General features: G+C 30.5%; 5 protein-coding genes across 12 annotated transcripts; 2 read left to right on the plus strand and 3 right to left on the minus strand.

The window, feature by feature from the left end:
• Nucleotides 1-1,639: 1,639 nt before the first annotated feature.
• On the plus strand, nt 1,640-4,458 carry LOC114195644 (uncharacterized). 4 transcript variants are annotated; one of them, XM_028086181.2, is made up of 3 exons: nt 1,640-1,792; nt 2,603-3,147; nt 3,957-4,458. In XM_028086181.2, exons 2-3 carry the CDS (start codon nt 2,688-2,690, stop codon nt 4,004-4,006), a joined length of 510 nt encoding a protein of 169 aa, XP_027941982.1. In that variant the 5' UTR covers nt 1,640-1,792; nt 2,603-2,687; the 3' UTR covers nt 4,007-4,458. The 4 variants fall into 4 exon arrangements, with proteins under 4 accessions (XP_027941982.1, XP_027941984.1, XP_027941983.1 ...); XM_028086183.2 differs by having other exon boundaries at nt 1,648-1,792; nt 2,617-3,147; XM_028086182.2 differs by lacking the exon at nt 1,640-1,792 and adding an exon at nt 1,960-2,463.
• An 18,332-nt stretch (nt 4,459-22,790) lies between these two features.
• On the plus strand, nt 22,791-29,514 carry LOC114194550 (protein NETWORKED 2A-like). Its single transcript, XM_028084864.2, has 3 exons — nt 22,791-23,021; nt 26,267-28,041; nt 28,119-29,514. The coding sequence occupies exons 1-3, from the start codon at nt 22,928-22,930 to the stop codon at nt 29,172-29,174; spliced, it is 2,925 nt and encodes a 974-aa protein (XP_027940665.1). The 5' UTR covers nt 22,791-22,927; the 3' UTR covers nt 29,175-29,514.
• A 251-nt stretch (nt 29,515-29,765) lies between these two features.
• LOC114194552 (uncharacterized) lies at nt 29,766-33,939 on the minus strand. 2 transcript variants are annotated; one of them, XM_085665528.1, is made up of 5 exons: nt 33,794-33,939; nt 33,508-33,667; nt 31,738-31,824; nt 30,083-30,442; nt 29,766-29,910 (listed from the first exon to the last, which is right to left on the minus strand). In XM_085665528.1, the coding sequence occupies exons 1-5, from the start codon at nt 33,868-33,870 to the stop codon at nt 29,869-29,871; spliced, it is 726 nt and encodes a 241-aa protein (XP_085521654.1). In that variant the 5' UTR covers nt 33,871-33,939; the 3' UTR covers nt 29,766-29,868. The 2 variants fall into 2 exon arrangements, with proteins under 2 accessions (XP_085521654.1, XP_027940669.1); XM_028084868.2 differs by having other exon boundaries at nt 33,512-33,701.
• A 3,025-nt stretch (nt 33,940-36,964) lies between these two features.
• LOC114194551 (NADPH--cytochrome P450 reductase-like) lies at nt 36,965-46,851 on the minus strand. Of its 4 annotated transcripts, none has more exons than XM_028084866.2 (18): nt 46,305-46,851; nt 43,635-43,694; nt 43,356-43,432; nt 43,201-43,258; nt 43,011-43,097; nt 42,899-42,935; nt 42,310-42,379; nt 41,184-41,378; nt 41,001-41,093; nt 39,633-39,858; nt 39,426-39,509; nt 39,176-39,327; nt 39,000-39,096; nt 38,692-38,841; nt 38,078-38,155; nt 37,883-38,005; nt 37,737-37,800; nt 36,965-37,465 (listed from the first exon to the last, which is right to left on the minus strand). In XM_028084866.2, the coding sequence occupies exons 1-18, from the start codon at nt 46,578-46,580 to the stop codon at nt 37,398-37,400; spliced, it is 1,995 nt and encodes a 664-aa protein (XP_027940667.1). In that variant the 5' UTR covers nt 46,581-46,851; the 3' UTR covers nt 36,965-37,397. The 4 variants fall into 4 exon arrangements, with proteins under 4 accessions (XP_027940667.1, XP_027940666.1, XP_085521838.1 ...); XM_028084865.2 differs by having other exon boundaries at nt 37,687-37,800; nt 46,305-46,845; XM_085665712.1 differs by lacking the exon at nt 43,635-43,694 and having other exon boundaries at nt 37,687-37,800; nt 46,305-46,846.
• Nucleotides 46,852-54,290: 7,439 nt separating this feature from the next.
• Nucleotides 54,291-57,979, minus strand: CER2 (HXXXD-type acyl-transferase family protein). Its single transcript, XM_028083467.2, has 2 exons — nt 57,419-57,979; nt 54,291-55,356 (listed from the first exon to the last, which is right to left on the minus strand). The coding sequence occupies exons 1-2, from the start codon at nt 57,836-57,838 to the stop codon at nt 54,472-54,474; spliced, it is 1,305 nt and encodes a 434-aa protein (XP_027939268.1). The 5' UTR covers nt 57,839-57,979; the 3' UTR covers nt 54,291-54,471.
• Nucleotides 57,980-72,089: the final 14,110 nt, after the last annotated feature.

Here is a 72,089-nt window from a genome sequence, read left to right on the forward strand (position 1 = left end):
AAAATAATTTTTTAATGTTACCTAATTAACTCAAATAGATTAAGTATGAGAATAATAACATATATGAAAATAAATTAAAAAGATAAATGTTTTAAATTATGTTATTGGAAACAAGAAGGATATATACTAATAGGAACGATTTTAAATAATTCAATAAGAAAAATTCAAATAAAACTTATAGCGTATTTGTCATCCTAACCTTATTACACAACACTAAATTAATATTAATTTTCAAATTTTAAAATAATCTTTAATCATAATTGTATCACTTTATTTTATACCATATTTTAAGTTAAAAGTGTTGATTCATCGTAATAAAATTGTTAACTAATTTAGTTCACAATAATAAAAATAAATAATTTCTATTCATTACATTTTTTGGTATTTATTATGTTTATAAATATTTAATTTTTTTAATTTCATTATTAAACACACAAAATGGAAATAAAAATGTCAAAATTCTACTTTATAATTTTACTCATTTTATATTTCCCATTGCATTTTTAAAACAAAATTTATACTGAATTTTTTATATAATGTATTTAGATTATTTTTTTTTAATTATTTATCTTAATTTCAATTATTTTTTCTCCTATCTTCCCTCTTTTTCCATATTTCAAAAATAAATTGAAAAACTGTGAATGGAATTTGACTACCTAAAACCAAAATGTGACCCAAATTTTGAATGTGGAAATTCTTTATTCAGTTTTGAAATTCGGTTTTGTGGAGAATGAATTCTCAATTCAAACTGAATCTAGTTTCATAAATAGTGAATATCTATTTTTAGAAAAAAAGGTGTATTGCGAAAAAAATAAAATAAACATCTTCTAATATTATGTAGTACAATTGTTCAACTGCTAATTGTATTATCTTAAACTTACTTTTATTTTAATTTATTAAAAAGTAAATATATATTGTAAAGATTATAAATATGTAAGCAGAGTTGAACATAAAATATGAATATTGACCGACGCAATTATTACAACTTAATTACAAATTATGAATTCAAATTCTAAATGTACAAATATCTTAACAAGAGAAAACGTTATCATAGAAATAGAATCAAAAATCGCGAGTGGAAATTAAAAACGATTAAAATAAGAATAAAAAAATGTTTAATGAACCAGTTTAACCATTTTTTTCTTTTCATTACAACAATAATAAAATAACAGAGATAGAATACCATAAGATTTAAACTCTAATGATGGAGCATAAACAAAAGTGTAAATGGGTAAATATTTTATTTTATTTTATTTTATTAATTTCTTCTAAGTAATGTTCCTTGAACCACACATCCACGCAAATTCAAAACCAAATCTTGTTGGCTACACCAATTTTACTTTCTCATCTCAGCGCCAACCACAACCACATCTTTGACCGCCACCTTTTCCTCCACGCCACGCACCTACCCGCACTAGCCACGTGTACTCAACATCTACTTTATCATGGAACTGGCTACAGCGGATAATACTTTCTTTGTCGTGTTCTTCTCTTCATCGCCCACGTGGCGCTCTTTTACTTGATAGTAATGTGTATTGTGCCAAGTGAATTATTACTGGAACAGGTTGGACAGATCCAACGGTTTTCAATGCGCCACGTATGATTTGGAATCATCCAACGGTATCTGGAAACTGTATAGCAATTGCGACTGGTTTTTCTTCTCATTCTTCTCTGTCAATCTATCTGTGTACCCTTTTTCCCTTAAAAGCCTTATGTTATTCGTGAAAGCTTCGTTTCCCATAACATTTTTTGCATAACAGATTTTACTTTCTGAGGATTTAACCTTTTTGAGGTATACACTGATTGATTAATAGCGTTTCTCTCTTCCTTGTTTTCACTTTTTTTTTTTTTTCCTTTCCTTAAATAGCGGGTTGTGGATACTCTGAATGATTGAATCTTTGGCAAAAGTTCGTGCTTTTGTCGTTTCAGCTTGTGGGTTGTTTGTTTTTCAACCTCTTTTATCTGATTTTCGAGTAAAGACACGTTTTTTTGTGTTTGTTGAAATGTTTACATGTGTAATTGTTTTGGGGTGAAAAATGGGTTCGGTTACCTTGATGGTGGCCACGTTGGGATTTTGTTTGTGTGGCTATTTTGAGGTTTACTATTTTTTGTTCTTGCTGTGAATAGTTTGATTGCTGTTTTGAATCTGTCATTATTTGGATTATGTGTCAAGATGAGTTTATTCCTCTCGATTCTTGTTGAGAAAAAATGGGTGTCTTTGTTCAATGTACTTTGGAGTACTATTAATGTTTTGGTTTTGGTTTTTGGTGTATGTACAATGTTTGCGGCTATTGCCTTTTGTTATAACTAGTAACAAATGGTTGTTAATGATTTGAATTGCCCTTTGTTATGACTTGTTAGTCATTCTTTCCGAGGTGGAAAACATGTGAAAAACGCAGCTAGAAAATTCAGCTCTTCTGGCTTCTTGCGTTTTAAATTCAAGTGTCACCAATCATTTTCTGAGTATGATTGTTTAAACAACTCGGTTTTTTATTAGCTGTTGTTTTTGTTTGTGCTTCTGTAGTCATTAGATTTCCTAATTTTCTGATGTGAAAATTGTTTTCACTTCAATTTAGATGGTTGCTAACTGAGTTCTTAATAGGATTCCCTAACCAGAGTTCAAGAAGAGGTTGTGTTCATTTGCTCAGAAAGAGTTTTTGCTGCAAGAAATCGACACAATCGTGTTAATGTCTGTGGCTTTTACTAACCTGTCCTGGTGGTTGTGGAGTGGGAAGCATGAAGAGCCAAGAATCTCAAATGGATCTTCTATAAATTCTTCTGCTGATTCGAATCTGTGGGAATCAGATGTTTTGAGGTTTCCTTTGGTTCAGACGAATATGGGGTCCTCATCGAGAAAGGTGAAGCGCAAATGGCACAGTAGGGAAGAGAGGAAAGTGGACAGGGAATATGATGTTGTTCTGGTTCCATCTGATGGTGGATGTGTTTCTGGTTCTGAGTCTAATGATTCTGACTGGTCAATTGGCTGGTTAGAGCCTCATGGACCTGGTTTCCCAAGTGATGATGAAGCAGATAACAGTTTTGCTGTACTGGTTCCCTGTTATGGACGAGACTATGGAAGAATAGTGGAGGATCCAAAAAGTAATTTGCTGAGCGGTGTTGGGAAATTTCCAGATAGTTATTCAGACGGTGAGTTTTTTTTATTAACACATCTTTCTGAATCACATTTGTGCTGTTTTTGATTTGGTTTTCTCTGTTCTGTTTTGGTTAATGAATCATTAGCACTTTAGCATTTGAATACATGGATTTGGATTGAACAAATAAACATTAGTTGAAAATGTAAAAGCTCTACAAAATGTTGGTTGTCTATAATTTTTGTTTGCTTTGTGCTTGTCATACTGATTTCTGTCAAATTGGTTCCAGCTGCTGCTGAAGTTCATCATGAATTTTGTATCAGTTAAGAAAAAGATTAGCCAGATATATTTTTTGGTTAAACTTCACCATTCTGAAGCATACCATTTTGCATTTAGTGCCATTTCTAGTACATTTTTCTGTGAGAGGAAGTTACTTCACATTTTTTATAAACAAAGATAAAGATAAGCAGAAAATTCATCAATCTTGCTGCATTTACATTTAAAGTCCATAGGAGGAGATAAACATGATATGGGAATGAAACGATTTTTACCTGAACTTTTTTATCAAGTTATCATACTAAGTTTTCTTACTTTGAAACGAAAATAAGATTTGCTATTGGATTTATGAATCTGGCATTAGCTGGAATGAACAAACCTATTAACAATGACGACATGAATTGGACTTTTTGATACAGTTGAAAGTGTTCTTGGACTTATATCTAGTATGATATGTGATGTGACTTGTGAAGTTAATGTTAATTTGGACTTTGTTCATATATTTGTGGTTGATTACATTGCATTTAGATTTTCTGTTCTGGTGGGGTTAGAGTTGAAACATTTATGCCTTTTCTCCCTTGTCTGCAGAGAGCAAAAAATATGTGGAAGAGTGGCTCTCTTCTCTTAGAAATACCTGATGCACAACCATTCATCATTGTGAGAAAAATCCTCTTTGGTGGTCCATAGCTAATAAATGATTGTATAATGTAAATATTGTAAAAAGAAAAAAAAAAGAGCTTTGATGTTATGTCAGAATATGATTGGTTAACATTTTAATTGAAATATAAGAAGAGGAGGAGATATGGTGAAGAGTGAAGTAGTTGTGAATGTGATGCTTTGGCACTGAGAATGATGTGCAACTGCTGCTGTTCTTCTCTCTTCCTTCTGAGAGTCCAAAAATTATGACTGAATTTAGAGGTGTATTCAAGTGTGACTTTGGAACTTGCTATTCGTTCATGTAAATATGGTGTAATTGGTTGAATGCTTCATCGTGTACTCAAATTTGTACATAACTGTATATAAATTTTGTATAACATCATGTGTGTGTTGTTGGAGTTTCTATGTATAAATTACCACAATTTTGTGTAAATATGTTGATAAGATAGTCTCTATCCTACAATAGTAAATTGCATTGACATCCTTTGTGATCTTGTTACATTTCTCTTTATATTCTTTATTTTTCTTCTGTTGAATTAGATGTTTTGAAAATATTACATTAACTATTTTTGGTTGATTTGAAAAACCTTATTCCATGTGCTTAAAGAGAGATTTTTATGATAGTTATCTGCAATTTCAAGACCTTACATATAGTTTTATTGCAATTTTATATAATTTAAAGAAAGAGTCAATTTTATAGATTCTGGCTACAATATTAAAGAAAGTCGATATCAATTCGTGTGGTAATCGTGTTTATTATATTATTATATTGACGCACAAGGAAGATCTCAATAAAAAAGTTGCTTCTCATTTCATATGAAAGTCTCTTCACACCAGTTTCTTTTCTATTTTCTTCTTTTACTTCAGTATATTTTAATGTTTTTGCATTGATATATTTTATTTGTAAATTTTGTAAATATAACTTTAAAGCATTATTGACAATAGAAAAATTATATACATCTCACAATCATTATACATGGTTATAAATTATAGAACTAAAAAATTATGTGTACATAACAAAATATTAAAACATCGTTTACTATTTGACACATGTACCATTAAATTACACATGCTCCATTAAAATTATATACATGTGGCACCTAAAAGTGCTATTTAACCCTTCATACTGATATTATTAATATTGATACGTACTCTTCAAAAGCAAGTCTAGAATTCAAAATATAGAAAATAGATATTATTTTTTTTATCAATAATAACAAATAAATCGAAAGAGAAGAATAAAATTGTCACAATCCTTGTAAAAAACATAAATAGATAAGAAAGAGAACAAAAAATAAAGAGAAAAAAACAAAGATAATCACCTCATAGGTGTTGTATTAATTGACAAAATCACGACTCAAAGACTTTCCGAGGCGTGTATATTTACTGGCCTTAAAGACTTATCTACGGTATATTGTGCAAGCCCTCATGATATAATAGGAACTTCTCGAAATTTCCGAAGATCTTAGAAACTAACAAGATAACTCTTAAATAGAGTATGCATAACCATGATATAAGAAAAGGGAGAAAAGAAAGAAGACAAGAAAAAGAGAGATAAGAAAAGTTGTGTTTTAGAAGATGATTTAAGCACCTATTTATAGGTGATGAATGGGTTTAAAAAATCCCATGCTCCGTAGCTAAAGCCTGGTGATGAAAGCAAATCTCCCATGACTTGTGGAAGTGGGATCAACTTGTCGAGGAAAGTTTGTTGCAACGATATGCACCAGACCAAAAAAGGAGGAAAACTTGCGAACGTTGCAACAACTACAATGTTAATATTTTTTGCAATACACTTATAAATATATATTTATAACAATCCCCCACATACTGAAAAATATAAGAGACAGAAAGAAAGAAAGAAAATCTTGGGTCTCAAATAAGATGTAATGCATCAGAGCTGGTATAACAAGCTATATTCTTAGATTGAGAAACTTAACACAAAGTGTAGTTGGTGTAGCAAGCTATAAGAACCAAGGACACTTGATGTATGTTAGCGGTTTATCAATCATAATACACCCCCACAATGTTTCTAATATCATGTTTCTTCCCAAGGGTTTAGTCAGAGGATCTACTAGATTTTGTTCCGACCCTCACATAATCAATGGAAATAATTTCACTCTTTAGCAACTGCTTAACCAAATTATGTCTCAATTGTATATGTCTGTTCTTTCCATTGTAGTTCTTGTTTTTAGCTATAGTTATTGCCGATTGGCAATCACAATGTATTGACACATATGAGGTTGGTTTCATTCCTAGAGGAATGTTTGCTAAGAAGTTTTTCAACCACTCAGCCTCACTACTAGCCATTTCGAGAGCAACAAATTCAGATTCCATTATTGATCTTGCAATAATTGTTTGCTTGACTGATCTCCATGTAATCGCACCACCCCCAAGTGTGAATACATAACCACTAGTGAATTTTGTCTCATGAATCAGAGATCTAGTTAACATCAATCCCTTCTAGTACAGTGGAAAATTCACTATATTCAATGGCATAATCCATTGAACCTCGTAAGTATCTCATAAGTTTTGCAAGTGCATCCCAATGTTCCTGATTAGGACATTGAGAGTACCCACTCAGTCTACCTATTGCATAAGCAATATCAGGTCTTGAAAAGCTTATTAAGTATAGTAAGCTCCCAATTATCTGGGCATACTAGGTTGAGAAATAGATTCTCCTCTATTTTTCATCAATTTAGAGTTAGCATCATACGGGGTACTCATTGGTTTGAACTCATAATATCCAAACTTCCTAAGAAGTTTCTCAATGTGCTGATCTTAGGATAGTAATATACTATCTTCCTTCCTTATGATTCTAACACCTAAAATCACATTAGCTTCACACATGTCTTTCATTTCAAAATTAAATCCTAGAAACAATTTAGTTCTAGAAACTATATCAATGCATGTACCAAATATTAACATGTCATCCACATACAAACATATAATGATACATTCACCATTTTCAGATTTAGAATACACACATTTATCAACATCATTTGGTAAGAAACCATCACATAGTAAGACACTATCTAGTTTTTCATGCCACTTTTTAGGTGCTTGTTTTAACCCATATAAGGATTTTAAAAGCTTGCATACCTTATTTCTTGACCAGAGACAACACACCCCTCAGGTTTAGCCATATAGATTTCCTCCTCTAAATCACCATTTAGAAAAGCAGTCTTAACTAGGGATGGCAATGGGGCGAGGCGGGATAGGTTTCACTATCCTATACCCATCCCCATAAAAAAAATTCATCCCCATCCCCATACCCAAACCCAACAGGTATCAAACTTATGTCCCATCCCCATACCCACTACGTAACAAGTATAATCTAGTACCCATACTTGTACCCGTTTTCTTACTACTTCAATATTAATTTTTATAAAATAATAAAAATTTACGATAAAAAATCATAATATTATCAAATATTTAAGAGGATGGTTGTTTCTTCAATATCAAATACTTTGAAATAAATTATAATTGTTTATATTTTAGATTAAAATACCAAATAAAATTTCATTAGAACCAAAACATTTATTAAATTTACAAACATTAATGAAACCTAATTGATAAAATTTAAAAATATTTTTAAAAAAATACAAAAGAAAAAAAAATTCAAATTAAAATATATTTAAATGTTTGTTTACTTCAATTTCTTAAATTCTAATCAATATATTTTTTATACACTAATAAAAGTTATAATACATCACTTGATCAAAATGACGCAAAGAACAAATAATAAGCATAATAATAAAATTTTGACATAGATCTTGGATCTTTTGAACTCCAATATATGTGTGATGATGATAAAAAAAATTCATGACAATAACATTAAATTTTTATATTGTAGTAAATAAAAGTTAATTATACAATTATAGTGAAAATATTACAATATGATTGATAATGAGTTAGAAAAAAAAATTAGATAAAATATATTAGAAAATATCAAAATAGTAATCTACATGATAAAAATAAACAACAAATAAAAATATTAAAAAATTAATTGTGACATCCCATTTAATAGATAAATCTAATTAAATAAAACATCGCATATTTTATAATATCTAAAGAGCACGAGGTTTAACGTATAAAGGATTTTACAGTCATCCAAATATACCAAAGGAGAGAAAGGCACTACACAATGCCAGAAACAAAACATAAAAGGTTCAACAGATGCCCACAAGCTTGCTCATAAGCAAGGGATTACAATATAACAAAGGTCCTCCAAACATGAGCTCAATAGTGAGCTCAACATCAATTCATGACAACTACGCTACAACATCATCTCCATCATCACTGCGATCACCAAGGGTTCCCATATCTGCTCACACCAAGGAATTGGTAATCATTACAAAAAGGAAAAACCACACAAGAATACAGACACAAGCAAAAAGGGTAAGCTTGAGTAAAAGGTTTTTATCATACAATTAAGCATGCAATTTGAAAGTCAAGAACACATCAATCAACAAAGTATGTGATAGAAAACAACAAGACTCTAAGACTCAATTTATCCGGATACATATAATAGGTCGGATTCACCGGATGCTTGCACTTGTGGTGGCCTCTACTGCTCTGCAGAGCCATTGCCAATGTGTTTCACCCTACCATGCACAAGGTTAGCCTTCAAACATCTAAGGCCATTATCCTGCCAAAGACTAGGGCCTCCTGCTACTCTCACCACTTGAGTCAGTCGACTCTACGTGAGACTAACTAACTCTTTAGAGTTTCAGGATGCAATCCTTACTTGAATCCTTACTGTTGGTATCGCGCAGCGGAATGACTAAACAATGGTCAAAAATCAAGAGGGGGGGTGAATTGGATTTTTAAAAATCTTGACAGGTTTTAAAATTTTTCTCAAAATTTAATTAATTAACTTAAAGTAATAGTTACTTTAAATGCAAGTGCAGATAAATAAGGAGTTTAAGGGAAGAAGATGCACACTGATATTTATACTGGTTCGGATCAAAAGACCCTACGTCCAGTTGTTAATCTCTTAAACAAGGAGATTAACTCAATCACTATAATAATCAAAATTACAACAGATTATATAAGAGAAAAGATTAGAAAACACCTCTCTTGAACAATCACGAGAGATGAACAAAACTCCCCCTGAATCTCACAGAGGGTGACCAGCTTTCCTAGCAACAGCACATCACTCAATCTTCTAAGAACTCACTTAGAAAAAGTTATCGCTCACTCACACTAGGTTTTTCAAAGCTTTCTTTAAGAATCTCACAGAGCAACACTTTGTAGTCACAGCCAAAGAACTCTGAATCTTAAAAAGGTATGTTTGAAGTTGAACTGCAGTTCCTTAAATAGAGTTTTCGAAAATTAGGTTAAGAATTGAGCCGTTATGTTCCAACTGCCAAGGATAATCGATTATCACTAAGGATAATCGATTATTCCAGTAGGTTTTCAAAATTTAAGTTAAAAACTGAATCTTTATGTTCCAACTGCCAAGGATAATTGATTATCACTAAGGATAATCGATTATTCCAGTAGGTTTCCTGAAAAGCAAATTTTGAACAGGATAATCGATTATTTCAGGAGATAATCGATTATTCCAGTAGGTTTTCGAAAAATACAAGTTCTGTACAGATAATCGATTATCAATAGTGATAATCGATTATCACTGTAGTTTTTCTAAAAATAAGAAACCTTCTAGAAAGACGAATGCCATGCTGCTGATTCTAAGTTTAATTAAACTATTCTACAATACACTTATTTTATTTTACAAGATAACATTTGCATAATTGAACACTTTGTCTTCATTAGTGCTTGATCATCATTCAAAATCACTCGACTTCCTTCTTTTTGCCAACACTTACCAAATTATATACACTACGACACCACCATGAAACCTTACCAAGAGATTCATGGAATTACGTCCATCACATACGACACCACCATGAGATCTCACCAAAAGGTTCATGGAATTTCGTCCATCACATCCAACACCACCATGAAATCTCACCAAGAGTTTCATGGAATTACGTCAATCTCATACCATAGCCATGTCTCACCAATCAACCATAGATTTATCAAGCATAACAATCTCATGCCAATATCCAACCAATCATGATTCATGCACTTATTCATACCAAAATCATCAATTCCAGTCTATAAATCATATAATACATGCATATTCACACGCTTCATGCTTTAAATAAGGTAATGCAAACAAATCATGCAACTAACAATTGAAAACATGGAAGTATAAACACCTTCAAGCACACTACTGTCAACCTCGCTCAAGCTAACAACTTTCGCTCAGGCGAGAGAAATCCCCTGCCCAAGCTAATAGCTCTCGCCTAGGCGAGATTTCAAACAAAGGGCACTTCGAGTTCTCGCTCAAGCTAGCCTATCTCATTTAGGCTAGAGTCCTTCGCTCAGACGACAACTCGAAACAGGGAAGGGAGCGAGCTACTGCTATTCTCGCTTAGGCGAGAGCTTCTCGTTTGGGCAAAAGAAACACTCGGCTAGGTAAGCTTAGCAGGCCTCTCCTGTTTTCACGTGAGCAACATCCAGAAACACAGTCCAAGGCACATCCAACTCAGTTTCATGCAAGCACAACATCAACTAGGCATTAGAAACACGAATCACAAATAAAACAAACAATATGCTACAAAACTTGAAAACCCTAGCTTCCTTTACCTGGAGTGGAGCTAAAACGTAAGCACAACGGTCCTAGGAGAAGAGAGGAGTACTGTAACTCCAACCAGTGCAGGGAAACTAGAAAAACAAACGCATAGAGGCTAGCATAAGGTTTCAATGTCAACCCGAGGTAGAACCCAGACATTGGAATGGAAAGAAAGGGGTAAAGTTCAAGTTCAACTTACCCGGAGAAGACGTTAGAGTGAAATAGTGAGTGCTCTGATTGTGCCCTACCAGAGCTCACGTATGCAGTTCTAAGAGGGAGGAGGGAGCTGGTCCATTTCTAGAAAATGAGACACCAAAAGTGAATTAGGGTTGGAATGAAAGGTTCCCTTGCCTTTGGACAAAGGCTGGTAAAGGGTTTTGGGCACCGTATGGGTTGGCCTTAGGCCCAACAGACAAGGTTAAGCCCTTATATTATAATGTAGAAAAAAGTGGGTCTTACATTAACAAATGTGTGTCTTACAAACAATTTGAGAGACTACTGAAAGAAATCGCACAAAGGAAAATAAATGTATAATTAAGGGTATGATAAAATGAAAAATACCTTAGAGATCTAATTTTTTTTTTCAAATATCAACATATATACTCAATGGTCGAGAAATAATAAAAATTGTTTTAGCAAAACAAAAGATTTGTTTAAATGAAACAAAAATTATTAATAATTAACTTTTTTTATATTACCTAGTGAATGAAAGGTTTATGCTATTAAACACTTAAATTGAGAGTATTAAATATTCTCATGTGAAAAGAAATATTCAAAATATTAAAAAAATAATAGAAATATTCAAATGTGAGACATAAAAAATTTCAATTATATACATCATTTTAACATAATTACATAAATATTTGTGATAAGATGAAAAATATATTGAATACGAATGAGTTTCATACAAACCAAATAATTAGAAAAAATAAAAAATAGAAAGTATATATATATATATATGGTTACTTAATTAATTATGAAGATTTTAATAATTTAAACGGAACGAAAATTTGCGGAGACATGTATTATGGCGGGGATATGTACATCCTCATACCCAATTGAAAAAGTCAGAGATTTCCCATACCCATACCTAGTCAATGATGGGATTCCCCGTCAAAACGGGGACGAGTTTGGGCAATACCCACAGGGGCGGGTTTATTTGCCATCTCTAGTCTTAACATCCATTTGATGTATCACTAGCTTATGGGTAGTTGCTAAGGATAACAAAAACTCCAATTGAGGAAATCCTAGTCACAAGGGCAAAGGTATCAAAGTAATCTATGTTGGGTTTTTGAGTGAAATATTTTGCTACTAACCTTGTTTTATACTTATCTATGATCCATCTGGGTGATACTTTTTCTTAAAGATCCACTTACAACCAATGAGTTTTGCTTCTTTATGCAAATCTACTAAGGTCTAACTATTATTTTTCTGAATTGATTCAATTTCAGTCCTAATGGCCTTATCCCACTGTTTTGCATCAAGAACTCTAGTAGCCTCTAGAAAGCTTGTTGGATCATTTTCAACTAGATAGGTATAAAAGTCATGTCCAAAAGAAGTTTCCTTCCTTTTTCTTTTAGTTCTTCTCAAGACTTCACACATGGCATCACTATTATTATCTGTAGATTGTTCAGGTGTCTTACTAAGCTTTAAAGGAAATATGTAACATCCGGTCAGGAGATTACAAATTTTAATAAAATAAAGAAAATAAATAATGACACTGCATTTAATAATACCTCATTTATAAAAAATGCGGGAAATTTAAATCTTTATTAAACTATGAAAAGTCCAATATTCCATAATTTATAAACACAATTTATAAAAATATCCACAATGTTTACAAATTATTATTCAAATCACAAATCCTCAAAAACTCCAAAACTAGCCCACGCTCCGAGCCTAAGCCTCACCAGCTCCACCTGCAATATCATCTGCTCACGTGTACCGCGTACACGATCATCGCCAAACACAAACAGATAGGGTGAGCTAAAAAGATAACACATAAATATACACCAAACATATATATATATATATATATATATATATATATATATATATATATATATCATAAAATAGATCAAAACAAAATCTCTTCTTTTATCCCGCATGGCCACAACCATGTATGATATCATTTCACCACCAAGGAACCTCCTCCTTCTTTATCACATGGCCACAACCATGTAATATCAATACACATCAAGGAAGACTCGTTCCCTTCCTTCCACATGGCCACAACCATGTAGTATCAGTGCACATCAAGGAGACTCGTTCCAGCTCTTGCACATGGCCACAACCATGCTAACAGTGTTCTACATCTTCTAGTGAGTATCTCAAGGCGCCTTGCTGCCACACCTATCAGCTACAACCGATAGAGCACATGCAGGAATCATGCTACAGATCACACACCGTAACGCCAGGTGGAGTTCCCAAATATGAACATATTTTGTAACGTCCCAGGACTACCAAACTCGTCAGCGAATCACTGAGGAGGGCAATCCATTTGGACCCATCCGTACTGGCCACAACCAGCACACTCACACCGGCAACACTCGCCAACCCGAGCCATAACTCAAAGGTTCCTCGTGTTCATCCGTTATCCCGAGCCACAACTCAATCATTCCGGGCCACAACCCATAGAATGTCACGTGCTTAACCCCTATCTCGAGCCACAACTCAAGGATACGTTCCGGGCCATAACCCATGGAAAACCAGCAAGCCCACCATCGAGATATCTTAGAAGCCTTATAGACCACGCATCACCATTCAAACTCCAAATCAATCCAATACCGCAAAATTAATTGCCTTTAAACCCATCATCCATCCATCCTTGGCTTAAACTTCCAGCTCTCTTATAAGCACTCCAGTTCATCTCGCTTAGGCTAGGTTACCTCGCCTAAGTGAGCACCACGCACAAAACCAGCCTTGAACACTCGCCTGTGCGAGATCACATTTCGCCCAAGAATCACATCTCTCGCCTGGTTGGGAGTTAAGCCAACATCAGAACATTCTTCGAATTCTCACTTAGGCGAGAGACTCTCGCCTGAGCGAGAGACTCTTTCGCTCAAAGAATGGGATCCCCGTCTGAGCGGGATGCCAAGCCAAATCACCCAACCCTCTCGAGTTCTCGCTTAAGCGAGACTCACTCGTCTAAGAGAGATGACCTTTCGCCCAAACCCAAAAACCCTCTGCCTGAGCGAATGCCTCGAGCAGAAAAGAGGTACGAGTCCCTGCATATCTCGCCTAGGCGAGCCTTGCTCGCTTGAGTGAGAATTGCAGACTCTAACACTGTTTCATGCACACAAACATTGCACCAGAGACCCAAAACACATTCCAAATCATACCAATTCAGTTTGACAACATTGTACCAACAAAACAAGCATAATTTAGACGCAATAAAGGCCCCCAACCCCAAATTTGCACAATAGCAGCATACTTAGCACAAAATACCCATCATGTTCATGCAATTAGGTAAAAGTCTCAATAAAACAGTACTAACCACCCAAACCCCAAATTCATCACATGACCAACACGAAATCCATGGCATAAAGTCATCAATTTCATACAATCAGACCAAAACATAATATTACGGGTTCAACTCCCCTAACCTGAAATTTCCTCTTGCAAAAGTATAATGTTACAACTTTTCTTCTTGCCCAACACAAAATCCCTTAGTGCTCCCACAATTTGCCCTAGGTAGTCTCTAATCCTCTCCAATTCGCTCCCTACTCAAAAACAAAACCCGAACTGCAGAAACCCTCTTTTCACATAATTTTGACCTTTTATAGGTGCCTTAATAGTGGTGTTAAGTGCAAAAACGAAAATAGCCTTAATGATATTTTAATTACTATTCAAGACCCATTATTTTGGTTATTTTTAAGCCCCTTGGTTGCCCCTTCTGCTAGGGTTGTCTCTACCCTTTCATATTCAGGCCACACTAACTTTTTAGCAAAAAGAAAGTTAAATTTGAGTCCACCAAGGTTCGAACCCACAACCATGCCAAAGCCAAATCAATACTAAACCATCAAGCCCACTCATGTTTCTTGCTAACTCACACAATTCAAGTATTATATCATACGAAACATGCTCCAACATATTATTAAAACAATAATAATTAAACAACACCCAATTTGGCACACATAGGACTTGAACCCCAAGTCCTCTCACACAATCACAATTCTCTCAACCACTTAAGCTAGTACTTTTTCACATCATACCTATTAGAATTTAATGTCATAAATACACTACCTACTCGCATTTATTAATTAATTAATTATTTAATTAATTAAATTCTACGGATCTTACAAAATATATGTTCAAAAAACTCAACATTTTTTGTCTCCACAATAGTATTATGTTCAATCACATCACTTTTAAGAACAAGAAACCTATAGGCAACACTATGTTCAACATAGCCTAAAAAAATACAATCAGAGGTTTTAGAACCTATTTTCCTTTTCTTAGGATCGAGTAACATTACCTTAGCTAGGCACCCCCACACTCTTAAATATTTAAGATTAGGTTGATAACCTCTCCACAACTCATAAGGTATTTTACCGATTTTCTTATGAGGTATCTTATTTTGTAAAAAAACATGTAGTAAGAAGGGCTTCTCCCCAAAGGTTATCAGGTGCACTAGAACTAATAAGCATGGCATTCATCATTTCCTTAACAACTTTATTCTTTCTCTCAGCTACTATTATTATTTATAGATTATATAGATGTCTCACTAACCTTTAAAGGAAATATATGTTCAAAAAACTAAACATTTTTTGTCTCCACAATAGTATTATGTTCAATCATATCACTTTAAAGAACAAGAAACCTATAGGTAGCACTATGTTCAACATAGCCTAAATAAATACAATCAGAGGTTTTAGAGCCCATTTTCCTTTTCTTAGGATCGGGTAACATTACCTTAGCTAGGCATCCCCACACTCTTAGATATCTAAGATTAGGTTGATAACATTTCCACAACTCATAAGGTGTTTTACCGGTTTTTTTATGAGGTATCCTATTTTGTAAAAAAACATGCAGTAAGAAGGGCTTCTCCCCAAAGGTTATCAGGTGCACTAGAACTAATAAACATGGCATTCATCATTTCCTTAATTGTATTATTTCTCTCAGCTACTCCATTAGACTCAAGTGAATATGGTGGGGTTACTTCATGGATGATACATTCTCTAACACAATATTCATTGAACAAAACATATTCACCACCTCTATATGATCTAATCCTCTTAATTTTCTTATTCAATTGATTTTCTACTTTTACCTTATACTTTAAAAACACATCGAAAGCTTCATATTTATGCTTGATTCAGTACACTTTGATGTATCTAGAATAATCATTTATAAAGGTTACAAAATAATTTTTACCACCTGTAGACATAGTCTATTTTAAGTCAACTAGATCAGAATGAATCAACCTTAACAATTCAGATTGACGTTCTACAGGATATCAAGTTTTCTTTGTTATTTTAGATTCTACACATATATCACACTTACCACTTTGTTTATCATGCATATTAATTAATCCTAGTCGTTGCAATTTCATAACATATGAAGAATTCACATGTCCTAATCTAGCATGCCACATATCATATGAGTCAACGATATAAGCAAAAGAAGATTTATTAATAATTTCTGAAATATTGAGTACAAAGAGACCTTGATCAGAATATCCCTTCCCTGCGAAAACATTATTTTTTGTCATTACAATCTTGTCAAATTTGAATGACACTTTAACCCCAACTTTTTCAAGTAGTGCTACAGATATCATATTAACTCTAATAGAGGGCACATGCAGCACATCACTCAAGGCTAGATTTTTCCTAGATATTAGTTTCAAAAGAAACTTTCCTTTCCTTAGGACATGAGTTATCCTGGAGTCATCAAGATAGACGTGTTATTCTTCATCCCCTACACTGGTATAAGAGGTAAAAACACTTATGTTTGCACATATGTGCCTGGTAGCACCAGAGTTTACCACCCACTTACTCACATTGGTCATCAAATTTTTTTGTGAAATGACCACAACTATAGTATCTTCCCCTTGGGCTATATTTGCCCTAGGAGAATTGTTGTTTCTTGCTCTATGCCTACACTGAGGTGCATGATGGCCAGGCTTCCCACCTACGATGCAATTTCCCTTTTTCTTAAAGATGGGGTTAGATCCTTTGGGACAGGAATTTCAGAAATTATTTTTCTTATTGTGACCAGGTTTATTCTCGTACCTTTTTGGAGCAGGTTTTTCTTCTACAATGTTATTTTTTGTAGATAATGCTTTGACCCTTGCAGTAGCACATTCATGCCTGTTGGTATCTTCGACTACAATGTGTGTAATGAGCTCTTGAAACGACATCTTCTTGTGCCTGTGTTTCAGCTGTTGTTTATAGTTAGTCAAGATAATGGTAGTTTCTCGATCAAGAGTTCTGAAACGAACTGATAAGGAAGGATTATGTTCTCTGCTTTGATATCTTCAAGCAGCTTGTTATATTCATTGATTTGAATCTTAATGTCCTTATCTTTAATCATCTCCCAGCAGTAGTAGTTTCCTATGATGAATCTTTGTCTGACTATATCTTCAGCAATATATTTAAGGATCAAAGAATCTCAATTTTTTTTGCTTCCTTGTATGAACAATACACATCGAACAGGTCATTAGAAAATCCACTAAGTAAAGTGTGTTGACATGCCTTGTTTGCACGAATCTAGTCTTTAACTTGTTTTGAAAGGATATTGGAGTTGAGTTTTGAAGATGTGAGAGCAGTAACAACTCCATATATGTCTAAAAGGGTAGAAACACATTCTTGCCAGTGTCGGAAGCTCTATCCAAAGAATACCTCGATTTTTGACACATCCGGAAAGGGTTTCACAAAGACCGTCTGAGTTTCGGAAACAATATTTGGATTCTCTGTAGAGGATGTGTTGTTGTTGTCAGTCATAAGTCCTTAAGATTGTTGTATTAACTGATAAAATCATGACTCGAACTTCTCGAGGCGTGTAGATTCCCTACCTTAAGGACTTATCTGCGGTGTATTACACAAGTCCCCTAAGATACAACAGGAACTTCTCGGAATTTCCGAAGGTCTCAGAAACTAGCAAGATAACTCATAAATAGAGTATGTATAACCAAGATATAAGAGAAGGGAGAAAAGAAAGAAGACAAGAAAAAGAGAGATGAGAAAATGTGTGTTTTGGAAGAGGATTTAAGCACCTATTTATAGATGATGAATGGGTTTAAAAAAATCCCATGCTCTGTATCTAAAGCCTGGTGATGAAAGCAAATATTCCATGATTTGTGGAAGTGGGATCAACTTGTGGAGGAAAGTTTGTTGCAACGGCATGCACCAAACCGAAAAAGGAGGAAAGCTTGCGAACATTGCAACAACCGCAATGTTAATATTTTTTGCAATACACTTATAAATATATATTTATAACAATGGGTAGTTCCCTCAACAACCCCAGGACAGAAGACAAAAACTTCTTGCAAAAATCATACTCACAAAATTTCTAACAATTACAATACCAACCAAAAAAACATATAGTCCAACAAATGTCAAAAGTGTTTCTCACATCTAAAGTTACAATAATATAAACTTTCTTTTAGATTGTCTTGTATCCTTATGATTCCCATTGAAACTAACTTCCCAGGACTTGTTGGATTCTCTATTATTAATGTCGCTCTCACTTTATTGCTTTTGTTGTTTAATATCTTCATGATTTTCAAAAGCCAAACATTTAAAGAAGCAATTAAAAGATGAGTTATTCCATGGGCATCATTTTGGCTCATGGTTTTTGAAACTTGGGTCTGTCAAGTCCGCAAAATGGTGCCATGGAGAGTTAAAGACCCAGATAATGAATCTACCTAGAAAGAGAAGGACAACAACCACCACTCACACAGATAAAAGCAACACAAACATGTATCATACAATGAAGGAGAAATCGAAGAAGATAATCAACAAGGCTAAAATAATTTCTTTTTATGTGATTAAATGCGTAATGATTTTAGACATGTGGTTGGGCACATGAACCAATCAGAATATGAGAAACTAGTTGATGAATATTTATTAGAAATCCATACCCAAGCTCTAATTTGTGTAACTGAAAAAATTTCCTCAGCATCTGCTATTACATTTATGAAAATTATGTTGTTCCTATGAACCCAAATGCTACAAACTATTATCATCCTCATACATTTCCACGTTGTATTATACTTCTTATTTAAACAAAGATGTTCAAATGACAAAAATGTATCTTTGCACTATTATGATACACAGAAGATGACCCTGCCCAAAATCGCACAAATTCCATATGTGTGTAGTTATCTTACAGGTAAAGAATGGATTTGAAACTGTTTCATCGCAAGATTGACACATGACACACATTCTATTATCCAGCTCTACACCCATGTGTTGTAAGTTGTCTCGTGTGACAATCTCATTAATAATGATGCACTAAGAGAAGTGTGGGGTTGTTGGTAAGGCTTTTGTTTTCCAAAAGAGGTCGTATAAAAATGCTTCCTCATCTTTAATTCCACTATTTAACATCTTATATGCAGATTTTACTGTATAATCATCTGTTTCCCCATCATTCCATATCCCTTCATCCTCTTTATCTCTATTCAAAGTTCTCCCTTTGATCTCACACATGAAAAGAGTCAACATATTCCTCTCCCATTCAAACCACTCTCTCCTCCATGGTAAGTCCCATGTACATCGATCACCATTCCAAAAGATTCATAATAATTTTTAATTTATTAAATCTATCACATCATTCACTAATTTTCATCAACTTTTTTTTTAATTCCTTCATTTCTCACCATCTTCCCCTTAACCTAAACAACTACACTTTCATCTTCTTTTTTTCTCAAATCTACTTAAATTCACTCTCTCAAATCCATCCTCAAATCCAAATATAGCATAAAAGAAATGACCAAAGTTTAAGTGAAAATCTCCCGATTAAAGAATATATATATATATATATATATATATATATATATATATATATATATATATATATATATATATATATATATATATATATATATATATATATTAGAAAATGTTATACAACATCCCATAATTACCAAAAACTTCTTCTATCTCATCAAACATTTATAACAAGCATAAGACATCATTTAACACTAATGACAACCTTAAACCTAACAACAACATTGATTTGTAAATTATACTATACACATTAAATAATTAATTCAGCTCATTTAATCCATTCATATTTACTCATTAAAATTTATTATTATTATTATTATTAATAGAATATTACTAAGGTTATATAATTTGTTAAGTTGACCTCTTTTCATTTCTACAATTTGTTTTTGTAAAAAACATATTGATACAAAAATGTATCCAATTATTTAATTGTTCTACTTAATAGTATAACATAATATTGTTTATTCAAGGTTTAATTAGTTATTTGTTTCCTATTTACATCTAAAAACGTTTAGTTGGTCCTCCTATTTTTGTGAACCTCGATTTTATCTCGATTTGTGAAAATTGATGCAATTTGATTCTGATTTGTGAAAAATTAATACAATTTGGTCATTTCTGTGTTAAATTTATTAAAATAGATTGATGACTTTTCATCAAAATAGAAGTTGTTAATAGGGGTAGTTTCTTATGTTGACATAATTAACATATTCCTAATGACAATGTTGATAAAAAATCATTAACCTGTTCCAAACAATTTAATGAAAATGACCAAATTGCATCAAATTTTCACAAATCAAGACCAAATTGCATTATTTTTTATGAATTAGGACTAAATTGAGACTAAACAATTGGAGGACCAAGCCGATATTTTTAAGCTAAAAACAGAGATCAGATGACTAATTAAACCTTTATTTAATGATATCATCAATGATTAAAACTGGTAAAAATAATTTTCTATCAATGATTATAATAAATTAATTTAAGATATAAAATGAATTTTTTAATTATATTTCCATTTAAATTAATTATAAATAAGATAAACTATTATTCTTATTGTATAACATTTTTATGAAAATCACAATCCATCAATTATTTTTTCTTTAGTATAATATATTTTAAATTTAAAAAAGTATAGTTCATAAAATTTTTATTAACTCACATTCCCTAATTTTAGTCATCTATAGTTAGTAACAGTTTTATCAGTAATATAACGTTCTCAAAACATATTACACTATTTCAATATATATATATATATATATATATATATATATATATTCAAATAATGTCATATAAGACATTATTACTTTGACATTCTAGCTATATTGACATCTCAAAGTTCATCAATCATTTATTACATGAAAATTTATTAGAAAAAAAAATAAAACAAAAGAATAGAAAGCATAGGAGATCACACCAAACCCAAGATAAAATTTATACTTCACGAAACATAGACAAACTAAATGTATTATGAAAAATATCTAAATAAATATATGGAAGTATAAAACATTAAATCACTTCTATTATTCTATATTAATGAAAGCTAAATTAACTAACATATCACACAAAAAACATGACAAACTTTGAACTATATATGTGTACAAACATTTAAGCACGGACACCATCTTCCTATAAGACTCCAAAGAACTTTTAATCTAAAAACCATGATAGACTAAAGAATAATCACTTTCCAATCAAAATCTATGTGTTTAAGCATGCTACAAAGGATAAATGGTCTTGATAAACTCAGCATAAATAGAAGTATGTACCCTTAAAAAAATTGAAAAACTACCCACATATTCACCTGACTTCCTTTAAAAATACTAACACATGAAGCCAAACCGGGACAACTCCTATTTGCACCATCAATATTCATTTTAAGTCAATTAGCATATGAAACTTGTCATATTACATCCACAAATGAAACCACCCTACCCTCCCTAGTTTGAATATTGAAAATTTTCAATACCAAAAAATCAGAAGCAGTATTACTCATGTGCTTCTTAGATTTATTCCCAGCCATAAGCACTAACTCCTTAATTTGAAAAATCTCGCAATTGGATTCTGAAATCTATTGTGATTTCTCATCCTCTAGATCATTCAAATAATTGCAGTAATAATTGTTATTTTAATCACTTTAAGCAAAGCACAACAAGGAGACTTCATAAACTGAACAACCAAATCCAAAGAATAAAATTGCAAATTCTTAAAAACTTCTTTCAATCTTTTTCACAATCGTTTAGTAATAGAACATTGGAAAAACAAATGAGAGAAAAATTCAAGATTATTAACCACACGAAGAACATATAGAGCATAAAACCACTCATTTTTTTTAACCTCAAAATCAATAGATAAACAATCATACAACAATTTCTAAAGAACTAAAATTTTAGCCAATGATACCTCATCTAACAAAATCAAGTTATCCCCATCTATACATTTCATACCAAAAGAATAAAATTTTCTTTTGCAACTTTTGAGAAAACACACGAGTAACGTGTAGAGTCCAATTAGGCATATACCTATTTATAATTATATTCCATTTCTAACACTAAATACATCTTTGCGTCAATTCAATCGAATATTGGATAAATAGCTAGATGAATGCATCTTAATTAAATTCACCTTATATGTAATTAGTGTGCTTACTAGTAAAAAAAAGTGTTGCATATTCTCAAGAATTTGTTTAGACTATTTTTATCAATCCTGTTCAATAAAAATAATGCTACCATTAATAATTTTTATTATAAATTAGGTTAGTAGAAAAAGATATCTCCCTTCTTACCTAATGCATGAAAAACAATTTGTAACTTATAGCATTGTTGTAATAGATAATTTCTTCCAATTTTTTTGAAAGTTGGAACTAATTAGCTGGTTGTTACTGAATAGTTGAAAACTGCTTTCCCAAAATAACAAAAGAAAGAAAAATGAGACTGAAAGTGTTCATATTCATGTTCTTGTTAAATTCATTTTTTTGGCATTGTACAAAGTTTGTTAAATTCCTTTTTTTAGGTTGGGAACCAACCAAAAGTTAAGCTCTCCAATGTTTGTGCTCTTCAAAGGAGCAACACCTTACACGTATGTATGGGGCGAAGTATACTCCTCTCCATGTTTATCCTCATATGAGGACATTTTCGCCAACCTATGCTTTTCTTTTCCCCATGATTTCATTAATCACTACCCTAAAGAACATCAAACCTGTACTCAGATCATAAATTCTGTTGTGGGACCTTATTTTCTTGTGTCACATCTTCGTCATCAACATTTTACTTCAATGGGTTGAAAGTGCATGATTGCTACCTACGACAAACATGTTGCAAAGGGCAGCAAGCAATGCATATTCATGGTGGTGGGCCAGCCACATCAGGACAAAGCAGTCAAAATGGCTGGATCAAAGCCTCCAAGGTACGTTTCTCAGTATGAAACCTCAATAATCAATCCGACTATTATTTTATTTTTAAAATTCTCTAGTAACATCAAATCATATATTGGATATTAAGAACCAGAATGTAGCAAATCATCAATCTTAGGCGATTTTAGAATTACCCACATTCTCATTTTCTCTTGATTTCCTAAACTTTGTGGAGAATTGTTGATTAAGATGTCTTTCAATTCACATGCATAAAAAATGAAGCTTTTCGTTTCAATGATAGTAGCTGCATTTTTTTCAATGCACCATTTTCTCAAGGCTAAATATGCATACACTTAACAAGATTTTAGAGAAAGGGATGCAAAATGACATGTATATATATTAGTTTTTTTTTCTTTTCTATAAATTTTACCGTTAATATTTATTTTCACTATATTAGTCTTTGTTGTTGTTATTGTTATTGTTATTGTTGTTATTGTAGTTGTGTTTGTTGTTGTTGTTGTAATTGTGTTTGTTGTTGTTGTTGTTGTGGTTGTGGTTGTAATTAAAGCATTGATCCATAATAAAATAAGATTTTAAGATTGATGTGGAGTGTGAGTACAATTTTATGAATTTTTTTTTTATGGGATTTTTTGCTTGAAATTTATATTTTATCTGTTATCTTTTAATTTAATGATTACAAAAAATAAATTAAAAGTTATTATTTTTTTATAATATTTAATTTATTTATTATTTTGTATTTTGGTATTTCTATTTATTTCCTTAAAAGATGTAATTAGTAAAACCATTATTAATCACATTTAACAAAAATCTCTCAAAGATTTAGACGAATTGAAGTTGTTGTTTTTTAAAACATTTAGTACACTTTTGAATTTATGATTATTTATCGAAACTCTTTTCGTTAAATATTGTTTTGAATATATTAATAAATATGAAAATGATTATATATGATGTGAGAATTAAACAAATCATGTCATTTTTTTATATTGGTTATACATATTTTTTTTTACATTTGATATCAATTATGGTGATATTATTGGTAATAGATTCAATTGAAAATTTATTGATTAAAAAGTCATTAAAATAAATACCATCAATCCAATCCATTTTTATTAGAAGAATGATTAAGTTTTGTATATAAAAAAGGTACAATTCGCTATCTTTCATTATATTAGTTATGATTGGAAAAGAAAAAAAATGATACGGAGATAATTATACGATTAAATTATGGATTGATAATAAAATATGATTTTAACATTGCTGTGGATTGGCAATACATTTTTAAGAGTTTTTAATATATTTTTATTTTATGCTTGAAATTTATATTTTATTTGTTATCTTTTATTTTTTAAAGATTACAAAAATAGATTAAAAATTATTAGTTTTATTTTATAGTATTTAATATATTTATTATTTTTTTATTTTGGTATTTTTATTTCTTTCTTTACGAAGTAAAACCATTATTCATCACTTAAAAAAAATCTCCTAAAGGATTAGAAAAATTGGAGTTGTTACTTTTTAAATATTTAATAAATTTCTGAATTTATGATTGTTTACTGAAACTCTTCTCGTTAAATATTGTTTAAATATATTAATAAATATAAAATAATAGTTATATATGATATAAGAATTAAAGAAATTATGTTTTTTTATAGTAACACATTTAGTTAATAAATTATAAATATTTGTTTACATTTGATTGCAATTGCGATGACCGTTAATAAATTCAATTGAAAATTTATCATTTAAAATAAATAGTTATCAATCTACTTCTATTAAAATATGGTGAAGTTTTTATAGAAAAGTACAATGTTGTTTTCTATCTTTCATGAGAAAATAAGATTAAATATATTTTTAACTTTCATATAAAATTTTGAAATTTTGAAATAATTTTATCTTTTAAAATTTAATGAATAAATTTAATTTTCATAAGCAATCGAAAATTATGTGTCTGATAATATGACTACATGTGTGTCTATCTGGATTTAAGTGTTGTCATGTGTATTCATATATTAACATATGCTGGTATGTAATGACACTTATATTCATAGATCGATCCGTGTGTGTCTATATCAAAGTTGTCGATGATAGTTATTTATCACATCAACAAATCTTTAATAAATCTTTAATATCTTATAATTACGATGAGTAAATTCAATTATTAATAAAGATTAAAAATAAAAATTATTCTGGAACAATATATTTAACCTTTTACATTTTAAAAGATGATTTTGATTTCACGTCAAGTTAAAAGTGACACTCTATATACATGAGTGGGACTAAAAAAATGAGACGCTTCCAAGCCTAAGTGTTGGGGAAAAGAATGGATGAAAAGAGACAATCAGCACCTGCTGCTGGACAATGGTATGAAGGGTCCGATGAACATCTCTTGCCATACCTTTAGCATCGCCACAGACGTAAAGATATCCTCCTTGAGAAATCAAATTCCACAAAATTATTGTGTATTTGGTCCAATTTACTTTAAAGAAATAATCATTATCTTTGCCAATTTCTTGGAAGAATTTTTGAAAAATAAGTACTTCTCACAACAATCTATTTTCCCAAACAACCACTTAATCATTTAGGTAAACTACAGTTTTACGATAAACTAGGACTTGAATTGGAGCTTCTAATTCTCTAAGAATAAGAATCGTGTATTTTATATTTTTGCTCATTATCGTGGTTGATTTACATATTTAGGTAGTTTCTATCTGATTCCTCTCTGTCCTTCAACTCTCTATTCTACATTTCCCCCAAAATCTCCCCTCTTCAGTTAAAAATCAGTATACCCTATAAAAACTACAACAATAATAAAGGAATGTTCAGTACCTGCTTTCGATAGATATTTAAAAACTAAACTATCTGTAAAATGTTCATGTACCTGTAAGAATCCCCTGAAAGGTGCCAAGCCAGTTCCAGGACCAACAATAATAATAGGAATGGAATGATCAGCCGGTAATTTGAATGCATAAAAAATGAAGCTTTTCGTTTCAATGATAGTAGCTGCATTTTTTTCAATGCACCATTTTCTCAGGACTAAATATGCATACACTTAACAAGACATGGTTTTAGAGAAAGGGATGCAAAATGATAGGAACACAGGGAAATGAATTAATTAATGACATTAAGAATGAAATAGGATAATGGCATAGTTAGTTCTATCAGTTTCATGGGTGCATAATAGATAAGAACAGAAGTTCTCATTCTCATATTCATTATTGCTATGCTTTAAGTTTTGGAATAAAATTGAGTGAATGATGAGGGAAAAAAATAATGACAGATATGGAAGAAAAGGTGAATGAAGCCCTCGTTGTGCTGCGAGATGAAGGGGACTCATTTGCTAAGAGGGCTGAAATGTATTACAAGAAGAGACCAGAGTTGGCAAATTTTGTGGAAGAAACCTTTCGAGCATATAAAGCCTTAGCAGACAGATATGATCATTTATCAAAGGAACTTCAAAGTGCGAACCGCACTATAGCCAGTGTTTTCCCAGACCAAGTCCCATGTCCTATTGAAGAAGATGAGGAAGAAGAAAGTGACACAGGAACTAATTCATTATCATCAGACCCCAACAATCAAACACATGATAAACCATCCATTCCTAAGGTTCCAAAAACCCCAAAGAAGGATTTTAAAAGTCAGACCATGTTGATCTCCAGAAAGGCCACACTTAAGAAGACTCCTAGCTCTGTAAAATACCTTCCAACAATTTCATGTTCAGGCCTGACCAAGGAGGAAGCTTTGGTAGAAATTGACAATCTTCAGAAAGAAATATTGTCGCAGCAAACTGAGAAAGAGTTCGTGAGGAGTTTGTATGAACGCGCCTATCAAAAGTACTGGTCAATTGAAGACGAGATCGCAGCAACACAGAAAAGGGTTTGCAGCTTGCAAGATGAGTTTGGTGTTGGGACAGTGATAGAAGACAATGATGCAAGAACTTTGATGGCAGCCACAGCTCTAAAATCATGCCAAGAGACTCTGGACAAGTTGAAAGAGATACAGGTTCAAGCATCCAAAGAAGCTAAAGAGGAGTATGAAAGGGTTAAGAAGGCTCACGAGATGTTTGAGACCCTAAGAGACCAATTCATTTCTAAATATATGACGAGTCAGCTAGAGCATGATGATGGGGACAAGTGTAAGAGTATAGAAACAGATCAAAAAAGCATAGATGAAGAGATGGATCGGTTGGAGCAGGAGGCGCATGATGTGGGGCTATTGAGAGAGAAGATTAAACGAAAGTTGGAGGAAGATTCAAGGAATTCCTTCACTGTGACTGAAATGGCTGAGTGCATTGATGAGCTTGTAAATAAGGTTTGTACCTTGGAAACAGCGGTTTCATCTCAGACTGGCTTGGTGAAGAGACTGAGATCAGACACAGATGGACTTCAGACAAACATAAGAAAGTTGGAAGAAGACAAGGAAATGCTCAGAGAAGACTCAGAAGTTACCAAGAAGAAGCTAAAGGAATTAGAGCGAGAGTTGTGGAGACTTAAAATGCTCAACCGAAGTGTCAGAAGTCAAGACAACACCCTCCAAACGCACTTTACTGAAGCTACCTGTAACCTTGAGCACCTTTCTGGAAAATTGACTTACATGAAACCAGATGAGGAGGAGGAGAACTTGGTACTTTACGGGAAGAAGAGAACTGCTTCTGATGGTATACCATTGAAAAAGTCTGAAAAACATGGTGCTAACATGTTAGTTAATAACTTAGATGTCAAGAAAATAAGGGAAAACCGTCGTGCAAATATTCATAAGAAGTCTGTTTCGATTGGGAGTAGTTTTCTTAATGAAAGGATTCAGAAGCTGCCATTCCATGAAAATGATAATTCATCTGATACAGTGAGCACTGTTGACAATGAATCACAGGATTTGGACACTAGTGAGGGAGATCAACCTAACTGGAGGCAGATGTTTATGAGTGGATTAGATGACAGAGAAAAGATTCTGCTGGAGGAGTACACATCAGTTTTAATGAACTATAAGGAGGTCAGGGCTAAGCTCAATGATGTGGAAAAGAGAAGCCGGGACAGCATTTTTGAGTTGACACTTCAGGTAAGAGATTATTTGTTTACTTCCGAATAAGGTTATATTAGATATCAACTTTTACAGATGTAGAATTTTGCCTGCAGTTAAGAGAGATGAAGAATGCTCTTGTGGCAAAGGACAAAGAGATACAGTTTTTACGTCAGAAGCTAAACTGGCCAGATGCAAATCCTGATGAAAGTCCCAACACCAACACCACGGAATACAAATATACACCCAATGAAGCAAATCTTCGAAGAGCAAGTCAAAGAGCGTATGGGTCAGACTCAGAAGTTTTACATTTAAATTTAAATGCAGATGCAAATGCAGTCACCCCTTACTCAGAACATCACGGTGAAACTGAAAGCACGAGAAGTATATTATCTCTGAAAATGACACTTGGCAGGCTCATGGAAAATCAGGATAAGCGCCATGACCTTTCGAACATGGAACAGAAATTCCGTTCAGCCATCGACGACTTGATGGAAGAGAACTTGGAGTTCTGGTTGAGGTTTAGCACTTCAGTTCATCAGATTCAGAAATTCCAAAACTCTGTTCAGGACTTGAAAGCTGAGCTGAAAATGATAAAGGAAAGAAACGACAAGTTAGAAGGGCATACAAATAATAAACAACAACATATGCAATCTGAACTGAGGCCAATATTCAGACACCTTAGAGAAATAAGAACTGAGTTATCACTGTGGGTGGAACACAATGCAGTGCTTCAGGATGAACTGCAAGGAAGGTACTCATCTTTGAGCAACATCCAAGATGAGATATCACGAGCGGCGAACGCCCGATCCGGAGCCGACCAGGCTGAGCTCATTAGCAAGTACCAAGCTGCAAAGTTTCAAGGTGAGATTCTGAACATGAAGCAAGAGAACAACAAGGTTGCAAGTGAACTGCAAGCAGGTCTTAGCCTTGTGAAGGGAATGAAAGTTGATGTTGAGAAGACACTTGATGAGCTAGATGAAGCTATTGGTGTTAGTAATAAGAGTGCCGCCCAGATCAAAAAATCCAGTAGTCGTGCTCGAATACCCTTGAGGTCTTTCTTGTTTGGAGTCAAGTTAAAGAAGCAAAAGAATCATCCTTCACTGTTTGCATGTGTCAACCCATCATTGCAAAGACAACACAGTTTCAATGAAGCACAAGCTCCAATTTAGAACAACTTTCCACCAGTACTTGGATTCAACTCTAAATTATGTAACACTGTGATTGTGATAATATATAAAAGCTGAGTCCTCGTGCTTTTTTAATTTCAGAATTGGTTTTGCTTCTAATTGCAAGATTGACTTACAATCCTTTCTTAAAGTGCGTGGGTTCATCTGTATAAAAGCAATTGGAATTTTATCTTTATTTCAGGGTGTAGCCTTCTGCATGTGTAGTTTCATAATATGATATGACATGCATTTTTAAATATAAAATTCTTTATCTTTGTAGTTGTTTATGGCAGAAGTTTCCCCTTGCCAAATAATTATGAATACTTATGTGTTTTTTATTTAACCATTAACAGGCATGGCAGTCTGAAAAACAGTTTTTTTACAAGTGTCTTTTTGATATATTGCATCTCAATGTTATATTATTAATACTATGGTTTCACTTTGTGAAGTTCATAGCAACATTGTTTTTATCCAACTAATTCTTATTGAAATATTAGACAAATAACTTGTTGATTCAGTCTATGAAGTATTGTGTTCATGAAAATGACTATAGACAAATATTGAATTTAGAGATGGTGTGCAATTTTTCAGAACTAAAAACAATCAAAATCACATTGATAATTCGTAATGAATTGTTCATCAAGAGGACAAATAAAATTGAGTGATCAGTTGTGAGTTCAGGGGGTAGGTTGTGATATCAATTGATGTCGCCTTCTCTCTTTCGCAATGTGCTCCACCTCTGCAAGTATTTAAATTATCATTGACAATATCTAACATGAAAAGTTATAATAATTATTAATAATGAGATTACATAATGACTAGATTTTATCCCTTAAAATAAAATTTACTTTCTTGATTAATAAATAAGCGAATGTTGATAATGTTATAGAAGTTTAGAATCGATAAAACACCTTAGATAATTGTGAGGTGCTCCTCTTGATAGGGAAGTCATCTTTCTTAATCATAGTTGCCCAGTTACCTTCACCCCATCTCTGAACGGCATCTCGTAATTGCAGGTCTTCTTGCTCCGACCATGGTTCTCTTTTCTTTTTAATAAATGTGTTACTACGGACTGAACCACTGGCTTCTACAACTCTGGTTGATGATGTATTTGGCAGTGTCTGTCTCTTCACTGTTACTGGAAAAATAATATCGGTGTTGCTCCAACTTTCATTGTTATCAGTGGTAGATAGAGCATTTATAGTCAACGGAGCTTCAATCACTGAACTCGAAGGACTGGATTCACCCAGTTTAAAAGATGCAATAATTACCTAAAGAATAAATTATAAATTATTTAATACAGTTGTGAACTGAATTAACCGTCATAAAACATTTGTTATCTTACTTTCTCTTCTTTAAAGAAGATCCTTTTTTTCTTTTTTCCTTAAACTACATATGAATGACTTTCTGAATTTTTTTCTTCTACTTCCTTCCTGTATATTTATGTTTATCTTCACTCAATATAAATGCCTCAACACTCATTTGAATGCCACACAATCAAAACAGTCCAGTCTCATCCAACAAAATGCAAAATTGCTTCCAACAGAACCAAAATCTAAGGACCCATCCTAGCTTTACAACCCTGCATAATAGCTTTAGATACACCAAAACCAAAATCCCAATATCCATTATAGCTTAAATCCAACAAAACCCAAAATCCCATGACCCATCATAGCTTTACATTGATGCTCACAAAACCTATCTATCTATCTATATACCTCATACTCTGATTACTACCGTTCAAAAATGCTTTCTCAAGTTTTTGGCCTATGTTGAGTATTTGTGTGACCAACCTTCAAAACTGTTTATTAACAATTTTCTGAAATTATGGAACCACTTCTTCTGAAACTGATACTGATATGCTTTAATATAATTGGAAAAATATTTAGGTAATAGAATTATGACAATGACAACTCGAAAGTAACCGTTCTTTTTTATTAATGACACAATTAGATTATCTAATTGAGAATACGGAACTTTTGACTACAATAATATTGAGAAAAATAATGTCCCATGGTCCAATAATATTTCATAAAACTTACGACTTTCTATTGTTCATTATAAATGTTATTAATTTTTTTTTTTCATTTTGCTCCTGCAGCCATGTGGAATTTAAAATATTTATGAATTATTGATTTAAATATAAATCTTCTGTTGCTCGAAATGGATGAGACCAGCCTAGTAATATTGAATAACACTAAAAAATCCGAATTCAGGCTAGGTACGCTAGACTTCTTTATAAGTTAAAATAATAATAATAATAATAATAATAATAATAATAATAATAATAATAATAATAAAAGTTGACTCCAAAATCCATTTGGTTCATCTTCAAATGGAGAAAGAAATTTATTGAAAAGAAAAAAAATGGAAAGATGGGAGGAAGCCCATACGATAGATTCTTCTTTCAAGTTAAATAATAATCTTTTAGAAAATATTGTGCACAATCTTCAAAATTTGAAATATTTAGTTAAAAGTTGGAAAGTGTTGGGTGAAACAAATATGCAATTAGCTGCACAACATACCTGGATAAAATTTAGTAATTTGGTAGATTATTATAACACACCTTAACAAATGCTGCAGCTTCGGTTGCAGTTTCTCTGTTTAAGCGGGGTAATGCTTCTCGTTCGTTCTCCAAGTCACTGTCATCATCCTACAAAAAGCCCCCAAATATGTATGAATCTATAAAAGTGATATACAAATTCAATGCATGGAGCAAACAAAAAAAAAACAGTAAACGCAGGCGGAGAGTATTAAACTGATCTGAGATGCAATTTTCATGAATCTGCATGCGGTGAACATTCATGACAACTATAACTACTTGAGTACAATAAACACTGTTATCTTTATTGCAATAACATTAAAACTTTATTAGGATGGAATACTTGAAAAAGAAATCATAGTATGGAGTAACATTAATTGCAATTTCAGCAAGAATTAATGCCTGAAAATTTATGAATTTATGAAACTTATGAATTTATGAAATTTATAGTATATCTAGATTTGATCTAAGATATTAAGAGCACGGAAAATTTGAATAAAAGGCTACCACATATCCCATAATTTTTTTAGGCAAGTGACATCATAGCATTAATTTGCTTGGTGGGGTGACATTCACAATTATAAGTCCTGGTAGAAGGACTCTTAGGCTTGATTTGTTAAATACAAAAAGTAAAGAAAGAAAAGAAAAACACAAAAAATAAGAAATAAAATTATTAATAAATATTGAAAGTAAGCTTATTTTCGCATTTAAGGGAAAGGGAAAAGATTTGAGTAAAAGGTCATAAATATTAATGATTATGTATATATATTATAATAATTATGTATTCAACTATGTCATAAAATAACTATAACGTAATCAAACTATTTTATTAATATTTAAATTTATTATTATAAAATAATATTATTATAATAAAAATATTAACAATAAATAAAATATATTTAACCTTTTTTATTTTACTTTAACCGAAACAATTTCGCTTTTCTTTTTTTTTTCTTTTAAAATGTGTTTGATTACTGGCTAAAATAGTGAAGGTAAACACTCACTTTCTCTTCACAAAAAGAGGACTCTTTTCTTTTGCATTGTAAAACACAATGCGTACAAGCATATGGACATGAAGGACATGAATATGTAGGCAAAGCAATGTAGATAGAAAGGTACGAAAGAAAAGAGACGTAAAAAAGATATAAGAAGAGCATAAAAAAAAGTAAAAGAAGAGAGAATAAGGGACCGATTCCATGATAGACAAAAAAGGTAGACGAAGGTTAAAAGATTGAATATATAGTAATAATTAATAATAAATCATAAACTGAATCCCTATAAATTATTGAAGCATTTTCTATGTGTCGTCTACCTGCATTGCTCACTTACCAAAGGATTAAATACCTAAATCATAATTAACCTAAATAACTCTATCTTCTCCATGATCAAACAGTAGTATAAAGGAATAAATGCTTGAGACATTATTAAGCTAAAGTCTCTGGCTGATCAAACTGTGGCTTAACAAATTCCAAAAATACAATTAACATAAATTCTGTCTTTCTGAGAGCAAGACTAATAGTAACAATAGATTCATTCTCGATGAAACTCATCAAGTCACGCAATGAACTCAGACATCTCACTCAATTAATGACAGAATTATGAATGACTTTGGAAAACTCGGTCAAAATTTGTAGAAATAAAAAAAAAAAAAAAAAAAAAAAACACGTTGCTGCTTAATCTGAGAAATGTAACTTAAAAATACGAAAAAAAGAGATAGATCATGATAATAGAAATTATAATGCAAATAATCAAAGTTTAAACAAGAACATATTCACACATAATTAAAAAGCGTACAAACCAAAGGTTGAGCATCGTCGTCCAAATTTTCCATGGAGTGACCATACGCCAAATGTCGCCACAGCATTTGATACTCTCTAGCTTTAGAAATTCCGGTTGACGTTTTGGCCGCCAAATCATACCAGTTAAACTTGGAATGCGGATAATTCGCCAATTCCTGAAGCAACGTCAAAACCGTTGGTGCATCGTATCTGCATGATGTATCACGCAGATCAACAATAAACAGCAAAACGAGATGAAAATAATTTAAAAAAGAAATAAAAACATAGCGAAGGAATGAGACCGTTGCAACAGAGAAGCAGTGTCTTCTCCGCTGAAAGGAACCTTAACTCTGCCTTGCTTGTTAACCTCTCTAGCCATGGAGTAAATGGAAGTTGCAGAATAAGAATTTTTCTCTGTACTCTGAGTGGCGAATCAGTTTCTCTCTCTAGTGCCACGCAATTTGTGCGCCTTGGATAAACTTGGGAACATTTATATACGGGAAGGGATGTACTGGATAGTACAAATCCTTTGATTGGGATGGGGAAACTTGCAGATTACAAAAACACCCTTATATAATGAAATGTTTATATATATATATAACAATATATAAAGAGGATTCCCTCTTTTGTGTCCACATTTCATAATACCAAATATACCCTTTATAATATTATTATTTATTAATTTTTTAAAATTAATAATTATTTTTATCTATTTTTTATAAAATTGTTTATCTTTTTTTTATTCATCAACAATTATTCTCTCTATTTATTTCATTTTATTTTTAATAAATATACATTTATTTTATATATTAACTTAATAACATTATACTATTATCATCTACTAATATAATATCATTCATATTTAAAAAATACACACAGGCGCGATAGCGCCTGTGTTTACACTAGTATATATATATATATATATATTAATTTTTTTGTTATGAATTTTACTGTTAGAATTTATTTTCACTGTAACAGAAAATAAAAATGATACGGACACCATTATAGAATTAAAGTATTCATATATAATAAAATAAGATTTTAATATTGATGTAGAGTATGAGTACATTTTTGTGAGTTTTTTTTTTATGAGATTTTTTGATTGAAATTTTTATTTTATTTGTTATCTTTTAATTTAATGATTACAAAAAATAAATTAAAAGTTATTATTTTTATTTTATAATATTTAATTTATTCATTATTTTGTATTTTGGTATTTCTATTTTTTTTCTTAGAAGATGTAATCAGTAAAACCATTATTAATCACATTTAACAAAAATCTCTCGAGGAATTAGACGAATTGAAGTCGTTGTTTTTTAAAACATTTGGTACACTTCTGAATTTATGATTATTTATTGAAACTCCTTTGTTAAATATTGTTTTGAATATATTAATAAATATGAAAATGATTATATATGATGTAAGAATTAAATAAATCATGTTATTTTTTATATTGGTTATACATTTTTTTTTTACATTTGATTGCAATTGTGGTGACATTATTGTTAATAGATTCAATTGAAAATTTATTGATTAAAAAGTCATTAAAATAAATACCATTAATCCAATTCATTTTTATTAGAAGAATGATTAAGTTTTTATATAAATAAAGTACAATGTTGTCCGCTATCTTTCATTATATTAGTTATGACTGGAAAAGAAAAAAGAAATGACACGGAGACAATTATACAATTAAAGTATGGATTGATAATAAACTATGATTTTAACTTTGATGTGGATTGGCAGTACATTTTTAAGAGTTTTTAATATATTTTTATTTTATGATTTTTTTTCTTGAAATTTATATTTTATTTGTTATCTTTTATTTTTTAAAGTTTACAAAAATAGATTAAAAATTATTACTTTTATTTTATAGTATTTAATATAATCGTTATTATTTTTATTTTGGTATTTCTATTTCTTTCTTTACAAAGTAAAACCATTATTCATCACTTTAAAACAAAATCTCCTAAAGGATTAGAAAAATTGGAGTTGTTATTTTTTAAATATTTAATAGATTTCTGAATTTATGATTGCTTACTGAAACTCTTCTCGTTAAATATTGTTTAAATATATTAATAAATATAAAATAATGGTTATATATGATATAAGAATTAAAGAAATTATGTTTTTTTATAGTAACACATTTAGTTAATAAATTATAAATATTTTTTTACATTTGATTGCAATTGCGATAACCGTTAATAAATTCAATTGAAAATTTATCATTTAAAATAAATATTATCAATCTACTTCTATTAAAATACGGTGAAGTTTTTATAGAAAAGTACAATGTTGTTTCCTATCTTTCATGAGAAAATAAGATTAAATATATATTTTTAACTTTTATATAAAATTACATTTTATTTTGTTTCCAAATTTTGAATTAATTTTATCTTTTAAAATTTAATGAATAAATTTAATTTTCATAAGCAGTCGAAGATTATGTGTCTGATAATATGACTACATGTGTGTCTATTTGGATTCAAGTGTTGTCATGTGTATTCATATATTAACATATGCGGTTATGTAATGACACTTATATTCATAGATTGATCCGTGTGAGTCTATATCAAAGTTGTCTATGACATGACAGTTATTTATCACATCAACAAATCTTTAATAAATCTTTAATATCTTATAATTATGATAATTAAATTCAATTATTAGTAAAGATTAAAAATAAAAATTATTCTGGAACAATATACTTAACCTTTTACATTTTAAAAGATGATTTTGATTTGACTAGACATTATATATTTATATATTTTTTCATGTGAAATATAAAATATAAATTGGAAAAAGTATGATGTGTTTCAGCGGAAGGACATTCTTTTGTTGTACCTTCCCAAATTTTAAAATTCTCACTTTATGCTTTATTAAAAATATACTAAAAATCCTAAATTTAGATGTGTGAAGCTCTTCTATATTGATGGTTGCAGAAGCTAGTCTGGATACAGGGATATAGCTTCTATAATGAATCCTATTAAAATTATTGCTTTAATCAATTAATCCAATGCACAACAGTCAAAGTTTTTCGTTGGAATGATTCTCATACGAAGGGTACAGAATCCAGCATTATATTTCTGAGAATAAAATTGGTTGTTATTCTCCCGTTCAAAGCTTTCCAAGCATATCATTCAATTTTCAGAGGGTCTCTCCAAACCCACTTGTCTTCTACTTCAACACTACCTAGCAAAACAAATTATATAACTCCCTCGCTAATTCGTTTTCCGATTCAGAGATGGCTTCTCAACTTCTATTTCCATTCCATCACCTCATCTTCTATCTATATATTCACCTCCTTATTTACGCCACTCAATGTAACCTTAAGAAAAGGTACCAATAGCTAATTCATTGCTATAAGCTTCTAATAGCCATGTTTTTCACACCACCAAACAAAACACACAATCTGTAGATGTTGCAAACAAAAAACAAACTGGGACTAAATAGCGTCAAAACAAGTCACGAAATCTTGATAAAACCTTCCTTGTTTAATATTAGCAAAATTATTATATCTAGATACAAACTAGAAGAATATTTAACTATTTCATGCATTCAGTTCTAATTCCTTACCTCTATCCCTACGACTTAGATACATGCCCATTGGAAATAACCGAGACGTATACGTGTTTTAAATCATCTGATATCAACATCCTAAAAATAATCCTAGATCAAATATCATCATAAGAGAATATATTAAGACGGCAAAAATATAAGGAAACCATACAAATGTCCACCAAAACGATTTGTTTTCACAGGAAATTTCAGCCTCCGCCATTGGTGTCAGAAAACTTCGTCATAGTAGAGTATCAAATTCCTTCAACCCATCTTGAACTTAACAAACGAAATACCAGGGATGTCACAATCAGACAAATGAAGAACCAGAAAATTTACCAAACATCTCTAAGATAACGTCCATCCATTTGGAGTTTTTTCACAATAGCCTCTGCTTTTGAAGAGTCCACTTTTTCCTGAAATTAAAATTAAATTCATAAACATGTTGTAGACATAGTTCTAAGCATATATATATATATATATATATATATATATATATATATATATATATATATATATATATATATTCACTCAAGTTAAAAGTGACACTCTATATACATGAGTGGGACTAAAAAAATGAGACGCTTCCAAGCCTAAGTGTTGGGGAAAAGAATGGATGAAAAGAGACAATCAGCACCTGCTGCTGGACAATGGTATGAAGGGTCCGATGAACATCTCTTGCCATACCTTTAGCATCGCCACAGACGTAAAGATATCCTCCTTGAGAAATCAAATTCCACAAAATTGCTGCCTGCACCCCGAAAATTAATGCAATGAAAAATTTATCCATAGGGCACCCATTGCCTACAAGGTAGGCAGCTAATGACACTTACTTTATCAATCATCTTGTGTTGAACATACTCCTTTTCAGGTCCCTCTCTTGAGAACGCGACTATCAACTCTGACAGAACACCTTGTTCCACAAATTTGTTTAGCTCATCCTCATAAATAAAATCCTATAAACAGGAAAACCCCACATCATGCTAAAACTCCATTGGGATTCAATGCCCACCAAGTAATTATTTTACCATTTGTCGATTCCTACATCCAAAGAAGAGTAAAGCAGGTCCAATTTGAATACCATTCTCTTTGAGATCCAATCTTTCCTGCATTAAGTCAAAGACAATGCAAGAATTAAAAGGCAGAATCTTACCATAAATTAAGTTGATGGAATCAACAGTATCAGGTTATTCAGGAACACTTGGGGAATCTAGAAATTATTGTGTATTTGGTCCAATTTACTTTAAAGAAATAATCATTATCTTTGCCAATTTGTTGGAAAAAATTTTGAAAAATAAGTACTTCACACAACAATCTATTTTCCCAAACGAGCACTTAATCATTTAGGTAAACTACAGTTTTACGATAAACTAGGACTTGAATTGGAGCTTCTAATTCTCTAAGAATAAGAATTGTGTTTTTTATATTTTAGCTAATTATCGTGGTTGATTTACATGTTTAGGTAGTTTCTATCTGATTCCTCTCTGTCCTTCACTCTCTATTCTCCATTTCCCCCAAAATCTCCCCTCTTCAGTTGAAAATCAGTATACCCTATAAAAACTACGACAATAATAAAGGAATGTTCAGTACCTGCTTTCGATAGATATTTAAAAACTAAACTATCTGTAAAATGTTCATGTACCTGTAAGAATCCCCTGAAAGGTGCCAAGCCAGTTCCAGGACCAACCATAATAATAGGAATGGAATGATCAGCCGGTAACTTGAAGTTTGATGTTCTGATAAAAATAGGAGCCCAACTACACTCAAGACTTTTCTCCAAGGGAATGGCACTCTGATAATATTATGAGGGAGCTTCAGGTTAGATATAACCAAGCTTGAATGAGAACTGTACACTTTCAGGAGGGGGGAAATTCAAACAATTAAGAAAATATTCCAAGATGTCAAAACAAGAATTCTATAACACAAGGTGAATCCATCAAAAGTTTATACCTTCATCCAGGTTGAACATACTCCTTTGTGAATTCTTCCAGTAGGAGTTGGACCGCATACCAATGCACAAGTTACATGTACCCTTTGAGGGGAAAACCTAGAAAATAAAAAAAAAGTTATTTGTGGCCTCTTCTCTCAAACTTTATCCAGATATTTTATATAGTAAAGATAATCACCTAGGTGAGGATGAAATAGAATAATAACGAGGTTGTAAGTGAGGGGCTACTGCAGCAAAAAAAACACCAAGGGGTGGCTTTGCTGATGGGAACTCAGCCATAACCTCAAGAAGACTTCTCTGACTTCCAACCACCCATTTGGAGTACTCATCCTGGAAAACCAAAATTTTCAAATTATTATTAATAGAGGAAAAGATAGAAAAGTGTCAACTTGAGAAAAGAAACAGTATAACTCAGCAGTTTCTTCAACCTTTCCCTGAGGAGATGAGAGGAAATTTAATCTATCTGCTTCACTGGATTCCGAAGTGTGTGCAGCCAGAGCCACTAAAGCAGCCTGAAAGAGAAGCACATCTAACTGTTTCTTCCTTTCTTTAAAAAAAAAAATTCTATTGAAGGACACTGTTATATAATAAAAGATAAAGAAATGAAAAACAGTCGATGAATATTATATAAAAACCTTGCGTGGGGGGTTCAAGAGATCTGCATAATGAGCTAAAGCAAAGCGCAGTGTGCAAGGGCCAGGGAAAGGAGGTGGAAGAGATCCTCCTAAGAAAGTACCATCCTCATTATCAATGTGAAGGGAAAACAACAAATCTAAATCCTGACCCAACAACTTTCCAGCTTCTTCAACAGTTTCATCACAATTTTCAGCAAAAACACCCACATGGTCACCAGTTTCATATCTGAAAAAAGATCAGACAAAACCATCCCCCTGATTACTTAATTGTTTACAGTTGAAACTGGAGAAGAATACTTTCTCATGTATCATGAATTATTGGTACAAAATATTTAAATACAAGGGGTCTGAATAAAAATCACTGAAGTTTACGAATTAGGATCAAGCTATTCAAGTAAACTATATAATCAAGGGAATATAACCCTAAATAAGGATCACACTAGATGAATATAATACTCAACACCCACCCTTAATTTGAGTCTATATATTATATTCATACAGCTGGTTATGTGATAAAAAGTTGTCTTAATTGTGATAATCCTTTGCCTGCCTTAATCGCAACCTCTTTGGAGCACCTTTATTGTGTTGGGTGCAGGGGAGTGTATGCAGCCGCAGACGGAGTAGAGATGTAGTGAATGTGGTGTCCTTATAAAAAGCTTGGATAATCCTCACCTGTCAAGACATCTTTACAAGGTTGAGTTAGACACTGTACAAATTTTAAAGTAGTCTAATCCTAGATCCATTGTTGAGCCATCATTAATGCCAGCCTTCAGCATGAGGGGGTTTATTAGAAAGACAACCTTTTGTACCCCTGACCCACCTTAATGTGGCCTGTATGGAGAATTCTTGGACAATCTTCACCTTACAAGTTAGTTAATAAAGTTGACTTAAGTGCTAAATCCAGATTTTAAAGATTTAGTGAAGAATGAAGATGTCGACAAGTTGATCTTGGAGAAAACATATCTGAAAAGAATCTTTTGTAAGATGAAATGGCAAAAGACCTCTATATTTTGTTTTTTCATGAAAAACTAGATTGGAGGATAGATACAAAGCATCCTGGTTATCACACATAGTCTATCTTGTTCCAATATGGTCTACCTTGTTGTCTCTTTGAGCCTTTTCTTTGGCTCTATTCTCGTGCAAACTAATACTAGAATAACATTTTAAATCCTGGCAGAAACTAAAATACCTCCAACTTCATCATAACCAACTAAAACTAAATTTTTCTTTAAAATAAATGCACAAATCTAAAAATATTTTATATCAAAAAATTATAAAAAACCATAAAAGATAAAATATACTATGGTTTTCTGAGGGCCTTGCTTACAAAAAAATGAGGTCACTCTTTGCTGACATAGTCCAACTTACATTATGCCAGTCCCTGATATGTCAAACTCCAAATGTATGCAAGATCGATCAGAATCAGGTTTGTGAAGTTCTCTTTGAACGGCAACATTAACCCTTCAACAAAAGATACAAAAAAGCTTTATCGTAGAATGCTTAGTAAACAATAACAAACAGCCATAAATCAACATGCACAACATCAGATACCTGCAAGGATGGTGAATATCAAACACAGTATTCCCATTTGCCACATTTAGGTGATTATCATTGCATGATGTGACAGTTGAATCGTGAATAAGCACCCGATATTCAGGAATAGCAGCCTTATAAGGAGTGGAGACAGTATTTACATCATCCTCATCTCGGAGCAACTCATCCAACTGAGGCCACAGAGATTCCTTCCTGAAAGGAAAAACAAATTCAAAACATATTAAATGGAAAAGAGTAGACCTTTCACCCCACACTCAACCATCAACAACACTGTTAACCACCAACCCCCCTCCCCCTCGCATACACCGCCAGGCACAGTAGGCATCATTTAGAATTATCATTTAGTGCTTGTGTTTGGAATGCACATTAATTTAATATTTAGAATTACCATTTACAGGTATTATTTTGTATATATTAACATATGTTGTAGTCATTATATACATAATAATATGATAATTCACCTCACACTCTACCATTAACAACATTGTACACCTCCAACCCCCCTCCCCCTCGCACACACCGCCAGGCACAGTATGCACCATTTAGAATTATTTAGTGCTTGTGTTTGGAATGCACATTAATTTAATATTTAGAATTACCATTTACAGGTACTATTTTGTATATATTAACATATGTTGTAGTCATTATATACATAAAAATATGATAAGTGTGTGATGGTTATTCTAGTAATTTGGAATTTAGTTCCATTTTTCATATTAGAAAAAAGTATATGAAAAAAAAAAAAGCAAAAAGGCTGCAATTTCTTTTTCAAAAGTTAAGAGAGCTAGCCCGATTAATCCACCAACCTGTGGTAGGTTGGGCTAGGCCCGCTTTTCCTAAGTTCATTGATAAGTGAATTGAGTTGGATTGACTCCCCAAGTGACCAACCCCATGGTGGGTTAGGTCAAGCTGGGGTAACCTGTTTTGACAATTTTAGAAAAGAGCCAATAGCTAACCGAGATACCACATTTCAAACAATTTATATATATATATATATATATATATATATATATATATATGTGTGTGTGTGTGTGTGTGTGTGTGTGTGTATCTGTATGTATATATGTGTATGTATATACACAATCACAAAAGTGAATTTTATGCATAACAGGAATATACTTACCAAGCAACAAAATCATCCTCAATGGATTGATCGTCATCACCAAGCCCTAGTGGAACAAGACGCTTTGCACCTGTCACAAGCACAAGACTGCATATAAGATATCTATGCAAAGTCAAAAAATATTTGATCACCATTTAATCTTGAATAAACCTTAAACTTAGATTTATGTTTTCGATTCCCACAAATATAAATTTGAAACAATCCTAAATCAATAATTTAGCATTATAGGTTTTTCCGAGATTGTTAAGACATAATGTATTTGTATAATTAAATTCTATCAACAAAAATACAAGTCAATAGTAAGATTTTCAGAAATTTTTTTCTCCAAGCATCAATAACCGTTTTTCCATCCGTTAGATTTCTAGTATGGCAGTATGCATACTAAAAACTTTAGATATAACATACTCACGCACCAGCTCATGCTAAGCTAGCAAAATAAAGTTACACAAGAAAATAAATGGATTTTGAGGAGGAAAAAAAAAATCTTCACAACTAAAAATGATGAATAAAACATATGCAATCAATAAGGAGATATATACCAATTTGACATTTGAAGTCACAAGAAAATAGAGATGATGAGATAACAAACCTTGTTCACTAAGTTCTTGATCAACTATTTCACCTATCTGTTTCAAAAGAGCATGATCAAATGATGAACCCCTTTTTACAAATGAACAAAATTAAAATCATCTGAATTTTACCTTGTTAAAATGTTCATATTGCCGGTTACCTAAGCCAAAAACACCATATGTGAGCTGTTGAAGCCAGGTACCCCTCTCATCTTTACCCTAAAATTATGTCCCCAAAATTGAGAATACTTTTAGGTAAAGCTAGAGAGAAAAAGACATTAAACCTTGGAATATCTTAGAAGAGCGATGTAATAATACAAACCTCAGTAAACCATTTGCAGAATCTTGCAGCATTGTCAGTTGGTTCTCCATCTCCATATCTGCCATGTCAGGAACAAATGCATGACATTCAATATGGATTTCAAAGAACAAAATGAATTTCAAGTTTTCAACCATTTTTATGCGCATAATTCTTACGTTGCCAACATGAAAAATGCAAGTGACTCTTTCTTCAGCTTCTCTTCATATTGATCATCATCCATTGCATAGTCATCCTAGTTCAATTTATATATATCAAATACTTAAGCCACATCAAGCTAGATTTTACCATTTGAAGTTCATATAGATTAATTCTACAAGTCACTAGTTCAAAAGACTATCGAGAAGTCCCCAAAACAAACATTTTGAGAAGTGACACATTTTCCCCACTACAACCATGACAGAGGGATTGTTGAGCTTTCAGCCCAGGCAACTTACCAGGTCAACAACTTTAACAACTGCTTTTTCATACCTAGCCTTGATTTCCTCTGCCAAAGCCTACAATATAAAGAACGCATAAAAATAGTGGTTATATAACTAAGACACGATTGACTGAATAAATTCAATGTCATCTTAGAAACTGAGTTAAGGTTTGACTCAACCCTATAAAACTGACACACACACACACACTTCACACAGGTTTTCCTTGTCTCAATTTTAACCTTCCCGTGCCTTGCCTAACTTTTAGTACCCATACATAAAGGGCTTAAAACACTACCTTTTGTTTCTTACCTCCTCTTCCACACTATCTTTCAACCACCAAAATTCTTTATGTATATCTTAAAATCTATAAACTCGCCAAGATTGTTTTACACACCTTCCTAACGTTTTTAGGCACTCATCTCCAAATGATGTTAGCATTACATTCCTCCAGTAACTTAGGGTCTGAATGGACTAATTTCTCCAAAACCTCCTTTTAGGAAAGAAAAATAGGAATCAAATAATAAAATTATCTTCTCCATAAGCTAAAAGTAGCTTATGCATGAGCTTATTTGTAAAATCTTTCTCTTATAGCTTTCTAATTTTTATTTTTAAACTACATATAAGCTAATACTAGCTTAAGAAGTCAAATTTATTTATTTTTCTTATTTTTTATTTCCTATAGAAGAGTTTAGGGAGAAAATTGTCGAAATAGAGTGTTATTCTTAAAATCAAATGTATGTCACCCTTGAGCTTACAATTGTCAATAGTGCACAATGTATTTTCCCGTCTTCTCCTGTAACCTCAGATGCACTGTGCTTGGCCATTGCAGTGCTTTTCACTACAAAATATTGCACATTGTTGCGAGCTCTATTACTCTCACATGTCAAAGATCCTTTTCTTTTTATTCATCGCCAGAGACCCTTTGTTGGCTGAAATCCATGTCATTTCATGGGTTTTGGGTGGCAAACTCAAGCTTGTCCTCCATAATAATCTGATATTTTTTCTCTTTTTCACTTCACACCTTTTCTTGTCACTTCTTTGTTCCCTAGCCCCAGTTTGGTGGTTCTTCCTAGCTTGTATACATCTGACTATTTTTTCTATATTCTCTATCACCATCCCCAACTTTTTGTTCTCCATTGTGTAATTGAAACATGATCGGCCATTATCTGGTGCCCTCTCTGGACATTTCTGACCTTTTCCAGCAAATTCGTGGTGTTTCTGAACTTACCCTGACCTCAGGCAGGCACCATCTCCAATGTTCTGCGCTTTAGTTTCTATTCAGATCACTCTCTCAACACTATTTCTCTCTCTCTCTTACATATTGTTGTATCCTTTCATTAAACACTATCTCACACAGGTCTTTCATGATTTCAACTCTGGTTTATGTTCTCTATTACCATAACAGCATATGAATGTCACTAATTTTGTGTATTTTTTTCTATTAGAGCACGTGTGCTGATTATATAACGTGTACATAAAATTTCATACAGCAGTCATCTCACTATCCATTATCCTGCTACATACAATGGTTTTGAGTTCAGCCACTTTGTGCCGCTACCCAAGATTGATGAAGCTTAATTTGTTACTACTTGATTCTAGGTTTGTAACTTTTTTATTTTTTGTTTACAACTCTTAAATCAAACATTAAAGATCAAAACTTTGATATGTATTAAAGCTCTTGCGGCATTACCTTGCAATTCTTGAAAATTCTTGAGTGCTCACTCTCATAAATGCTCAGATGTTCCTCTCACATCTTAAAACAAGTGTTCATAATTATTTAAACCATATGCCATTGAGAAATCGAGAATAGATTATCCTTTCTCATTTAGCTCTCATAAACAAAAACCACCTTCAGTTGTTATAGATATCCTTACTTCTCTATCAACATTTGTTTAGATCTCCACCTAGAATATTTTCTAATTGAGGAAAACTTTGAATTATCCTCTTCAAATCTTCCAAAATCTTTTCTTCCAGAAGTGTATCCAGTTCTACTTGTGGTGTATAATCACTACTTTTTAAAAGTTAATTCTTGTCTCTGAGCATTTTACATTCTCCTTGTAATTCTAGTCCACAATGGTACTGTCTTCATCTTTCCTCTAACTTTTCCTGTGTACCAATGTTTAGACCCGGTAGTGTCAAGTACGTGCCTTTCGTTATTTTTTTCTCTAACTCACTTAGTTTCGTAAAGACGCATTATTTTAATCACTCTCCAAAATCCAAATCATAATATCAATTAATTTACCTCCAAAGACTTACCAGTCAAACTACCAATATTCCAAGCATCAAGACTAATCAAACACATCTATACCAATCCAAACATATCAGAAGACCCTCACTCATTTAATACTAGCAGCTCTAGCAAAAACTATACACTATGCCTCTTTCCAACTAAAGGCATAAAACTATCTGCTTACCGATCCGGAAAAAAGAGTTGGGAAGAATCATTTCTTAAGCACAAGTGGACCCGGGGAATCACTTTAACTTGACATGCAAACAAACGAATATTCTCTTGAGCACATTTCAAGGAATAAACTCAAAACACAAAGGTGCTGCACGCGCACGTATATAAAACTTATCCAGAGTCAACTCAGCAACGCATTTCCAACAAAATCGAAAAGCAAAAGCTTAACATCAGAAAAGAAAGTGGCAGTCATAGTACACAAACACGAACACACACAGACACACCTTTGCAAATCCCTCAGCGGTACCGGTTTGAGTTCCGAAGAAAACCACAACCCTGGTCTTCCCCAAAGCAACATCGACTTCATCTTCCTCTTCTTCCCGCAGCGGCAACCTCGGCACCGCGAGCGACTTCTGTTCCTTGCTCCGATCCGAAGATTTCTTCCATACGAACACCAGAAGTCCAATCAGCAAGGCGGCGGAGGTGGTGAAAACCAGCAGTAGCGAATCCGAAACCGAAACGCCCAAAACGGTGCGCACCAGCTCGTAATTCGACGCCATGAATCGAAGAAGACAGAATGCCCGCAGAGCTCAGAGCACTCCTCTTACTGTATATAGTGTGAGTGAGAGCTGGAGGGAGCCCTAGGAGGTCGTTGAGCGCGAAATACAGAGAGAGAGAACGTGATGGTGCGAAACGAAAGTGGTGCGTTTTGTATGAGGACCCACTGGTGGTGGCAAACTAGGAAAGCTTTTGGAGGTGAGAGAACATGGCGTGGCCTCCTTGTTCTGTTGTTTGGTTTGTTTTTGCACTTTCAAGCCAAGCTCTAACATCATGATATGTGTGATGTGACTTGCCAAATATAATTATGTGTTAATTATATTTATTTAAGAGTGGTAGAATGAGGCGACTCGTTTTCCACGGATTTATTTTTTAGTGGATTAAAGATTTTGTATTCTAATTTTATACATAGATTGGTACATTTGTAGATTATGAGTTCATTTTTTATTTTGTTTTTTCAATTATTATTATTATTATATTTGTTGTAATACAATTATAAAAAATTTACTCGACTCATTATTTACGTTATTTTACCGTAATAATTAAAAATGAGAGTGTTAATTTACATCATTTTAACAAACAAACAAATAAATATTTAAATTATTTAAATATTATTAATTAACATTTTATTGTTTAAAAATTCAAAGCTTATAAAAAATGATAAAAACTAATAAAAGGTTGTTATATATGAGTTACGTGTCAATTCTACCTTTAATTTGTTCCAATTTATATATATATATATATATATATATATAGGTTAAGTGAACTAAATTACTTAATTTGACTTGAACCATGGTAAGTTAATTTGGGAGGTTGAAATTTATTTTGAATATCTATAATTGTATTTTTATTTTCTTAATTAAAGTTTAATTATTTTATAAATTTAGATATTTTCTATTGAATATATGGTAAAATATTTATCATTTTAATATTGAAAATGAATTTTTTACTTTTGTAAGCATTTATTGTTAAGTTTTGGTTTTAGAGGTAGCTATTATTTCTATCTTGGCTTTTTTGTATATCGAGATTCGTTTAAAGTGAAATTTGTAAAAAATGGGTCTGTTCAATTTTTTTTTTGTAAAATAGGGTCAAACTGGTAGGGTGAGCGACAACATTACAGGTGAAGTCGTCTCTCACCCTACCGATTTTCTTTCTTTTTTCTTTTTAAAGCAAAACCGTGTTATGGGAGACCGGTTTCTATTCACTTGAAAAGTGAAGTCGTCATCGTACATGACGACTTCACTTTTCAATTTTTAACGGGACAATTTTTCCTGCTCGTGTAACCAGCTTTAAAACTATCAAAAGCAAACATTGAATATATCTGGAAAATGCTCAAGCAGTTAAACACAACAAGAAGGAAAGTTAATGCAAGGAGAATCCCTCGGGGGGCATTTGGTTTTCGTAGGCCCAAAAGCCACCAATAGCAATGGGGAAGAGGCACATTGCAATGAAGAAATAAGTAACCTTGGCTCCTTTCCACATTGGCACACCAGCTGGGTGCTTAAAAGTTTAATGCACTGTGAACTGAATTTTCAAGGCCAAATTGTGACCTCTGAAAGAAAAGGCTATAATTCCAAGTGCATTCATGCCATGATGGCAAGAAATACAAGACTATAATTCCAAGTGCATTTATGGCAAGAAATATAGAAGCAGAAGGTTGTGACAATTATAGGGGTTCGTAGGAGATTGAAGGTGGTCTTCGTTGGCTTACAGAGAGGATCCCCCTCATGGTAGAGTAAGTTATAATACTGAAACGTTAAAAATTGAAAAGTGAAGTCGTCATGTACAAGGACGACTTCACTTTTTCAAATGAATAGAAATCGGTCTCTTATATCATGATTATGCTTCTCGAAAAAAGAAAAAAGAAACCGGTAAGGTGGAAGACGACTTCACCGGTAGTGTCGTCCTCCACCCTGACGACTTGACCCTTTTTTATAAAAAAAAAAATTCAACGAACCCCTTTTTACAAATTATAGTTCAAATGGACCCCGAAATACAAAAAAGCCTTCTATCTTTCTATCTTAGTCTAATCAATTAATTTATGACTATCACTTTCTTTTATGATATTTTCTAATTAGTTAACTCATTTTTATGTTGTGTTTGAATTTAGGTGTTTACTACTTTTGCATTGTGTTTGAAGGTATATTGAATAAAGTGATTTTGAGTATAGATATTGGCCCCAACCCATGAGCAGAAAGTTGGTCATAATTAGTGTAGTGATTCTTTTTCCCTCTTTTCACATGCACCGAGAGTGTGTAGTAATTGGACATGAATATGGATATGAACATGAAGGAGTTATATCTATGCATAAATTAAGATGTTGCATGTAGAAGTAAATTTCAAATTGTTTCACTTATGGAATAAAAGCAATTTCAAATTGGTGTATTAAATCTCTAAATTAAAAAATAATGAGAAAATTTTGATGTAATTACACTGATTAAAATCCATTAATTACAGTCTCTCACTAATACTAACTCTATTGGATTATAAGCTGTTTTTAGAAAAAATGCTAGTATGAAAATATCTTTGTCTTTTTCATTCAACACTCTTTTCTTTTGAGCCGTTTTTATATTGGAATTTTTGACCTCATACTATGTTTTCTTTCTTTCTCTTTTTGTATTTTTATGTAATGTCCTTCATTTCACCTCAGTAGGTATTGTTTGATTTGATTTGTTTTTTTCTCTTTGAATTATTCTGTATTTTGTTAACAATATCACCTTTTAGAATTTGTTACATGCTTTGATTGAAAAATGTTTTGGTCAGAAACTTTGCAAGTTCTAATAAATTTCATATTATTTAGAAATCAAAATTAATTTTAATTTATATTTTTTTTTCTCCCTCCAACATATGAGATCGACAGCTGAACTAGAGTCTTATTCAGATACACCCAATAAATAATAAATAGGATTAGAACAAAAATATTTATAAATTTAGATTTTTTTTTATTAGGTTATTGGTATTATTTATCATGTCATTAAAATATATTAATATATATATATATATATTGATTTAATATATTAAAAAAAATTAATAAATTACTTATTTTATTAATTTATTTATTATAACAAAGTAAAAATAATATAAATGATTAATAGTTTTTAAAAATAACATTAAATTACTTCCTTTATTTATTTATTTTTATAAAAGTAAAAGTATTTAATAATTATATATTTTGAATTTTGAATTAATTTTTTTGACGTTTTACTGTTTTAAAAAACATGTCAAGAAATCAGAAAAATAAACTAAATCTCTTTGAGTAATACTGTGGTAATAACATGTCATTAAAATATATTCAGCCAATTACATTAATAATGATATTTTATGTTGTGAACTTGATTTTAACTTATGCAATAAATAAATAACGTTAGAACAAAATTATTTACTACAATATTCTTTTGAAATACCTTTATTGCCAAAAAAAACTGATAATTATGAATTAACACTTATTTTAAATGGTTTTATTTAATTCATAACTATACGATTATTATTATTATTATTATTATTCAATTTAAAAATTTGAATATAGAAACAAAAGAATTGTCTTAATAAAAAAATTGTACTTCACTTTGACGTTGAGAAAAAGTCATGTATGTCTGTGTCATGATTAATATCTTTCAAGGTTTTTAGTGTCATTCATTTTGTGCTTTTATCTTCATTTCTTTTCCGTCTTCATTTATTCATTGTCGTCTGTTTTCATGGTCAAGAAAATAGAGGGACCATCTTCGCAATCTTGAATTGTTGCCAAAAATAAAAACGATATTTTCTTAGTGTTTGATTCATTTTAAACAGCTCAATAAATTCTTAAAATATCTCTCCATCGATTATAACAATTGTAAAAAGAGTTAATTTGAAGATTGGAAACTAAACCAATATTGATTTCCTAAATTATCAAAATGAAGAGCGTTTTAAATTGACACTACTATTTTTTCTCTTTTTTTTCTCCAAATAAATTTAACATTATTATAAAGATATATTTATACATTTTTAAAACCTCTGAAGTTGTTATGCCTTATAACTATAATAAGTTATGAGAAAGAAAAATATAAATATTTACATGAGGTGTGAAGAGTTACTCAACTCAATAAAAATTTTCTTTTTTTTCATATTAATTTATTAAAAATTTATTTAATATATAAAGTACAATATGATATATTAAAAGAAAAGTAAAATGTAAGATATTTGTCATAATATATAATATTCGACAATAATAGAGAAGAATAAAATATATTATATTTCCATCAATAGGATTTAAATTGAGAGATATATGATATTTCTACTCTAACACCCTTCTCAAGATGGGATGTAACTTATGAAGGTCCAACTTGAAAGTAACAATTTTGGAAAGCAATCGAAAGAGAATCTTGAGAACTTTAGAAGACTGAAAACTTGAGAAATTTGAGAATTTGAAAAATTCGAAAAATTTGAGAAATTTGAAAATCTTGAAAAATTCGAGAACTTTAAGAAATTCGAGAGTCTTGAGAAGTCGAGAACCTAGAGAAAATTGATGAGAACTTGTAGAAAACTTGAGAAATTCGAAAACTTTGAGAAGTCAAGAGCCTTAAGAATTCAAGAACCTTGAGAAGTCGATAATATGGAGAAGTCAAGAACTTGAAGAAAGTCAAGAGAACATGGAGAAAGTCAACGAGAATCTGGAGAAATTCGACAAGAATCTAGAGAAAAGAACACGGAGAAAGTCACGAGAACATGGAAAAATTCGACAAGAACCAGGAGAAAGTCACGAGAACATGGAAAAAGTCGGCGAAAACCTGGAGAAAGTCGACGAGACAGGCGAAAAACGATGAAACAAAGGATGAAGTATGATTCACCATTGTAAAAAATCAACAAGAAAAGAGAAAATATAAAAAGTGTTTTTATTTGTTTTTTATCTGATATCATATTAGATATTATATATTGAATTTGAAGAGAAAAATAATTTATGAGAAGAGAAAATCAACGAGGAAAACACTTCCCAAAAAGAAAATTGCATAAAAAAGTTGACTTACAAGAATGACTTACATGGAAAGAGAAGATGACTTCCAAGAAAAAGAGAAAAGAAGATAACTTCCAAAAGAAGAGAATCAACTGCCAAAATCCTTAAAAAATATGTGCAAATGAAAATACCACTTACAATTGAAAATCACAACCAATCCATAATACAAAATACATTGTAAAATATTTCGTCGATTCTAACCCGCCTTCAGATATTATATAACTTTTTTTAATATAGCATTATTTTAATAAAACTGTGATTAAATAAGTGATTCTAAATATTATTTCTCGATGCCTAATGCCAAATATTTTATTAAAATTTCATATTTTACATAATTTCATATGCATCAATTTTCCTTTATGATAAGCTCACGTGATTTATTATTTTAAAATCCATTCTAATTAATCTACATGTTTTTCTATCGTCTTATAGAACTTATAATACTTATATACAAAATCTTCTGGTTAAGTTGACACTATTTTTCACATTTTAAAGGACAACCCACGTTTGAAATAATTGTGGATCAAAAAGGATTGTTAACTCATGATTAACTATCATTTTATTTAAGAAAAATAAATAGTGGATGTTGGAAATGTTTTGGTAAGTTCTGAAAATGATAAAATAACATATAATACTTTTATGAGATTATTGAAACACATTATAGAAAAAATATTAATAATTTATTTTTAGTGGATATAATAAACAGCTAGAAAGATTACAACTTTTGTTAATTTTTTGAACTGCTATAATTTCTTCAAATTATTTTAATGGTTCTAAATTTAGTTTCGTTGATGTCGTTTTTATTAAAGGGTCAAGCTCTTGGTAAAGCTCTTAAAGAGAAATTGATTTGAGATTTTGGTCACAAGGATAATGAATACGAGAATAAATATATTAGAATAAGAAATGTATTTTAGTGGTTTTTATTTTTATTGCATTTTTTGTAAATTACTAATAGATAAATTAATATCACTAGTATATTTTGTGAAAAACAATATGTGATATTCATGACTTGTATTATGACTACTAACTTTGCATACTGAAATATACATAGTTAGTAGTTAATATTTGTTAGTAAATGAACATATTTTTTTAGCAAGACTTATAAACAAACACAATAGTATTATGGAGGCCATTTTTTTTTTCAACAACAACAACTAATGAACCTTTGAAAACATTCCCCCTTGTGTGAGTGTGACCCTATTTTGTTTTTTTAAATGGATACAATAAACAATCACCTTTTGTAACAATAACTTGTGTTGCTGAATATGTATTGCTAATTGAGTTTTCTTACAATAATTCCATTTGAATAATTGAATATTCCATTTCTTACTATCTTTGTAAGATAATGAAGATCACTCCCTTAGCAATTTATTTATGTATTTTTACGAATGTAAACAAGAAGTGATGTGATTCTCTTTTAATAGTGCTCAAGTTAGTCAAACATTTTCAATCAATACTTGATTATTTTGGTGTTGTAAAATGATCGTTTTAATATTAAACCATTTTCTTTTTCATCCTTCGTCTACTATTTTTAATGTTTACAACATTGAGTTAATACTTGTATACATCGAAAATGGCGTTCTATGTTTAATTGAATTTAGATTAAATAACTTTTTGGATTTTGAAAATCCAAAATTATTGTGATTTTGGAATAGTTCATGTTATGAAATGTGGGATCGAATGAAACTCAAGTAAGGTATGAGTAGGTCAGGTTAGAGCTCTCTCATGCAAGGTCAAATAAAGATAGACCAAAATCTTGGAAGGTTGGACTTATGACAATAAAAATTGAGCCATGCCAAAATCAAGTTAGACTAGGTCACTCTTAGCTTAGTTTGGGCCAAACTAAACATAATTTGGGTCGGTTCAGGTTGGTCTTAAGTCAAGTTGGATTAGACCAAATTTAGGTCATTCTAAATCAGGTTAAATCCAAGTCAAGTTAGGTCGGGACAAGAGACACGTTATGTTGGTTGGGTTGGGTCCAATCAGATTGGATCAAGTAGACATGCCAAATCGAGTTTAACTTTGGTCAAATTTGGTTAGGATTGCATCAGGCTAAATTGAGGGCAAAACCACGGTAAGTTAAGTTTAATAGGAACTAGGTCAAACCAAGTTACTAAAACTCAAGTTGGACTAAGTTGGCCTAGGGTCCACATCGAGTTAAGTTAGGACAAGCCCTTGTAAGATCATGTTAAGTCACCCTAAGTCCACTTGGAGTTAAATTGACCCAAGCATAAGTTATGTTGAGTCACCCAAGGTCCACATTGAACTTAATTGATGATTTGGACCGAGATCACATTATATTAAGCTAACACAAGACCACATTAGACCAATTCAGCCTAGAATAATGTCAAGATGAGTAAATTTATATCCAAATCGAGTCAAGTCAAGTTGGGTAAAGATAGGTTGGGTCAAAGTTATGTAAGGTCAAGTTGAATTGGATTAGATTTGACCCAAGTTAAATTGAAACTAAATTGAGTCAAACTCATATTAGTTTGGATTGAGCTTGGCCAAACTCATATTAAATTAGCTCAAGTCTAGTCAAGTCAAAATGAGTTGGGTTTGCAAATTTATTAAATTTAATTTAATCTAAGTTAAGTTGAGTTTATCCGCATACCGACCTAAATGAATCTAAGCATAACAGATTCAAATATAATTTTAAAAAGTTAATTTGATATAATTTAAATTAAATAAGAGAATCTAATTAAATTTAATGGAGTAAAAGTATATCTAAAATTTAATTTATTGAATTTAGAATGGATTAAAAAATATCTACTCGAGTATTACAATGCAAGCAATTATACATTTATGTTGAACACTTATTTATTTTATATTCCTCACAATCTTAATCATTAACAATTTTATTAATAGTTGTAATCTGGCTTATGAAGTTACGCTTTGGATCATCAAAACGCAAGTGAGTGAATGCCCCATTCTTCTCTTAGCTTCTCTTTGAGCTGCTCAACTTCTTTTTCAGGCAAAGTAACGGTCACCATTCTCCCACTCTTCCCATCTTCTTCATCTTGCAATCCCGGCAGCACCAAAACGACACCGTCACCACCCACCCCACCAACTCCACAATTCACCACAACCGGTTTCTCTCCATTCAAAACAACCTCGTAAATACCATCTTCTTCCAAATCCACAAAAGTCAATCTTGCTCCATAAACCACCAAATTCTCTTTCCCTTCCTTCTCTTCCACCAACTTCTCCACAACGCTATTCTCAACCCTTTTCTCCTCCCCAATCAGCTTCGCCAAATCCGCCACGTCGGATTTTCCAACCGCCACGTCTGCTTCAACCACACTTATAACCACGTCGTTCGTCGGAAACTCATCCGAGCCACCGCCACGTGTCAAAACTGTCACTATCTTTGGCTCCGAGTCTCTGATGCGTGCCACGTGTTTCCACACCAGAGCCGATAGAATCTCGAAGTACGAGGTATCGTTGGCCTGGTTTTGGTCGCATGTGAAGATGGACGTTACCAGATGGTTAAGTTGGTTGGGAGTAACGTGGAAAGTGTGGCTCACCATCTTGGTGTCGTTTGCGGCGAGCCAGAGATCCTCTACGGTCGTGACCATTTTAACGGAAATGGGATTCCCGTGATTCCCATTGTTTTGTGGTGGGGATGGAGCTGGTTTGTGACTTGTGACGTGAAGGGTTTTGGGTGGCGCGTGACCCGCGAGTATTCGACTCCACTTGGTGATGAAATTGAAAGCTGAAAAAGCATCTCCAAGAACATGGGACCAACTAAGCCCCACAGAAAGCCCACCACATTTGAACCAAGTGAACTGCACGCAAAACAAATAACATAATGACACATTGATAGTTAGTTGCATAGTACCACATAGAATTCTACGAGGACATATAAGGTCCACCAAGTGACAAAATTGGATTAATGATAACGATGAAAAGAAATTATGAGTTCAATTCTATCCACTAATATAACATTAATAATCGATAATTATCTATAAAGAAAATTCACATAAAATACTTAACATCTGGGTTATGATTTGTTTTTTACACCATACTCTTCTTTCTTAAATTCTATTATTATTATTTTTTATGTTTTATCTTTTCTTGCTGTCACTTGTCCGATGTATGAGCCAATAATGTTGTCTGAGAGTTAATGAATGCACACCTAACCGTGGTCATTATTCAGGCACGAAGATTACGACAGATAACACCTATCGGATAAGAGCAAAAGCAATTGTGGAAAACGAAACCAGAAACCATAACTGTATTTCATTGAATAATTTGCCATTCATTTGTATTGGGAAAACTTGTCTATTCAAATCATGCAGAGTACTTAAGATAACAAAGTAGGTAGGCAAACAAATCTGTATTATCTGTTGTAAGATGTAATAGTTAACATTATTAATTAATAAGGATATGAACCTCTACGATATAAGTATTTTTTTTTAATTATCATTTATATCGTATACAAAGTGATATTACCAATATTTAAATCGACGTTGCTCCTAATAATTACACCTCTTACTTGTATTAACTTATATTAATAATTATAGACAAATTTAAAACCACTTTATGCAACAGGAAAACAAATATATAAATTAGGAGAAAAATGTTCATAGGTCATATCGGTTGTTATACGAAGATGACGTTCTTATTTCCCAACCCCACTCCAATTTATTTATTTATATATATTCAAAATTTCAATCTTATTTGTAAAAAGAAGTTCTTTCAATTAAAATAAAAACATTTTTTTAGCAACCCCTGATGTCGAAAACATTTATTATTTATAGTAACATGTTGTGCTTTTTTTCCTTTAGTTTTTTCCCTGTTTTTTTAAGGTGTCATTTAAGATTATTTCAAAGAAATTAAGAATACAATAATTTTTTTAAATCTTAGTTAAACATTGATAAATTTTTATTTTACTTATTTTATCTGACCATGACAAATATAATCTAATTAAAACTAGGTGAAAAGTAAGATTAATACAAACTAAAATGGAGTAAAAATATCGTATAAAGATCAGAAAATAACAGTTAAATAAAATAAACAATTTGCAAAAACAAATCTCGCAGCTAAATAAGGAGTAATAAATAAGCAGTTCTATAATAAAAACAATTATTGACGATTAACGAATAACATATTAAATAATTAATACTTTTAACAAATAATTATTTTATTTTCTACACTAATTTTTTAACCAAAATATATATATTTTAAAAAAATATATCTGAGACAATTTTAATTAAAAAAAAGAAGCAAGCTAACAACCTTCATTTAATTTAATTGAACTAATCAAATACACCCTCGCCTATTTTTCCATTAAATTAAACCACCTTACTTTTAATTCCCTTCCAAATTAATCCTTTTCTTTCATTATCCCAAAAGATGAGTGAATTTAATATCTCTGATGCGAAACAAAAGCCATTAATTAACTGGTGAAATTTCCATGAAGCTATAGTACAAATTATAAAAAGTCTTTAAAGCAAGCAACGCAACAACACACTTTGTATCACACACCCAACTAACATGCCCAAAATTAGGACTTTAGGGTTGTTAATTATAGGCAACTCACATAAAAACCATCATAAAAAACGAAAAAGCTGGTCCGTGAAATAAAGTTTCACAATTCATAAAAAGAGTTTTTTCTGAAGACATTCTCAACTGTCAACAATAAATTAAAGCAATAACAGAAGACGAAAAGTAAAAGTAAAAAAGAAATTACAGTATAAAGATACCTTTTATTTTATATTTTCAACAATATAATAATTCAAAGCAATAAAAAAATGAAGTTTTAAACAGTTTAAAACATATTTTTTTTTTGTATAAATATATAAATTAAAAAGTATAATAATTTTGAAGAAAGTGAAAATGGTGTACCTTAAGAAAGACCAAGGGGGAGAAACCTAGGTCAGGACCAAGCACGTGATCGGGGAGAAGAGCGTGATGAAGGGAGGAGCCGTTTTGATGGAACCATTCGCGAAGGGTGAGGTGGGAGTGAGACTCGGCGATGCGGACACCAGCGTCGTTGCACTTGATGAAGGGTCGACCCGATTCGGAGATGCGGATCCGACCCGAGAGATGGGTGACATGGTCGAGGAGTGGGAACATGGGTTTCTTGAGGTCGTAGATGGAGAGTCCCTGAGCAGCGTGGTTGACGAAGAAGTAGAGGGCTCTGATGTAGTGGAGCTTCAGGAGCAGGTCCATGGAGCTCAGCTGCCACTCACTCTGTTCGTCGCCGCGTGGGGTTGCCGGCACCACCGTTGAGATCTTGGAGCTCGGAGGCTGGGTTTCTTCCATAAGGGTGGTGGTTGTGATGAACAAAGAAGAAGAAAAGAAGAAGAAGAAAAAGAAGGTTTGTGTTGTGTTGTGTTGTGTGTGGTGTGTGTGAAGCTGTGTTATATAATGGTGTTAAACTTGAGTTAGTTATTAGTTGGTATAGTCTATAGATTGAGTTAAAGTGATGAGATAATAGGATCATTAATGAAGGAAACTGATGAATCAGCGAGAGAAGAAAGAGAAGAAACGAGAAGAAACTAAATGCGCAGAGGTTATGTGAACACAACAAGTAGTTACCACTCTCGCATCAACCAAATTTATTTTACTGTTTATTTTTTATTTTTTTCATATAGAACAATCACACTACTTTTTTTTTTTTTTCTTTTTCTTCCATTTCTATTGTCATGGAGTTTAATAGAAAATTTTAAAGAGGAAAAGTAGTTTTTTCTTTCAAATGGTCAGTGTAATTTTTTTTTTCAAGAGTGAATGTAAATGATTTGTTTTTAATAAATAATTACTGTAATTTTCTTTTTTTAATAAAATTACATAATTACATGTTGTCTAATTTATTAATATTGTTTTTTTTAATTGTAAGTTTTTACAGTGTTATTCTAGTAATTGACACGAAAATAGAGATGGGATGGGCACAGCTCATAATGTTTATATACAAATTCTCAGGTCCTAAAATGCTTTGAAGTGGTATCATCATTTTACATTTTAAGCAAATTCTAACAGTTTTGTTTTAATGAAACTTAAATATTTAGATAATTAATTCCTTTAAAATATTTTTAATATGGAATGGTTGTTTTTTATTATTAAGACTCAAGATTTTATATAAAATATACTTTAATTTGAAAACTATTATCATTATTCTTAAATTTGAAACCTTTATCATCTTATTAAACTTTAATTATTCACTTTACATATCATTTTTTTTTTCAATATATCCTTTAGGAACATGTGGCTTTTCCGATGATGAAAATCTTAACTGGATTCTTTAGGAACGTTCTTGGTGCGCTCATGAAAATCTTAATTGGAAGCTATGAACGACATATTATTATGAAAGTATAGAAGAGTAGGTTTGACATAGGAAACTTTAAGAATTCGGAGTAAATATGTGATACATTGTATCTCATAAGTAATAATGGCGGGCACGATATAATGCTTTAGAAGAGCTTCTTGATATGGTAGGTTGTTTCCTAGATTTCTATGATGTAATGAAATCTCCTTGGTAGATAGCATATCATGAGATAGTCCAACGAGTTTACAGACAGCTTGTTCGGTCAGAGTCACTAAAAGCTTTTAACTGCATAGTTTTAATCGCGGATAAAGATACCGCCACAAGTTCCTTTTAGATATATGTAGCTCGAAGATGATTAGTAGTTATTCAAGAAACATATTGGCTTAAATAATTGAATGCAAAAGTGATGTCTGGTCTTGTATTTGTGAGGTAGACCAAATGTTCTATGAGTCTTCTGTAAAGAGTGATGTCTTCATCAATTAAATCTTCTTCATTATTGGTATGACGATTAGACTGAACCATATGAGTGGGAGTAGATGCATACTCAAGCATTATGGTGTCTCTAAGCAGGACAAGGACATATTTTCTTTGTGAAATGTGTATCCTCGTATTGTTTCCACTTTAATTCATAGGAAATATGTGACCTCCCAAATTTTAAATATGAATTTTATGATCAAGAAGATCAATTATCCCATTAATTTCTGTTAGAGTCGCGCAATGGAATATTTGCGTTTAGACAAAATCAAGATGAGTGAATTGGTTTCTTAATAAAAATTGTGCTTTACAATTTCCCCCTTTTTAAAGTTAGACTTAGCAACAAAAATCAATTCCTTTATGATAACAACAAATAAATAAAGAGAGCAAGAAAAAAGAAAATTGCATAAGGTATTTTATAATGGTTTAGATCAAAAGATCCTACGTCTAATTGTTAATCACTCTTAAGAGATTAACCAAACACTAAAATAAATTGAATATTACAATCATAGTACGAACAAATTAGGAAAGATAGTCCCTCTCTTGAAGCCACAAGAGATGAAAGACAAATCCATTGAATCCACAAGGGATGAACACCTCATTTGAGTCACACAAAGGATGAACAACTTAACCTAGCAAAAACATCAACACCTTATCACCTAAGGTCAGACTTAGTGAAATTTACACACTACTCACATTAGGCTTTTCAAAGCTTTTCATAGAGAGTTTTCAAGTTCTCATACTTTTTCTAAATTTTGTATCTTTCAAATGAACTCCCCACTTCATTTATTAAAGTAAATTTCAAAATTAGGTTTAAAGGATGAAGAGTTAAGTTACAACTACCACCAATAATTGATTATTGCAATCAATAGTTGACTATTGTCGAAAAATGATTTTGAAAATAATTTTACTTTGTAGTAATCGATTATCATAAGTGATAATTGATTATCATCGTGTAGTTTAAAGAAAATTAATCTCTTATGTGTTTCAGTGCTGCAATTTTGGGACTCATAGACTTAGTCTAAAATACCTTAATAACTATTAAAAGATATTACAAAGGCAAAATATAGCAAAAAATAAAAAATAAAAGTCTTCCAATTTCTTTGGCTTCTATTTCATCTTTGAACTTGGCATCATCATCAAAACAAACTTTTTGAAGAAGAATGTCCAACAATTTCTTCTTTTTATCAACAATTTCTTTAATATTGTCTCTAGTAAGAATAATGTCATCCACATAAATCTAAAGGGCAATAATGAAGTTATTAGAATGATTTAAAATTAATGAATGGTTTGCTGGAGAAAAAGAATATTAATGTACAATTAGAAATTGTGATAGTCTTGCATACCATTATCTTTCTACTTGCTTTAAATCACATAAGGAACATTATACATTGACCACTTGACTTTTACTTTGATGTTGTAGACTAGGAAGAAGTTGCACGTACACTTCTTTATAAAGATCCCAATGGAAACAAGTGTTATTTACATAAAGCTGCTTGATACTCCATTTGTTAACAAAGAGAACAACAAAGAAAAGTCTTAAGTAGAGAGTTTGGCAACAAGGATGAAAGTATCTTGGAAGTCAAATCCTTCAAGTTGAGTATATCTCTTTGCAACAAGACAAACTTTCTAATGTTCTCATTTCCACCATATTTGTGTTTGATTTTGTAGATCCACTTGTAACCGATAATGGTTTTGTTGGAATATAGTTTAGTTATAGTACAAGTATGAGTGGTTTAAAGAGCAACAATCTTTTCATTCCTAGCTTTAATCCAATTGTTGTCTTTGGAGGCTTCTTTGTAGTTCTTGGATTAGACACTACAAGAAAAAAATGATTTTAACAAATGTTTGTTTTTACATTACCCAAGGTTAAAACCTCCACTAAGTCATTTACTTGAGGTTCTAATTTCTCCCACAAAACCATCCCTCGAAAATGTGTTCGTCACATTTTTTTTTTGAACCCAATGAAATGTTAATCAATTGTTTGGATTTTTTAGCCTTTTGTAAAACTCTGTTAATTAGTTCTACTGGTTTAAAAACCCTAGTTAACTACCATAGGTTTTGAAACCATTGTTAACTACCATGGATTTTGAAACCTCTACTAACTACCGTGAGTTTTGAAACCTCCGTAAATACCATAGATTTTTAAATTATTAATATTATTTTGTTTTACTCATTTATCATTTATGCATTCATATATATTTTTTCAACCACAATTATTTACATTTATTGTATTTATTTATCTATATTTGAGTTATACAAAAATATATATAACACTCATCGAATTAACAAGTTATTTATAAATTGTTAGATTTCTAAAATAGGTTTACAATGTGCATTTACAATATATAGTTAAAATATTTCTCCATCGAAAGATGATGATTATGATGAAGTGTTTGTTTCAACTATATACTAACGACATAGAACCAACCTTATTTTATGTATAATCCAACATGTATTCAGCCTACAAACTTACAAATTTAAATAGGACTACTAACACAGTTCAAAAACAGAAAATCCTACAAAGTTCAAAAAATAGAAAATCCTATGACCTAATAAAATGCAAATCCACCAAATCTAGTACTAAACAATGAAAGTAAAACAAGTTCCATTTGTAGTTTATGTGGTATCCATGACTCAAAACATGTAATTAGTTATTGCAGGCAGTCTTGTGAAGAAATTTAAAGGCACTGGAGGTTTGTTTTGGGGCTTAGGGTGTTGTCTCAACACACCTAGAAAAGCACAAGTGAAGTAAGCACAATGATAGGATTCTCGTTTGGACACAACAAGTATAGAAATATGTGTACAAGTTGTTCATCTACCATGACTGAAAACACAGAGAAAATACAAGAGAATGAGAAAGAAAAAGAAACACAATAGAAAAGATAAAGATGCACAATAGAAGTGTTATTTTGAAGAGCTCTAATACCATATTAGAATTATATATAGAATCAATCCCAAAGATGCAAATAAGCGTTTTCTTCTGTGTTGATTATCTCAATGAACAAAGATGCATTGTCTCATAGTTGCACTATGCATAATGAATGTGGATAAAGATTTCAACACTATTGAAAACATCTTAGTTGATATTATTTATTGGAGATGTTGTTGAAAAATATATTCATCTTGTTAAAAATACAATAATGTAATTTAATTATTATGTATGTTGTGGATATCTATACTTGCATATAAAGTGAATTGTTCTTTCTTTTCCATTTTACTCTTTAAATATTTAAAGAAAAATAACTATTTTTTTAATTTTATTTTTTAAGTGATCGTCTGTTTAAATTAACCATTTTTAAATTTTTTTTATTAAAAAATCACCTACAAAACAAATAAGAACTACTTACATCAAAATTATAAAAATTATTTATATTTAATTTTATAATTATGATAATAATAATAACGATAATAATAATTTTATTATTTTTATTATTATAAAAAAGATAAACGTTCACACACATATGTTTTCACTAATATAAAATAAAATATATATAATGTGTGCTATATATCATATACTAAATATTTAAAATTAAATTAACTTACTAATATAAATTTTGTAAAATAATATAATTCCATTAAAAAGAACTGCTTTGTTACTTATTATTACGTACCTACTAAAATCTGTCCCTTTGACATTTTTTTTCAAAGTTTATTTTATATATTTTTAAAATAAATAATCTAAGATAACACTGTAGAAAGAATACACGCTAATGTTATACTTCAAAAATATAAGTCTAAAAAGTGTAAATAAAGTAATTTCTTCAAAATAATTTCAATATAAAAATGTAAATAAAAAATACACAATTTAATAAAATCACACTCTACATAAATATAGCATGTTAATATATTTAAATTTAATATAAGTTTATTGTTAACGATTATGGATTCTTCGGAGGTTGGATATTAATCACCTCATAGTAAATTTATTCGTATCTATATACCAGTTGAAAGTATTTGAAAAAATAAACATAATGATATAAATACCTTAAAATGCTTGCACTTAAATCAGATTAATGAAGTATTATTTACTGGTTTAAAAGAAATGTATACTAAAATAAATACTAATAAGGTGTGCTAGTGACATAATTTATTTATTTTTCTAAGAACCAGGCTTTAGAACATGTTTCCATAGACAAAAAAAACATATTATTTTATGCATATTTATTATTATTTATATTTCGTGAATTATTTTTTTTAATAAATAAATAAAATCAAAATATTAAATAATTTTTAATATATTAAATTTTACAATAAAATATATTTAAACCTAAAAAATTATTAGTCAATTTTTCGATTGCTTTGCAGAGTTTTTATTATACAAACTATCTTGTATCTTCTATATTCTATCTACTTCTTCCTATTTTATTCCTCATAATATAATTATTAACTTATTTGTTAGGGACAGTTTTATAAAACTGTCATTAGTTTTTATTTTACAATATTTTTATTTATTTATTCAACTGATTTTTATTTTATTAATTTAGATTTTTTTACTACAAATGATTTATATTTCATTTGTAATATTTTGTGTTTTTTTTTTACTTTTTAAATTTGGATTAAAATTTTTACCAAAAATTATTTATATTTTATTTGATAATACTTCTATAACTCACATTTTCTTTTTCACTTTTATAATTTAATTACTTTTATTAATTTAAAACTTTTAACCTACATTCTCAATTTAAAATCATACATGCCCTTAGGATGTCAAAAATATTCGTAACCGCGGGTATCCGCGGATAAAACCCGCAACGGGTAAAAAATGGATATTAAAAATGGATACCCGCTACCCGCGGGTATGGGTATTTTTGATACCCGCATGTTAACGGGGCGAGTACGGGTATCATAGTATCCGTACCCGTGGATACCCGTACCCGCTAAACTTTACCTTATATATATATATATATATATATATATATATATATATATATATATATATATATATATATATATATATATATATATATATATATATATATATATATATTAGTAAACAACATTATGAGTCTTCGTTCAATAATGATGGTCAGATTCTTACCCCACAAATGAGTAAATTACTTCCATATACCATATACTGTGGAGGCATTGATGTGTCTCTAAGACTGGTTATGGACCAACATGAAAGGTAATGAAATTAACATTTTTACTTAGATATTTTAATTAAGTGATTGTTAGAAATTTTTACTGAACTTCTTATGTTTTAAGGCTCTTCTAGATTAAAATTGGACAACATGCAACTTTATACAATGTTGCAAGAGGTGGACATAGATGAAGTTAGTAATTTCTTTAATATTTTATTCAAAAATAAATTACAATATAAATTGATAGTGATTTTTTATTTGTTTGTTTTTCAAGAATCAATCGGAGAAAGGGGACTTGTTGATCTAAACACTAATTATGGTTAAATATTTATTTTTTAAAATATTTTTGTAAATACCCGTGGATATCCGTGGATACCCGCGGATATGAAAAAAATAGACAGGTACCCGCATAACGGATACCCGACGGATATGGGTACGGGTACGGGGCGAATATTTATCCAGCGGGTAGGGTACGGGGGAGCTACTACCCGTACCCTACCCGCCCCGTTGACATCCCTACATGCCCTATAGTGCATGTATTTACGGAAATATATTATATATTATAGATACTTTAGTTAATAGATGAAATAGCAAAATTTAAAAGGACTTAAAAGGAATTAATTTAAAAATACATTATTTTTATATTTGAGAATGTTCTGACTTGATTCAGTATCGTCAGTTTTTGAGGTATTGTCCATTATAGAGTGTGAAGTTCCGTCACAGTTTCGTACTTAAAAGGCGTCTCAGAGAGTAAAGGAGGAAAAAATATCTACACTGCGTCTCAGTTTGATTTCTAAACGATATAAGACTTATTGAGTATACTGGTTTAATATAAAATTTATATAAGTGCTTGTTTAGTTCCTGAGTTTGAACTTTGATTCATGTTTTGAATGTGAAAATTAAAGTAAGTAGTTATAAAGTTAAGAATTGAGTGTGTTTATATGCATGTGACAATATTGAATGATGATAAAGCTATATGTCTCAAAATAAGTTTAGAGAAAATAAATGTTAAGACATGAAAATTCTTAAATAATAACCCATCTTTGGTGATCAAGAATTATTAGTCATTATAGTGACCAAATTTAAATATTAATTTTACAAAACTAAAAATTATTGATTAATAAAATATTCATTGTTATGAATAAAATATTATAATTGATCACTAAATTGGTTTTTAAAATTAACTATCAAAAATTTACTACCAATTAAATTAGTTTCTAAATTGGTCTCTAAAAATTAGATAACAAAGTTTTATCTATCAAAGGAATTAGTTATTAAATTAGTCTGCAATTAATTATTGATCAATTTAGTAACTAATTATAATTTTTTATTCATAATATTAACTATTATAGTAATTAGTAACCTTAGTTTTGTAAATTATATCTAAATTAGTCATTATATTAACTAATTATTTTTATTTTTTAAAATTGATTTATAATTGGGAATTAATTTTTTGTAGTGGTTCCATAATAACAAATAAAATCTTAATATAAATGTTTATTCTAAAAAGCTATTTATCCTTTATGTTTAATAATATTTAAAAAATTGTTTAGTGGTAGAGAATAAATGTTAGAACAAAATGTAAAGAAAAAAAAAATACTTAATTGAATATACGTCTATTATATTTGCTTTTCTCCATCACTCCCTTTCACATTATGGACAGATGAAAAGAATAGTCCATCTAACTATATGTATATAGTGTCATATAATTTATAATATGGGTTTTCAATATAATGCGAAAACGACGTTATATATGACTTTTCTTTATCAAACATTTTAAATGTGGAGTTACTAACAAAGTTTGATGTGTTGTTTTTTTTTAGAAAAAAGTTTAATTGAATTCAGCTAACAATGAGGTGAATATAAAGTCTTCCAACAAGCATTTATATTAAAATATAAAGTAACATGATATAAATAGCATATTTTGTCTCACTCTCTCTACTTAGAAAAATTATCAAGTACTACTACACCATAATTTTGTTTATGGCTTTTATATAAGTGTGTTTTTGAGTTTTTAAATTTAAATTTAAATAATAAAAATATGTAATCATATGTGACATAAAAATTGATCCAAATGAAGGATAAGTAGTGGCTAGATCACTTGACAATTTCTCTCCTCTTCAGTTATATAATTTCCAAAAACATTACTCTTTGGAAACATTATTAAGAAACTTTTTTTATGCCTTTCTTAAACTATTTATCTTTCAATCTATTATAGTTAACTATTTTAATTGAGTTTAAAATATTTAAAAAAGTTATAGTATTTTACAAATATTTTTGGTTTGTAGTTTAATTTTTTTTATTAGAAATATAAACTATAATTTATATATTAAAAATATTTATAAATTTTAAAATTTGATCTGATAGTCAGCCAAACTCAAGACTTCCACAAATAAAATCCTTACTTTAGGCATTTAAGGAAAGATGCCTCAAATTTGTTTAGTACTAATTATTTTAGGTTTTCCAAAAAAACAAAAAGCTTCGATCTTTTTTAGATTAAAATATACAATTATTTCCTTTTATCAATTCAGTCCTATTTTTTCTTTTGTTCAATAAGGTTTGTTTAATTTAGTATTTTTGTAAAGTCGTTTAAATTATTAACAAACAGGGAACATACTACTAGAGATGTCAACAAGACGGGTAAGATACGGGTAGTAGCTCCTTCGTACCCTATCCGTCGGGTATCCATTATGCGGGTACCCGCATAATTTGTTAATATTCGTTGATATCCACCGATACCCGCGAGTATTTACAAAAAAATAAAAATAAATATTTAACAACATATTTTATTCGTAAATTCAAATAAACTACAATACACAACATTCATAAATTTTAAACAAAGTTCAAATAACCCATTTAAATAGTGTTGAATGAGAGTTTACAAAGAAATGAATTTTTTTTCAAACTAATTGATAACTCATCTTGGTCTTTGGTTTAACTTGGCCTGTCGTCCAATCTCGATCTTCAATCCAAGCCGGCCCGAGAAGGCTTGAATCAATATTTGATTCAAGCTCAAAATATTATTTATAAAAATTATTTAAAATATTGTAGTAGGCCAAACCTACCTTGGCCCTGGCCTAACCCACTTGATAGGGGGTTTTGGGGGCTGAGACTTTTTTTTGGCCCCTTGTTTAGGGGTCTCCTCAACGCAAAGGAGCTCATCAACGTGAGAAGACGAAGGAGCTTAAACCATAATCTAAATAATAGTTTTGTAGAAAAATTACAGTTTATTGTCAAGATATATGTAAAAATACTTTTGAAACTTGTAAGTAAAAAAGTACTCAAGAACAAAACTAAGCAAAAGAACACATTTCTAATTCTAATACAACCAAAACAGAATAAAAACAACAATAATATGAATAAAAAGGAAAACATACCAAAAAAAAAATGAGGATGAAAAAAATTGATATATAAAGACAATATGAAATTCAAATAATGTAATTCACCAAAATCATAAAAAGGATGACGCTCAGAAGAGAAGGGAGTAAAGAAAGATAAGAGAAGTCACATACAGACAAAAAGATCAATAGAATCCATACTGATTATAAAAGAATAAAAATAATTAATCATTCTTTTTTTCATAAACAAAATTATTATTATTATTTTTAATATCAATAAAAATTAATACAATAATAATTTAATTAAATTTTATTCTCAAACATAAATTTATAATTAATTTAATAAAATTATATTAATAATAAAATATTTTTTTAAGTTTTTTTAAACATAATTTTCTATTTAATTTAATAAAATATACAAGTACAAAAAAATAAAAATATTTTTTTTCTTAAATATAATTTTATAATTAACTTAATAAAAAAATATTAATAATAAAAAAAAATTAAGACCTACTTTATGGTTGAGCCGGACCACTGGTATATGAAAATTAAATAAGACACTGTATTTTACCTATGAAATAAGTTATGAATTGAGAGGGGTGACAATAGACCGAAACAAGTGTACGTACTTATCCGCTTTCAATTAAAAAAAGAACTGCTTTGTTATTTATTATTACGTACCTAATAAAATCTATCCCTTTGACATTTTTCAAGGAAAATATTTTATATATTTTAAAATAAATTATCCAAAATAACACTGTAAAAAAATAAACGCTAATGTATTATACTTCAAAAATATAAGTCTAAAAAGTGTAAATAGCAGTAATTTCTTCAAAATCTAAATAAAAAAATACATAATTTAATAAAATCACACTCCGCATAAATATAACTTGTTAATAGATTTAAATTTAATATAAGTTTATTGTTAACCATTATGGATTCTTCAGAGGTTGAATATTAATCACCTCATAGTAAGTTTATCCGTATCTATGTACCAGTTGAAAGTATTTAAAAAAACAAACCTAATGATATAAATATATTAAAATGCTTGCACTTAAACCAGATTAATGAAGTTACTGGTTTAAAAGAAATATATAATAATAAGGTGTGTTAGTTACATCATTTATTTATTTTTCTAAGAACCAGGCTTTAGAACATGTTTCCATAGACATAAAGCAACAAGAATTATTTTATGCATATTTATTACTATCAATATTTTGTGAATTATTTTTTAAAAATAAAAAATGTTAAATAATTAATAAATTAAATTAAATTAATTTAAATTTAAATTTAAATATTAAAAAATTATTTTAATACATTGTTATTTTAAATATCAAGTTTCTATATATTAAATTTTATAATAAAAATATATTTAAGCCTAAAAATTTATTAGTCAATTTTTCGGTTGCTTTGTTTTGAGAGTTTCTATTATACAAATTATCTTGTATCTTCTATATTCTGTCTACTTTTTCTTATTTTATTCTTAATTACTAATTTATTTGTTAGGGGCAATTGTATAAAATTGTCACAAGTTTCAATTTTACAATTTGTTTATCTATTTATTCAACCGATTTTTATTTTTTAAATTTAGATTAATTTTTTTACTACAAATAATTTATATTTTATTTGTAATATTTTGTGGTTTGTTGTACTTTTAAATTAAAATTAAAATTTTTACTAAAAATTATTTATATTTTATTTAATAATATTTCCGTAACTCACATTTTTTTTCACCTTTATAATTTAGTTACTTTTACTAAAAATTTGAAATTTTTAACCTACTTTCTCTATTTTAAGTGGTCATAATTTTGTAACTTTAAAAATTAATTTTTTTTAATAATTTCATTAATTATTTATTATTTTTAAACATTTTTATGATCTAATTTTATAATTTATTAATCAAATTAACAGAATTTAAGAAATTATAACAAGATAATGCATACCTGCATTATAGTGCATAATGCATGTATTTATGCTAATATATTATATATTATAAATAACTTAGATTGAGAGAAAAAAGAGTAAAATTTAAAAGGACTTATAAAAGAATTAATTTAAAAATACATTATTTTTATATTTGATACATAAACTACTTTAATATAAAATTTATGGTTAAATATGTTTTTTGTTTTTTAACTTTAAAATGAAAATTAAAAGTAATCTCTTTTCAAAAATTTGAACTAATTTAGTCCCTCAACTTTATAAATGTGTATATTTAGTTCTTTTAACCACAATTTTTCAAGTTTAGTTGACGTTCAAACACGTTTATGATAATATTTGAATTGTTTACATCGTTTAACTCATTCTCGTTTTAATGTTAACTAAGGAACATGTTTAAAACGTCAAATAAATTTAATAAAACTTGGTTAAAAGAACTAAACTCTCAGTTTTTAAAGATGAGAGACTAAATTAGTTTAAAGTTATGAATATAGACTAATTTCAATTTTTATTAAAAGTTAAAAGAAAAAATATTTAATCCTAAAATTTATATAAGTGCGTGTTTAGTTTTTGAGTTTTTAATTGTTCTGAATTTGAAAAATAAGTAGTTATAAAGTTAAGAATTGTGTGTGATATGATAATATTTAATGATGATAAAGTTGTATGTGGCTATGCGTTTATAATAAATTTTTAGTTTTATAAATTAGTATTTAATAACATTTTTATTTTTAAAATTAATTTATAATTTGGAATTAATTTTCTTGTAGTGGTTCTATTATAAGAAATAATTTCTTAATTTATATAAAAATGGTGATTCTGAAAAGCTATTTATCCTTTATGTTTAAGAATATTTAAGAATTTGTTTGGTCGTAGAGAATAAATGTTAGAATAAAATTTAAAGGAAAAAAAAACTTAATTGAATATATGTATATTATATCTTCTTTTCTCCATCACTGCCTTTGATATTGTGGACAGATGAAATGAAAGGAATAATCCATCTAACTATATGTATACAAGGTCATATAATTTATAATAAGGTCATATAATTTATAATAGGGTTAAGTATGTTTTTAGTTCCTGAACTTTGGTCAAAAATTAGAATTCGTTTCTGGTCGAAATTTTGATCAATTTTGATTCTTAAACTTTAAAAATGAATGAATATAGTTCTTTTAACCCAATTATGTTGATTTTTTTCAACATGTCGATGTGTTTCATGTTAATATTAGAGTTGTTTACGCCGTTTGACACATTATCGGCTCAATATTTATTGAGAAACGTTCGAAACTTAAAAAAAAATTAACAAAAATTGGGTTAAAAGGACTATATTCATTCATTTTTAAAGTTTAGACACCAAAATTTATCGAAATTTCGACCAAAAACGAATTTTAATTTTGAGTCAAAGTTCAGGAACTAAAAACATACTTAACTCTTTATAATACGGTGTATTCAATATAACGGGAAAACGTACGATGCTATGTATGACTTTTCTTTACCAAACTCTTTGAATGTGTAGTTACTAATAAAGTTTGATGTGTTGTTTTTTTAAAAAAAGTTTAATTGAATTCAGCTAACAATGAGGTGAATATAAAGTTTTCCAACAAACATTTATATTAAAATATAAAGTAACATGATATAAATTGCATATTTTGTCTCACTCTCTCTACTTAGAAAAATTATCAAGTACTACTACATCATAACTTTGTTTATGGCTTTTATATAAGTGATGTTTTTGAGTTTTTAAATTTAAAATTAAATAATAAAAATATGTAATCATATCTGACATAAAAATTGATTGAAATGAAGGACAAGTAGTGGCCAGATCACTTAATTTCTCTTCTCTTCAGTTATACAATTTTCAAAAACATTACTCTTTGGAAACATTTTTGAGAGACTTTTTTTTTATGAATTTTTTAACCGATATATCTATCAATCTATTATTGTTAACTATTTTAATTAAGTTTAAAACTTTTGAAAAAATTACAATAGTTACAAATATGTTTGGTTTGTAGAATAGTTTTTTTATTAGGAATCCAAACTATAATTTATATATTAAAAGATTTATAAAATTTGAAATTTGATCTAACAGTCAGGCCATAAAATCTTTGGATTAAAAAGGTCTAAATTTTTGTTAGTACTAATTACTTTAGATTTAAAAAAAAAAGTGCCTAAATTTTGTTAGCTTAAAATACATAATTAGTTCCTTTTATCAATTTAGTCTTTTTTTAATAAGGTCATAATTTTCGTTAACTTTGTTCAATTTAGTCATTTTTTCTAAAATCGTTTAAATATGTCATGTGAACATTGTGTGTCACGTGTCAATTCGTGAGTTTTTTAAATTTTAAATTTTTATTAATTAAAATAAATATTCACGTGTTAAGCCAGAATCGTACCATGTGACAATAATAGTACCATGTGTT

This window comes from Vigna unguiculata, chromosome 8 (genome assembly GCF_037176805.1).
Source record: "Vigna unguiculata cultivar grain cowpea cultivar isolate G323 ecotype 2 chromosome 8, ASM3717680v1, whole genome shotgun sequence".
In the NCBI taxonomy this organism is placed as follows: Eukaryota; Viridiplantae; Streptophyta; class Magnoliopsida; order Fabales; family Fabaceae; genus Vigna; species Vigna unguiculata.

Coding starts and splice junctions, on each gene's coding strand:
- LOC114194551 (XM_028084865.2), bottom strand. CDS start 46,580: ATGGCGTCGAATTACGAGCTGGTGCGCACCGTTTTGGGCGTTTCGGTT. Junction 43,098..43,200: donor TCTGCAAATGGTTTACTGAG/GTTTGTATTATT, acceptor ACATAATTTTAG/GGTAAAGATGAGAGGGGTAC. Junction 39,859..41,000: donor ATATCAGGGACTGGCATAAT/GTAAGTTGGACT, acceptor ATCTTTTTTCAG/ATATGAAACTGGTGACCATG.
- LOC114195644 (XM_028086181.2), top strand. CDS start 2,688: ATGTCTGTGGCTTTTACTAACCTGTCCTGGTGGTTGTGGAGTGGGAAG. Junction 3,148..3,956: donor TCCAGATAGTTATTCAGACG/GTGAGTTTTTTT, acceptor CCTTGTCTGCAG/AGAGCAAAAAATATGTGGAA.
- CER2 (XM_028083467.2), bottom strand. CDS start 57,838: ATGGAAGAAACCCAGCCTCCGAGCTCCAAGATCTCAACGGTGGTGCCG. Junction 55,357..57,418: donor CCCCCTTGGTCTTTCTTAAG/GTACACCATTTT, acceptor TTTTGCGTGCAG/TTCACTTGGTTCAAATGTGG.
- LOC114194552 (XM_028084868.2), bottom strand. CDS start 33,870: ATGGCTAGAGAGGTTAACAAGCAAGGCAGAGTTAAGGTTCCTTTCAGC. Junction 31,825..33,511: donor ACGACGATGCTCAACCTTTG/GTTTGTACGCTT, acceptor GGCTTTTTGTAG/GATGATGACAGTGACTTGGA. Junction 30,443..31,737: donor AAGCTGCAGCATTTGTTAAG/GTGTGTTATAAT, acceptor TTTATTCTTTAG/GTAATTATTGCATCTTTTAA.
- LOC114194550 (XM_028084864.2), top strand. CDS start 22,928: ATGTTGCAAAGGGCAGCAAGCAATGCATATTCATGGTGGTGGGCCAGC. Junction 23,022..26,266: donor GCTGGATCAAAGCCTCCAAG/GTACGTTTCTCA, acceptor AAATAATGACAG/ATATGGAAGAAAAGGTGAAT. Junction 28,042..28,118: donor TTTTTGAGTTGACACTTCAG/GTAAGAGATTAT, acceptor TTTTGCCTGCAG/TTAAGAGAGATGAAGAATGC.